Source organism: Pagrus pagrus (genome assembly GCF_965226575.1).
Source record: "Pagrus pagrus genome assembly, chromosome: 14".
Lineage (NCBI taxonomy): Eukaryota > Metazoa > Chordata > Actinopteri > Spariformes > Sparidae > Pagrus > Pagrus pagrus.
Window position 1 is genome coordinate 14,549,815 of NC_140198.1, and position 50,544 is coordinate 14,600,358.

At 39.0% G+C, this 50,544-nt stretch overlaps 3 protein-coding genes across 6 annotated transcripts; all 3 read right to left on the reverse strand.

Annotated features, from left to right (window-relative positions):
* Window positions 1-2,410: 2,410 nt before the first annotated feature.
* npm1a (nucleophosmin 1a) lies at window positions 2,411-9,799 on the reverse strand. Its single transcript, XM_084373523.1, has 11 exons — window positions 9,655-9,799; window positions 8,184-8,263; window positions 6,753-6,872; window positions 6,448-6,541; window positions 6,197-6,312; window positions 5,830-5,903; window positions 4,746-4,803; window positions 4,580-4,657; window positions 4,263-4,373; window positions 4,070-4,144; window positions 2,411-3,596 (listed from the first exon to the last, which is right to left on the reverse strand). The coding sequence occupies exons 1-11, from the start codon at window positions 9,701-9,703 to the stop codon at window positions 3,546-3,548; spliced, it is 906 nt and encodes a 301-aa protein (XP_084229649.1). The 5' UTR covers window positions 9,704-9,799; the 3' UTR covers window positions 2,411-3,545.
* A 1,092-nt stretch (window positions 9,800-10,891) lies between these two features.
* Window positions 10,892-34,492, reverse strand: kcnip1b (Kv channel interacting protein 1 b). 4 transcript variants are annotated; one of them, XM_084374360.1, is made up of 9 exons: window positions 33,631-34,492; window positions 15,574-15,594; window positions 15,362-15,486; window positions 14,259-14,328; window positions 14,100-14,170; window positions 13,883-13,990; window positions 13,689-13,793; window positions 13,270-13,332; window positions 10,892-12,338 (listed from the first exon to the last, which is right to left on the reverse strand). In XM_084374360.1, the coding sequence occupies exons 1-9, from the start codon at window positions 33,716-33,718 to the stop codon at window positions 12,291-12,293; spliced, it is 699 nt and encodes a 232-aa protein (XP_084230486.1). In that variant the 5' UTR covers window positions 33,719-34,492; the 3' UTR covers window positions 10,892-12,290. The 4 variants fall into 4 exon arrangements, with proteins under 4 accessions (XP_084230486.1, XP_084230488.1, XP_084230487.1 ...); XM_084374362.1 differs by lacking the exon at window positions 33,631-34,492 and adding an exon at window positions 20,223-20,592; XM_084374361.1 differs by lacking the exon at window positions 15,574-15,594.
* A 12,910-nt stretch (window positions 34,493-47,402) lies between these two features.
* On the reverse strand, window positions 47,403-50,129 carry hrh2b (histamine receptor H2b; the record flags this gene model as incomplete). Its single annotated transcript, XM_084373037.1, has 2 exons — window positions 49,500-50,129; window positions 47,403-47,882 (listed from the first exon to the last, which is right to left on the reverse strand). Exons 1-2 carry the CDS (start codon window positions 50,118-50,120, stop codon window positions 47,403-47,405), a joined length of 1,101 nt encoding a protein of 366 aa, XP_084229163.1. The 5' UTR covers window positions 50,121-50,129.
* Window positions 50,130-50,544: the final 415 nt, after the last annotated feature.

Sequence of the window (50,544 nt, forward strand, 5' to 3'; positions counted from 1 at the left end):
GTCTGAAATGATCAGGGCCTCACTTGACTCTGGCTGGAGGCCATCTTCCTTTGAGTTGATGGCTCCACAGCATCATAATGGCTAACAAAATGAAAGTTGCTTTGGTTTTTACTGCCACCTTGTGGTGTGTATAGGCAACTGCTTTTAGTTGTGGTAGATATATATTGTAAGGATGGCTGAAGTCACTGTGCATTATAAATCATGTATTATATGTTCAACTATCGGTTAAAGTATTATTGTGTAAGCCAGCATACACGGCTGTTTGTGGATTTATTTCAAGCTGTCAGATGATGTGGGAGAGCTTTAAAAGAAAAGGCAAAATCCACCTTCCTCCTGTCTTTTTACAGTGTCTCATCTCTCCTCACTTTGTCATTATATGTCTCCAAGTTATGATTCTTGTGATTCATCAGAGCCAGCAGTGTCTTGCTCTAGTTCTCCTTCTCCTCTGCTCTCATTCTGCCTGCTGTTCTCTAATCATTATTCTTTCCTCCCCTCGGGTCAGATCCAAAAAGTAATAATGATAATGATTTCACTCCTAAGTGGCCAAACTGTCTGACCCCAGTCTGCCTCTGTCCTATAAACTCAACACAGAGCCACCAGAGAACTCTTTTCTTCTATTGTAAGACTTTATATCTACACTGTGGTGATGAGCTGATGAGTTTCATTTGTCATTAACAGGGGGGTGTCACAGGATTTGTCACTTAAAGTGGCTCATGTTAAACGTTCTTGTGAAATCCTCTACTGGAATTTAATTGTTTTTTCAGAAAACATTCTTCCCTCCTGCGTTAGTTCAGACCACAATACACCTGTTCACTTCTCTAATCTAATCATTTAATCAAGGTCGGGCTATTTATCACAGTAAATCCAGGCCATTACACCAGGCATTCCTGTGCTACTGAATCACTGAATAATAATGAAGACTTATCACTGTCCATCAGCCTGACAGTAAATGATGCACTGCTCTGTCTAAGTGGTCATTTATTGGACCATTAAAGGTAAAGATGAACAGAATGGGTTTGAAGTGGCCTTATTACCCTGTAAGTGAATCCACTACTCAAACTGTCGTCACATAAACAAACATGCACATTCATTCATTCATGAATGATTGGAGAGACTTGAGTTAGTTTGTGTTAGGAGCTGCATGGTACAAGATCTTCAATGTAAAATACATCAAATAGCTGCAATGGAAAAAAATGGGCCTCATCTCCCCAAAACTTGAACTAGATCTAGTTGGATCTAGATACGATTGTCCGCCCACACAAAATAAAGAATCAAAACATCAATGCAAATTTAGTGCAGCTTGAATCTGAGGGGAAAGGGAAAGATTTCTGTACCTTCATCTTCACTGGTTTTGAATTACGACACAAAATGCAAGAGATCCTGGTTACAGAAGGAGTCGATATACATTCCCCGACTCTATAAAACACAGTACCGGCTGCTTCTGCTGTGAGACGAGTACACGACTATAAAAATATTATTGGATCAAGGGTCACAAAGTGCAAACAATGCAGTATGTGTATGTGACCCAGTTGACACGGTAGTTGCGTTTGTTACGAGCAAGAACCAGAATATTAGACCTTATAAGAGTGTCGACGTTGTGTTATATTTTGAGACACAAAATAAGAGATCATGGACACACAGATCACCATGTTGCAAATATCTGGAGGTAAAATAAAGTTATTATCCCCAATGTGCCACCAGGATATCTTACTGGGAGAAAGAGCATTATTGGGTGCAACATGATCAGAAAATTGGCAGTAAGAAAAATACAGAATATCAAGGAAGAGTGGGTGAAATTTTGGCCCATGGTTGCATAATTATACTGGAAGCACAACACGTTTTGGCTTCAGGGTCTTATAAGTTCAATATGAAGTATTTATAGAATTGTGAAACATCAAGAAATTCAGAACTATAGTAAATGCTCCTGTTTTAGTTTTTTTAATTGTCTTTTCGTTAATAAGTAGAAAATAAGAACCCACACACTTTATTTTAAATTATTCTGCTCTAGATCTGTTTTTTGTGGCATGTTGAGAAATCCAGTCCACTCACAGTGACTCCCAATGACTTCAAGATTTAAGGATAAATCATACAAGGTAAAGAATCATACAAAGAATAAAGATATAATGTGCACCTTTCCAATAATCAACTCTTTACTAAAACTGCACTTTCTGCCTAAAAATAGTCAATCCACTTTAGACTCATTTAAGGAGACAGCTGTGCAGACCATAATCTATTCAAAGTCCACATTAAAAGAAACGAATGGCAAGGCAATTGTCAGTGCTTGAAATTTTAATAGAATGTAGATTGCAGCACAAAAATTAAACTTAGAAAAATTATCCATCAACTGCATCCATCTTCAAAAATGGGTAAAATCAGCTATCATCTCAGAGAATGAGAACAATTACAACACTTCCACAATATTATTTTTTTATTTAATTAATCTTGTATAGCACATCCAAACCCACAGCATATTTAAAGTCATACAAACTTATACTTTGAGAACATGGAATGATCTTCTGCTTTAACATGCCTTATGGATCAACATTTGTAACATTACTTTAAATGGTCAAATGAGAACAGTGAATTCATTAAACTTGAGTACAGGTGGAAATGTCTAAGAACACTCTAACATCTGCAAAGTCTGGGTTGGAGTTAAAATCAACTCATAATTGAAAAGAAAAAACACCCTCATTTGCAAATTCCTTCATGCATTCAGTCACTCAGAGTGTTACTCAACAACTGGCCTGTTTGCTATGAGTAGTCATGGCAATACAAAACAAGTGAAACAGTCTCCACTCAGGCCACTTACAGAGCTGAACTGTGAAGGCTGCTTTAGCTCTTTGCTTCAAATGGTTTATCATTTCCGGACGGTAAAATCTGAAGAATTTACAGAATACGTCTAATTCTGACACAACGTTTCAAACTGAAACTCAGTTGACAGTTTGTAGCCATGGTTTCTTTACCTTAGGAATCTCACAATAGCATAAACATTCAAAACATTTCAAAAAGTGCAAAATGTCCATGATAACAAACAAATTAATATTAAATCAATATTGTGATCATTAACTACTGATGTCCACCAGAAATTCACGCTTACTAAAGCTGGTAAATGATCTGAAGATGGCTAATAGCTGATGTTTTATTGGCTGTTGAATATAGATGTGACTTTCTCGAGCTCTGTTGCCAGTCTTGTATGTGCTTTTAGATGTGTCATAATCTGATGCAGTGCCATTGTTCCTGCATGAGGCCAAATTAACCTGTACTGTCTATATATATATAAAAAACAAAAAACAAAGATATCCTCCACACTCATGGGCCAAGAATCTAGTGAGAATTTTATTTACACATTTACAAAAGATGCAAATTTGTAACGTGTGTCTACGTCACCATCTCTCTAGTCTCTTCATACAGGAGGGGCTGGACAAGCCTTAGAATTAATTAAGTGTGAATGAAGTGTGAGGCACAGAGTTTTGGCTTCAGAGGGTTTGAGAGGTGCTATGGGTATAAACAAGTCATAAAAAGAGACAATAAAACTATGGAGACAATTATTTAGCATCCTTCACCGTCTGCCTCCACTTCCACAGCTCCAACACAACCTGAAGAAAAAACAAAATGTCTGTTAATATCATGGCACAACTTTATGGCAAAGGCAGAAACATTTAAGTGTCTAATTAGAAAGAATCAAAACTTTTCTTATTTCTTTCCTGTGTACATTATTTTATGACTGGCTCCTGTGCAATATGTATTTTACATCACTTCCACTGCTTGTGATTTTAAAACTTGGGAGCCCTCTAGTGGCAGAACACAGAGGGGAAACAACAGATTGGGGCCAGTTTAAACCAGGACTGTCAGTTTTTTCTTCTCCAAATAAAAATGTAGAGCATCAGGAGTTTAATTTCCAAAGATGCTTATTTTCCTGCCATGCACTCTGCACTAAGTAAATGTGGCCAAACTAACCAAGATTGATACCAAGATCCGTTCTTCATGGTAACATGTCTTTGTTAAACTTTTGATAGTCAACAATGGGTATCAGATAAATACTGGCAAGCACTGTGAACTTGTACTGTACCTTGGTATCTGAGACTCTATAACCGTGCTTCACAAAGTTCTCAAACTTGGGCTGGATTTTAGGTAATGTTCCTCCCTGTAGAATAAAAACAATGACAAAGAATGAGCATCTTAATTCATGTCATATTACATTTTCAAATGGAGGAAAAGGTTTGTGATAACACCAAATAAATTTTAAAAAAAAGGACACCAACCTTCTTCACTGACTCAAGTATCTTGGCTTTAATCTCAGAAAGTGATAATTCACTTTTGGGAGTTGTTGGGGCTTTAGGGGACTTCTCACCCTTACCTTTAGGAGTCTTTGCCTATGAAGTACATCAAGTTTAGATATTAGTAAAAAATACTTTTTTGTTAATCAACTGAAATAAAACTGGATAAGAGAAAGCTTTGCACACTTTTTAAAATCTTTGAAAATATTCATATAGTGACTGCCTCCAACAGTGGTTAAGTAGACTGCCAACCCACTATGCAGCGTATGACAAAAGGCCAGTCAATGAAAACTGATAGTTACCTGCGCCTTGGCTGGAGTGTTGGGTTTCGAACTCTTGCCATTCTGAGCAGGGGCTTTTTTGGATGGGGTCTGCTTGGCCTGTAACAAAGAATCAGGTGTTAGTGACAAAAGGACTGCACGGTCATTAAAGCTCCAACTGCAGAAACTCTATGAAACAGGTGCTTGCCTTAACAGGTGACTCTTCGTCTTTGCTCTCCTCATCTTCATCATCCTCGTCATCATCCCTAAAAGAATAGTTATGGTGAAAAAAATATTGTAATCAATCCACAAACAGAAAGTGAACAAAAATCCAAATTCTAAATGGTATTTTCATCACATATCAAAAATACAGTTTTTTGGTTAAAGACGACAGTTCACAATGCATTTAAAGACTAAGCATAGACTAAAAAAACACTGTCCTCTGTAAATTTTTACATCCGTAGTGCTTTAACTTTAACAAAAGGCTTGCATCTGAGGTCAAAGTTGTTTTCCCCAGCGCTGAAATATGGCCAATCTTTTTCTAAAAAGGTAGCAGTATAACAGACACAATTGAACCAAATCATGTTTATGTAAAGAACAACCAGGTACATCTAAAGCCACACCTGTAAATCAAGCTAATAGAACAGCATTACCATCACAGAGGTAAAGACAGGCGGAAAAAAAAGCACCTGTATCTTCCAGTCAGACTCTATCAAACTGCCAAGTTGTAATACAACCGTTTCCAAACAACTGACACGAAGCGTTTAATATGAACCAAATCGCATTAAAAATTTCACTGGCAGATTGTCAAGATCAAGCTGATGAAAGAGAAAACCCTGTTTGTTGTACAGATGCATGCCATGCCAGCTGGCATCAAGATGAGCAGAATTAGGTTCATATCCCAGCAGGTCGGCGAACTTATCATGCAGTGAAGCTACCGTCTGTCTGAAGTCCAAAAAAGTTCTATTTGACAGATTATTCTTTATTGTTACTACAACTTAAACTAATTAAATATGTTTGGAAACATTTGAGTCAGGACAAGCCAAACATGTAACACCACAACAGATATTTACAGAAATGTTTTTTAGAAGGATGAAAAAAAAATGGAGAAGTGTAACTTCATTAAGTATTAAACTATTGGTGATTTACATAATACATGTTACTGTATGTAATTTACATACATAATTCATATTTGCAGTTGTTTGATAAAAACAGAACTGTTGAACCCCACTGTGTTTGAGTGTATGTAAACTGAAAAGGTTAGCATGATGTGCGTGCAGCTCGACACTCACTCGTCATCATCATCCTCGTCATCATCCTCATCATCGTCGTCATCATCCTCCTCCATGTCCATTTTCATTTTCTTCTGTAAGGACGAGAAAAAAAAGAAAGGTTATGGCCACTTAATCTGGACGAATTTGAAACTAAAGCATTAATCTTTGCAGCTCTGCATCATTTAGTCATTTAAGGAGTTAGTCAATATCAATGAAAATGTATTGCCAACTATTTTGATAATTAATCATTTCGGTAATTTCTTAAGCAATCCGTCACCTTGTTTGCATTGTTGTGATATTGTGATGAGCATTTCTCCCAACATTTTGACATTTTAAGGACAAAGCAATTGATCATGAAAATAATCATTTGTTGCACCAAACAAACCTGAGACTTGATGGCAGGGGAAGAAGCAGGTCTTTTCTTTGATGTTCTGACATCTTCCTCTTCCTCTTCATCATCGTCATCATCATCTTCCTCAAAGGACTGATCCGCCTCCATCACTTTAAGAACAATTCAGAAATGTTAGGTTAAAACACCGCTACCAAAACCAAACTGATATAAATTACTATTAAAAAAAACAAAAAAACAAAAACCTTAATAACCTTAACATGGGTTAGGGTCATATAAATACTTACTGACAAGGTGTTGTCCACTGATATGGATTGGACCAGAACCCGACTTCAGACGGAAAACTGCTGGGGGTGTGATTGTGAAACCACCAAGGCACACCTGCAACCAACAATCACATTAGCATCCATGTTGTACAGTGTTGCACACTACTGTTACTGGGTGCTCTTCAAGTTTGAGCAGAGCAGCATTTAAAAGAATAAAAGGTGTTAATTTTCTGACCCGATTTAACCAACACGGCCTTTGACATGCGTGGGTGGCTGAGGGACAAGAAACCTTGACACACTGAGATGACAAAACGCAGTTCACTTACACTTGGCAGGGTAGAGGGCTTCAGTGAGACCAGTGCTGCCTTGATTTTCTGACCCTCTGTGTCTTGTCCTTCTACCTCCACCATGTGAAGTTCATCTTTCGTGCTGGCATCCACACAGGCCTGGGGAGAATAAGGCAACATTAGACTGTATTCGACATTAATCTTTGGGACACTTTCAAACCTGATCTGTTTGGTTCTGTTCAAACTAGCTGTGGTGTGCTTGCCCGTTTGTTTATTTTGTTTTTGGTGTGAACAGCCACTGGATTCTGTGATTGTTTGTGTGATTTTAGCAGCAACTCGAAAGTGAACTATTAAATTAATCTGCAGATCATCTATTGTCAAGAAAAACATACATATAAGCGCTTTAAAGAATTGTTTTTGGCATGTCTTGTAACCATGGTACAGTGTATTGACCATCAATATCTTGATACATCAGAAACTGGAGGCAAGTTAAGCTTGTGTCCTAGTCAGTGTAATCTTGCAGTCCCTTCTCAAACAGTAAAACGGTGCAACCGCACACAGGAACTATCCCAAGAATATTACCGTTCAGCACAGTATTATTTTCATCCTATTTCTACTTTTTTTGTTGATTTCTTTGTGACATCAGATGAACAAACAAGATGAGCAAACAAGTAAGGTTCAGTTAAGTACAGCATGACTGGTTGTCAGTCAGAGAATTTTGATTTGGATACTGAATCAACAGAGTAAAAGGAGTGTTTGCGTGTTTGTATCCTAAAACTGCTGTACGGAACATAGTTAAACACTGACCTTGTTAGAGAGGCACTTATTAAGGCTCCAATTGTGTTTCAAGCTCAGGCGTGTAATTATTCTTGTGTAGACCGTTATTATTTTGTAAAAGAAAATGAGCGCAACTTCAATACTATGCACGAGAGGGTAGTACAAAAAAATTTAATCACCTCATGAAACGAGACGCTAATGTCGAACTAACTAAATTGCAAAAGCAGCGAGCGATTAAATTTAAACTACAAATTAAAATTTGGTCGCACTACTTAAGATTCTGTTTGCTTCATTCATATTCTGCTTCTTGTGCTACATCCAGCTGCAGGAGACCTTCGTCTCCAAATGTTAAGCAGGCTGCCAATAGAGAACATTATTCAGTTAGCCAACCATGGGACACTTGACACCATGCCTTTGTTTTTTAAGTCATTTTAAGCATTTTACTAGGTTTACTTAATCAACTGTCAATCTATGTGCATATAGAAAATCAATATGAGTCAAGTTTTAACAGTTGTAGATGCTGTACCCTCATGTTTGTCCAAGATTCAAAAAACAATCTAGTCCACGAACAAAACAAAAAATCCAGGAGAAGTTAGCAAATAGCAAAAACGGTGGTTCGTTAGCTGTAGTTAACATGTGTGTTATATGCAATACTACAGGCCCCCTTTGAACACCTCAGATCTCAGTACTCACCATCCGTAGGTCTAGCTGATGCTCAAAGTCATCGTCCTCAGGATTGAACACCACCTCCTTCCCAGCTTCCAGCATGCAACCTGATGGAAAGATTTCAAATAATGATATAGCATGTATACACTGAGGAACATACATCCTGAGATGTTTAATCTGTGACAGACAGGAAATAATTTGGCTGTAAAGTGCAATATTTCAAACGCACACAGGAGGGAGCCATACAGACTACTGATGTGAATACCCCCACATGGCCTTTTTCCACATGGCCTGAAGTCCCCTCAGTGAGGAGACACATGTCTAAATTAATTTCACTTTAAACCACGTGGTGCAAATTCAACAACACAACTATTAGGTGTCTGTGGTGCTTCCTAACAAATACGTTTTTTGACTTTAATAACCCTGACAGATGAATACCATTTTGCTGCACTTATTTACACAAGAATATATATTTCAAATAGGTTTTGTTAAAGTAAAAAGTATTCTGCTGTGCATATACCGGCCTAACACTACTACTGAAGACATTAACATATACAGTGGCACATTCACTAAATTGATTATCCTGTCTGGAGCATGATTATGAAAGTGATATGGTGTTTCTAGACGATTCCTTGCTAGGACAAAATCCTTTTCACATACCACATGTGAGAAATATTTTTGCTCATCTCTCTAGTGTCTCACATTCCTTCAAAACTCAGTTCTCAGCAGAAGAGAGTATTATCCTGCGTTTCCTGTCTGCAATGAAAATCTAAAATCATGTCTAAATATAAAATTTCCATCTCAGGAGGGAAATAAGTGACAACCATAGAAACTTCTAGGAGACATGTTGGTAAAAGTCTGACCTGATGGCTAATTCACTCACAACGATATTCGCTGATCGTGAAAAAACAAACAAACAAACAAAACACATTACAGTTTTTGCAAGTGTTTGCTGGGACAGGGTCAAACGAGGTAAAGGGCTCCGGGTTAGTAACCCAGAGGAGGACGTCAGCAGCTGGGTCCGCATGTGCCTGAACCCACGTTGAGATAGCTTTCACCCCCTGACAAGCTAACGTCCGGGTCCAACGTTAGCTTCAAATTCGCAGTTAGTCTAAATGAAATGTGAATGATACTATCAATTTTTTTCGACGTCTAGTGCGAAGAAAATGCTTAAATATCAACATTGTTCGCTAAACATGGGCGCCGCCATGTTGATAGTCAAACACGTGTATGGCTAATTCAGTCTGGTGAGAAGCCGCGCTGTTCACTCACTCAGCCTCCTGCTTCAGTACTATCATTTCTAATAACATATTTAATAGACTTCTTATAATATATCTCTTTTAATCTTATAATATGTCATTACAAACAGTACCTTCCATTACAGAGGACCAAATGCAGCTAAGTTAGGCAGCTAACGCTACATTTACTCGTCTTCTCGTCCTGACATCAGCAGTTAAACAGCTTCAAACCACCAGGCAACATGCAGAAGTTTTCTCACCGTAAAGAAAGGTCTGTGGCGCCATCGTTTCCTCGTCTAAACCGTTCATTTTGGAGATGAAGTCGCTGACAACCTGCTGCTTGCCTGCGGAGGAAGAATAAGCAACTCCTGACGGATGGCAGACCAACGTGAGACTCCGCCTCCTCGTCTTCTTCTTCTTCTTCTGCTTCACGCTGGACAGAAAGCCGACAAGACACGCAGACCGGAAACAGCGCCACCCAGCGTACCGCAGTGTGGAGCGCACACATAGCACAGCCAGAGTGGTTTGCTTGTTTTCTCTTTGATTGCTGTGTCTCACAAGCCTGGAAATTAAGGCGTTTAGTAATTGGTGTTCATCTTGATTTCTCTTGTATCAGTTTAGGAGATGTTTTTGTGAATGAAGCATTGTGAAGAGTATTGAAAGTGATTCTGAGTGCTGTGTCGTAGGCAACTGGACTTGTTTCAGTTCTTTGTTCCTCATGACTGAGATCCTTCATCAATGTATTGAAAGTGGGTTTCTTTGATTTTGGAATTCTCTGTTGTAGCAGTGTTTTATAAATGTACGGTACTATATATGTATGCATATATACTCTGGACTCTGTGAATTTGAGGTGTTCTGTAATCATCATCATTCATTCATTCATTCATTCATTCATTCAGGTTGTAGAAGACAACACATTTTTATAAACTATGTGTTCACCTTTAGCTTTTCAAAAATAATAATTAAACCACAATATTTACTAGAGTAGTAGCGACTTCCAGTCACACTACTTTGTCATTTCTACCCAGAGAAACGTATATATATATATATATACAGTATATTTATTTTTTTAAATGTTTGTGTTATATGTTTTTATATATTTATATGTTTTGTTAGTGGGATGCATGTTTTCGAGCAGAAGGAGTTGTATTTCTAAAGATGACTATTTGAAAATAATAATAAAATAACATTTAGCTGGATCTGTATCCCTGAACCTTTAGCAGTTATTGCCTCATCCAACTCAGACCTCAATTTGAAGGCTAAATTAAACGTAGGGTGAAAAAAACAAAACAAAAAAAAAACTGAGACAGATGGATTGGGATCTGGGGATTACGAAGGCCACGGCATAATATTCTCATAATTTTCATACACATCAAACCACAGTGACACCCTGTGTGGAGTCAACTTCATTTCTTATGCTTTCACACTCATTTATTTAGCATAGACAGACACACACGTACACACACACCCCTAAAATAAAAGTAATACACCACTCAATTTAAGAATTTACATATTTATTCTTATGGCTTAAAATTAATTTTCTGTTTTTGGAGATCTAACAACTCTGTTCCAAACCAAGATATCAGGGACCAGAGGCTGTGATGTCACGCTGATGTACCTGACAGTAAAGACGCTGCTTCACAGACAGCAAAAAGAACAGTGATGAATATTTTAGTGCTTAAACTACTACATCCTAGAAAGTTTTCTATTACAGGGATGCTTTCCAACGCATCCCGACTCACAGGAAACCATCCGCAGGATTCGCCCTGTGATGTCTGTACTTGCACGTCAGTGTGACATCACAGATCTAGTTTGAGCAGAGGAAGCAGCGCCAAATGTTGACTTGTACAGATGGAGCTGTCCTCCGTGTCATGAAAACATCACATTCCAAAGCTGACATTCAGTGGTTTTCCCTGCAAGATGATCTTTCTCATACCCGGATTTCATTAGACTGGCACCCGCACCTCCCACCAGGAAGGTTGCACCATACAAATATTTTACTGTCATCGTTTTTTATCCCATCTCTGATTTCACCTGTGCGAATAAAGATATTGGTTTGATGATCACAAACCTCTTTCTGACTATTCAACAAATTTGTTTTTGCGGGCCCTTCATCACGAAATCCCAAATATATGCACATTTTCCCACAATACTTGTTGACGACACACCAATTTGACCACAAGAAGCAAAGCAGCATGTGAAAATATTCAAAAAAGGATTCAATTCTTCTTTGTTTCCACTAAAACTTAAGTTCCAAAATAGACAGAAAGACAGACACACGCACCATACAAGACCCACGTTTGACTTTCTACTGAAAGCTTTAGACAGACTCTTAACAAGACAGACTCAGCAGGCAAGCGACAGCCAGGTCCACACAGAAGTACAGGGGTCACTGCAACAGTGAAGCCAACACCTGACATTTTAATTATTCCATATCGTCAGCCACTAGATGCATGAGATAAATACAGAAGTCCTTATGGCCAAATTCCCATAGCAAATATCTGGAGATAAATCAAAACCTCTGCAAAAGCATGCATTTATTTTGGACAACAAAAAAAAAAAAACTTCCGCTGGTTGAACAGGAGCTCTTTGCTGGTCGGGAGCACTTTATCTTTAACAGGCCAATCTTCGAGACAGGACCGAAGAGTGATGTGTCCAAGTCTGTCACATCAGTCACTTTGTGTCGTGCGGAGAAATCTCTGCAGGAGAGTGTAAAGCATTCCAGTCCAATCCCTTCATTCAAGTCACCGTGGGGCCTTCCATCCAGAACCACAGCTGGATACAGATGGGAAGAGGAGGAGAGATCGGACGTATTGCACATATGCATCCACACACACGCACTCACACCAAGCCCTCTCATTTTCCATGTCTTTTGTCTCCATCATCTCCTCTTGTCCTACATCACGTTCTCAAACAGCTGCATGGATCTCATCATGGTTTCATCCTGCAGAGAGAGAGAGGATGAGTAATCAGGGAACAATGATGCAATTAAGAAGTAATGTGCTGTACCCTGTATAGTGTAGTGTGTGTATAGTAATGTATAGTCAGCCCTGCTGCACAAGCTGCATGAAGTTTCATCATTTTGCATAGAAGAAAGAAGTTTTTAATAACTCTGTTCCACATTAAACAGGACGTCACCTCCAAGTATTTCAACACTGTTTCAAAAGGACATGTTGGTGTTTGGACACTTTATTTATGGTGTTTATGTCTGTTTTCTCTGCATGTGTATGGCCTCATTTGGACTTTGGACATTTATGTATTCATGTATCCCATTCTGATTTGATTTTACATGTTGTAAATCTACATACAGTTTATATCTACTTGCACTGTTTGGTTTGTAAGTATCATTGTAACATATTTTTTTATAATTATTCAATTTTCATCATGTATAAATATTTTTTCTAGGTTTTTTTTGCAAAATTGTAGATGCACATGTAACAAAGTAATCTAAGCTCAAAGGTCCTCTTACTAGTTTTGGGATTTTAAACCGCATCTCATGGCTTTCATTGTGGCGAACAGCTCCGAAAGCAAGTCAGTGAACCTTTGTGCGTTTAATGTTAAGTTAATGTTTTTAGAAAAAATAAATAAATGACAACAAAGAGGGATCAATTCATTCTAACCAATGTTGGCATACGTGAATATGTTAAAACAGTAAGTAAAAGCACCAAGAATGAGCAAACTCCCAACAGTCAAGACAGAAACACAATGTTAAAATGTTCTTTTTCACAAATATAATACATTTGTGCCCTTTATGTTTTTTAAAGTGCCAAAATGCACTTGAAACAACATATGGTTGACTGTGGTTAATATATATTTATCTAATTTCTTATGGTTTCATTTGGAAATAGACAACTCAGATGTAGGACAATACATACCTCCTGACAGGCTATAACAAACTCCTCTAAAGTCACCACTCCATCCTTGTTTTTGTCCATTTTCTGTGAAAAAAGCAACAAAACAATGTGAATCAGTATCACATAGAAAGTCATTGTTGTGGCATTGTGTTCACATTATATAATATAGTATACAACTATACTATTTATAGGTTCTGCACCCCGGGGACTGTAATCGCTAGTGTTAAACTTAATAAGCCTTATCCAAAACTTGTAATATATGCAAAGAGTCTCAGTAAAACCGCAGAGGTTCATCCTGGAAGCTGCTGGGGTGCAATGAGAGACATTAAGTGTCAGGATGTTTTCCCTCACGCTGTGTAAACACAATGGCTTTAAAATCACCCCTCACTCTTAAAACATTTGACTTTCGTTTATGTTAATCCCATGTATTAGAAATGAACCTGAAAAAAGGCGTCCACATGCTGCTGGGGGACGTCTCCTTTTAGTGCAGGGTAGGTGTACTTGCCCATCATGTCATAAATGGCTCTCACAATCTCAGTCATTTCCTGAAAGAAGAGAAGTTTCACACTGTGATGAGACGTGGCCTTTAGATGACACACAAAACACTGTATACGTCGTGATGGGCCAGTCTCACCTCTCTGTTTATGTAGCCATCTCTGTTAATGTCATAAAGGTGAAACGTCCACTCGAGCTTTTCTCTCAGCGTTCCTCGCAGCAGTATGGACAAACCCGTGACAAAGTCCTGGCAGCAATGAGACAGAAGACAAACTCAGATTCTAAAAGTCTCGTGGCACATGAAAGTAAAGGTATGAGTAATAACTTACATAAAAAATGCAACATTTTGTTTTTACCTTAAACTTGATGGAGCCATTGTTTGTAGTGTCAAACGCATTGAAAAGATAATGTGCATACATGCTTGCATCTGCAACACAAAAATACACCAGTAAGGTCTCCTGCTATCAATAAGCCTCACAGAGCATTGAAAGAGATGTGAAAACAAAGCACTTTACCTCCGTGAGGGAAGAACTGTGCATAAATGTGTTTGAATGTCTCCTCGTTCACCATACCGCTTGGACATTCCTGTGTAACAAAAAATAAATGAGTTAGGGTTAATGTACTCAACAACGTCAATGTTTTATTTCCTGTTTGCTGGAAGAATTCACCAAAACCATGTAGTCACAGTCGTGACCCTACTCATATATGTCATTTGTCCCCAGAGTATCATGAGAATCATTTTTTTTTTACAATATGAATATATACAATACATTATGTCACTTCTATACTTAAACTGTATAAATGAGCTATATTTCTCAATTTATGATTCTCTGCACAGCATTTCCTCATTCAATCATAAGTTTCACGTTGTAACAATGTAAGTGTACAAACACTCACGTTATAACATGATAGATATTATTGTTATAGCAAGAAAAGTTTCTTGTTACAACATGTTTAGTTTGTATGTCAGATATGAAACATGAAATCATCTTGTCTTCTGTTCTGCTCCTACGGTTTTTCTTTGCTTCAGATTGAAATATCTCAACAATTATTGATTGTGTCTTGTACAGATATTCATGATCCCCAGAGATTAATAATAATAATATCATAATATCATAACCTAACTTCCATCTAACGCTGCCAGCAGTCAAAGTTTTAACATTTCCAATACATGAGTTTTTAACAACACAGCCTCTGGGCAAAACTAACAACGTCTCAGCTGTTCTTTGATTTTTGTGCTAGCAAAATGTTAGCAAGCTAACAAAGTGAACTAATATGGTGACGATGGTAAACATTAGTCTTTAGTACCAGCTAAACATCAGCATGCTAGCACTGTCACTGTATACATGTTAGCATTGTCACTACCAGATCGGAGTAACAAAAGCTTGCATTAGCATTCACAGCACTGCTGGCTTTAAGTACAGCCTCAAAGATCTGCTTGCATTAGCTGTAGACTCAGCCTTGTTCAAATAGAAATCCTCTGCATGGCTGGATACCATTAGGAGTAAATGGGTAAATGTTTTTCCTGGAATTAGGCTGATCCACATCTGAAGAATTAGAAATGCATGCCCTGTGTGCCAAAGTATTCTAATGAGACAATCAGAAAGTGGGTGATTACATTCTTGAAACCACGATAGAGAATCTGTAGCTCCTGTTTGGTGAAGTTAGTTTGGGCTTCCAGTTGATCGAGGCCCTCTGGCCTGTGGCACACCATCGTCATCTCCAGCTCGTCATCTGCTTTATCTAGAGGGAAGGAGAAGAGAGACAGGAAGAAATGTATCTATTATCAGGTAAAGACCTCTACAATTTCTGTCCGACATGTGCTCTTACCATTCTTTGGAAATATGAAAACTGTAACACACAGCAAAGAGACAAGTCAGCAAAGTGTGAGAATGTGAGGTCGACAAGAAACATCAAAAATGTGATTAGACAGCAGAAAGAGCGCTCACGAAGCAGCAGAATGATAGGACACCAGGAGGCTCACATAGAGGTAAGAGGAGATAAAAAAGATGGATTATAGAAGAGCCACATGTACTCTCCCCTCAGGGGTTGAGGGATTTTATTAATGGCAGCATGGAGCACGGTATCGGGCGCTGTGGAGATGGATGGTGCTTAATGATGTGAAGCGTTTTGGTTCTGCCGCGGGCAAGTGTTTGTCACCACGACTGTCTCCAGCTCCAGGGCAAGACTAACATCCTGACATCAGGCAGTGGACACAATACACACACCGGCGAGTTCTCCAACATGAGCAAACATCCAAGAGAAAACAGCCGTATAAAGAGCTCTCTGGAAGTCTTTATTGAATTCTGGCAGCGGCAGAAACCTAAAGTAGGCCGATCACACACATTTACAGCCTTGTGTATAGAGCTGGTGCGTCTCTCGTATGAGATGTAGTGAAAATTAGACCAAACTCCCTGTTCTCCTCAATTAAGCTTCATTAAGTCAAATCCCAACTGGTCCCTGAGATCTAAGCAATACGTTTTGCTTTTACAGAGACCAAATGATTTTACACACCATATCCTTTAATTCATTATTTTAATATATTAAATCCCGCCACATAAAACGAAAGCTGACCAGCAAGCCACGACTTGACAAATGTTCACATGTGTACACACGTGTGAGTCCAAACAATCATTGTGCTCCAGCTGTGTCAGCATCAATTGGCTCAGTCAGCCTTTAAGAAAAGCAGATTAAAATGGATATAATACTCCTGCTTTTGGGGAGGGTGCTGATGACTCATTCATTTCATCCCATTAAGCAGCGGTGTCAAGATTAATCCTCAACACTGAAACCGTATCTAATGTCATGCATCACCTGCCAGGGGCAGTTTTAATTTGAAATTTACATCAAATATCCTGTTGGTCATCCGATTTTTTCAGCATTTCCCAGAGGCATCAACTGTGTGTGACGGTAATATGAAAAGTAAGCCCTAATTAGCTGCTTTTGTGTCTTATTTGTACGAGAATAATTGCTTCTGCTTTTATCTTTAAATCATCCTCATTTGGATCCAGTTTGCCATTTTCTTCATCTCACTTTCAATTCGTGCAAAATGGTCTAAACTTGCAGCCGTTCACGCGCGTTTACATGTGATTGTTGAGATCAAAGTCGAGGCTTACAGTATGTAGGTTACATACAGCATTTATGAGTACTACTCATACTACTATTAGGTTTATGCTAATATCGAGATGGTATGAAATTGAAAAAAACTAATTTGAAAAAGATCTTCTACATCCACAGAAAGCTATTAGAATAACCCAGAGAGATAATGTGCCTGCTGGTGTAAGACATTTTTGTGAGATTAGCACATTTTGAGACAGATTTCCTGCCCCCATTTCGCAGATTATCCCCGTTTTTGGCTCTATCCTCTCACGGTTTTTGTTTCTTCTATTCAATGCTGAACCAGTGTGGTATATTTAGAATATTTACTGATATCAGCTGAACATACAGTACAGCGTGTACTTATGTGCAGCTTTCCCTCCATCTTCCTGTTGCGATCTCCCTGACTCTTGTTGTCATGGGGACAGACAGCCAGGACGAACATGAACAGTGGTGCGTATACTGGATCAACTGATCAAAAAGGTGTCAAACACAATTTGTGCAAAAGCCCCTCGCATGACAGCAAAAACAACAAGGGTGTTGCTTTGCTGCACTTGTATGCGTGTATTCCTACTGCCTGGGTGCATTTGCCTCCCTGCAAATGCAATGTGCGATCGGAAACAGATGAAATGAAATGAGGGCGAGAAGAGGAAACAGGCGGAGGTGTTGATTAGAGGAGGGGTGAGACATCGGGAAGACAGGAGGAGGGAGATGGCGGAGTGTGAAGAATACATTTTAAGGGAGAGGACAACATATGGCAGAATAGCATACACAATATGTTTGTGTATGCTATAAATGGGATGGAAAGACAAACACTAAGCTATTGATCTCAGAAGCGTGATGAGGAACCAGACACATTGATTTTGAATTTGAGGTTTTCTAGTAACGACTAGCTTTGAACCACCTGGGGGTTAAAAACACTTATTGAGAATAAGAATATAACCAAATGACAACATGATCTGATTACAAGTGATGGGTTTATGCTTAGAAGTCTGCAGAAGAAACACTGCAGGCTCTCTATAGTCTTGATGCTTATATACAAGGCAGGAGTCTTGATGTAAACATTTATCTTCATGTGCTGGGAGGGGGATGCTATGTGATGAAGTGATGGAGATAAGATGGTGATTGCATAGACAAACAGCAGCTCTGTCATACAGACACACACAGACTGAGGTCTGAGGTGCTAAAGGGTCCAAGTGTAGCTTTGATTGCTCGCAACAGGTTGGATTCATTTTTGCTTTAACTTTGATATTTTGGGATATACAGTTACAGCATCCGCTTTTTTTTTTTTGCTGAGAATAAGATCAGAAGATTGATGCCACTCTCATGTTTGTGTAGTAAACATAACATTACATCCAGCAGCTGGTAAGCTTAGCTTAGCATACAGACTGGAAACAGGGGAACAGTTAGCCTTGTTCTCTCCAAAGGCAACTAAATCCACCTCCCAGCCCCTCTGAGGCTCATCAATAAAAGCTTTTATCTTGTTTGTTTTATCCAGTAACATCCTGAAGTCCCTGCTTGTTGCCTTGCAGCCTCATGGTGATGGCAAAACTCCAGGAAGTAACTGCAGCCCAGCCAAGACCGACTCATAAGCCCCCCATAAAACCACAACATGTCGATTTATATACGGTAAGTGAGCTTTGGAGCAGATCTTGTGTGTGGAAAAAGCCAAGCTAACTGCTTGATCCTGCTTTCATTATTTGTGCTAAGCTAAGCTAATTGGCTGCCAGGGGTAGCATAGCTTAGCATAAAGACCAGAAACAGCGTACCTTGCTCTGACCAAAGGCGACAATATCATAGTAATCATATCAATATCAATAACATAGAGCTAGGCTAACTGCTGCCTGCTTTCAGTCTTTATGCAAAGCTAAGCTAACTGGCTGTTGGCGGGAGCATTATATTTACTGCACAGACATGTGAGTGGTATCAGTCTTCTTAAACTATTCCTTTCATTTCCAAAGAAACAGAGGGGTTATTCGAGAATGACAGCAACCACTTTCTACTTTATAGTACACTATATTTTCTACATTCGTGTCATGGAGCGATAGCAGCTGTCGCTTCAAATCTTTTGTTTGTTCAGCGACTTTGGTCCGTGCAATTTTTCCAGACTTGGGTTGTGACACCGTAGACGTATCCTGGTGAAAAAAGATTTGGTCTGTTTGTAAAGCACATTTGCCGTCTGCTCAGTGGTCTAAGATATAGTATTGTATGTAACTCTAGCTTATTTTTTTTGGATCCTGCCTTGACCTTAATCTCTGCTCTGTCTCTTACACTGCTGTGACACTTACTTTCCCTCCTGGGGATCAATAAAGCCTTATCTTCCTTATCTCATCTCATATACCTGTGCACGGCTGACAACACAGGACAAACTTTAATGGACCTAAAAAAAAGGTGACCTCAGTGCTTTTTTTTCCTTTTTGTTCAAAGGCTTTTATCAAAGCAGGGACGGACGATCTCATCTCATCTCTGTAAAAACAGATACCGAGCATCGCCCTCGTCTCGTGGGGTGTTACGTCGGAGGGCAATTCCTTTGTTTGCCGCTTCACGTATTTTATCTCTATTTCATGCTGCTATAAATTCATCATTCATCCTGGCTGAGAATTGCTCACACTCTCCTCCTATGCCCCTACAACCCAGTCTCCATGACAACGAGGATCTCAAGCATAAGGCCAGGGAGAGGTATGATATGTGAGCTGCGTGTTAATTCACATGCTCCCCTCTGAACCTTCGCTCCTCTGCCCCCCCCTCTCTCACTCACTCACTCCCTCACTCACTCACTCACACACTGACTCATTGAACGGACACCCACACGTGCACAACACACACACCCACACACATAATAATAGAGTCAGGGGCAGTGATTTTGCTCTCTGGTTATTTTCAAGGACACACTACCACAGGGTATACTGTAATCTCTCCATCATGACCACAATATATTGGTTATTCCTCGCACTTTGTATCACTGCTTAGTCTTTGAATTAATATTTATAGATTTTTATGAAAAAAAAAATATATATAGAACACTTGTACATAAAAAATAATGTCAGTGCTTTTGGTTAATGTACTTTACATGTATATGCCATTTGGTCACATGTAAGTAACATATGGTCACATGCATTAGCTGATCCATTTTTGCTGTTTTCTGACTGACTTCCTTGTTCAATAATTTATAGTCCTAGGAAATCTGGCACATATAGAAATGTTAACGTGCAGGTCTGCAACATACAGCAAATAACATAAAAAAAAAAACATGTATCATAAACAACAGCTGGTCCAAATGTGTATCTGAATGTTTTCTTTCTCGTTGTTCTTCTCTCTCTCACTTTAGCTTTCTGTTGCTCTTTTGTCTCCTCTCCATCTTTCTCTGACTACTGTTGACGTACCTCTGGACGGTCTCCTCTGCTTGGTTTGCATGGTCAAAGTGCCCACCACTGCACCCATGTTGTCACCGTGGAAACCAGCCTGGTCAAACAACCCAGAGAATAATACTCCTCTATTTATTTCACGATCTTGTCAGCCTGTCGTTCTGTCTTTATCTGCCTCCACAGCTCCGGATCTTAAAGGGGCTTTGCCCCCGTTAGTTCCTCTGGTTGGTTTTGTCACTGAGGGACGACTCTCCTCTTTGAGCTGATTCTCGTGGATTTCTGATCTCTTTCTCCAAACACACTCACAAGCTGCTCCTGCCTTCCTGCGCCACTCCCTCCGCTCTGTGCCTCACTCCACTCATCTGTCAGCTTTCCCCCCTCTTTCTAGCTCCCTGCCTCCTCATGCCTTCATGTTATTGTGGAGTGCTGGTGGTAACCAATGCTGTGCTCAGTAATAACACCACTGACAAATGAATGGTAACAGGTGAAGGTCATGAGACTGTCATCACTTATCTCTGTTTTTACTACCCTGACACACACACACACACACACACGCACTCAACACAAATGCTAACGATGGCTTCAGTTCAATACCACTTCAAATTAGCGCTCTGCTCCCTGCCACATGTTTTTTCCCATAATTAGCCTGTAGATATATGTCAGCTGTGACCCTCTCCCTCTTATTCTAATGTGAAGGGCGCCAGAGAATGATTTTTTCTTTCTCACTATGGTCTAAACAAGCAAGTTAAAGTGTTAAATGCTATCAATTAATATTCATGGAGCGGCTTCGATTTACGAAAATGAGACTGTGTGCATAGGGGAAAGGAAAGCAGTCGGTGTGAGTAATGTTTATGTCTGTAAAAGTGCTTGGCATTAAAACTCAAACAGCTTTGTTGGAAGCAGAAGTAAATGTTGATTATATTATAAGTGCTTCACCCTCTTAAACGATGTCATTCACTGTGGTAAAAGGCGTCTAATGAGTCTGAGACAGATTCGGTCTGATTTAAGACCGGATATGTTATCCGACAGTGATTCTTTGCGAACTCAGCTGAAGATCTAAATGAGTTAATCAAAGAAAGGACGTTTTAAGAGCGATTGCTTTGATTTATGAGAGTAACACAGCACACTGTAAAGGGGTGGAGTGAAGCAGAAAATGTGAATGTCTTTTTAAATATTCCACTGGCTGCAGACCAGAAATGTAAATGCTCTCCCTGCATCACTCTTTCTTTGTGTGTATGTGTGTGTTGGCTTCAGAAAAACCTCTCTTGGTTTAAAAAATTCATGCTCTGCCATTTTTTTTCGACGCCGTTTTCTTGTTTCTTGAAAGTTGCGTTCCACGTCCTCTTTTTTACAGCTGTAAGAAGAGCAGAAGCCGTGTGTGTGAAAGGTGTCCGGTGGCATCAATACAGTAATTCATGAATTGAATATTTATTATGTCATAGTTACGTAACCCTTGGAAACTTGCCTTGTGTCTGCCATGTGTTTCTCTATGCTGTTTGACTAGCAGAGCACTGCTCAGGACTAAGTATGCAGATAGCTGGTGTAGGGACATTAAGTTGTGTGTGTACATGTGGCTTGCAGAGGGCAGTGCCGAGCTGATACAAGCTAGATAAGACTTTAACATGCACTGATTAATTAAACATAAAGTCATGCATAATTCTAATGTACACCAATCTCACGCTAACTGTCCTACCTTTTGCTAAAGTCCTTTCCCTTTTTGCATCCCAAATCCCTCCATGTAAACATTGTCATACAAGAAATTTACGTCTATTTTACAAATCAAATACACATTCCACACAGTCACTTCATCTCAGACCAAGAAGCAAAACATAAAAATTCTCAGTGATATCACAAACAATATTTCTCCTCCACTGCCCCAATTTGAAGCCTCCTGACACACATTCAAACTCTTGCAGATGGAGAATTAAGTGTTCAGATTACTATGAGTAAACCATTGTAATCCCCGTGACAGATGTCTGGAACTTTCTCTCTAGGACACGTCACCCTGCACCGTGACAAGCTCCAGCAAGTGATTTATGGGGGTGAAAGGGGGATGCTGTCCCACTTGTTGGCAATATTACCAAAATGCATCCCCCTTGTTAACCTGCCATCCCCCCTCTCCATCCACTAATCAGAGAGAGAGAGTGCAGAGGCAGAGGGTCCCGACCATGGCTCTGGAATATCAGTAGCCTAACTGTGTACTGATATATCCACGGTGCTGTTTAGTGTGCTGAAGAAGTCAACACATTTGTTACTGCAGCCCGTCCTCATCAGGAAAACGAAGATATAGGTCAACTGTAAAAGGAACTTATTAAGACCCATATTTGACATTTTATTGTTAGGTGGTGACCTCTAGTGGCCATAGGAACTATTACAGTGGTAAAGGAGGAAGTCAGGTGAGGTATTGGGATATTTTAATGTTTCACTTGATTGTTTATTCCATGATGTTGTTCCATGGTGTTTTGTGAATATTTTTCCCTACAAAAAATGCAACACATTTCATTTGACTTTTATTGCTTATCCACACACATGCTTATATACACCCATGTCCCTATCTAATTTGGAGTAGTGTTATGTAAATAATGAGAAAGTCTGAATAGGGAGGAGGTCGGCAGGTTGGATCAAACAAGCACAAGACTGTAATCCAGGATACCTCTGTTTGTGTGCCATGTGAAGTCAGCAGTGAGTTATTTTAACTTGCTAACATAAGAAAGGGACGACATCTTACGTAACATAACTGCAGTTACGGATGTAATGCAGGTCGGTTTGTGACTGAAGGAGCATAAGTAATGTAGTTATTTTTACCCAAACCACAATGTTTTCCTAAATCTAACCAAGTAGTTTTAGTGTAGAAACCAATAGTATATCTATATCTATCTATCTATCTATCTATCTATCTATCTATCTATATACATATATATATATACATATATATATATATATATATACACATATATATATATATATATATATATATATAGACAAACAAATATGTTAAGAAATAAGATAAATGTGTTCAAAAATGGGGGAATAAATATTGTGTTCAAATGTGTTAATAAGAAAAATAAAAATATAAAAGAGCATTTGTCATTGTGTTAATACAGTTAATTGTCATTCAAACAGGTTCGTTTACGGTGCACAGAAGAGTAACGTGGTTAACTCACAACCTAATCTCAGAGGTTATGTTGTCCATCTTCTATTTTTGTGAATTGCATTGGTTGTGGGAAATGTAGAGGGGCGGGATGTCATGATGACCCCTGAAATTGAAGCCAAGGGCTAATGAGAAGATACACAGACAAGCTGGTGTAAAGCTGCTGGAGACTTTTTAAGTCTAACACTGTGGTGGATGCAGAGTTTACCGACGAGTTACGGACATAAGGAAGCATGCATAAGGTAAATACTTGATGTGTGTATATTTGTACTGCTTCTTCAGAATGAGCGGAATAACCCTTATTTCAATGTAGTAGCAGCTAATGTTACTGTGTGTTGTAAGTATGTGTTAATGTTATCAGCTAGTTTAAAGCTCACATGAAGTCAGTATGATAAGTAAATGGCTGTTATTAGCTTGTGAATTGGTAAATGAGATTAAAAGGTCATAACACCAGTTGATAGAGGTTGATTGTATGTGCTAAGTGAAATCTTTAGAGAAAGGTTTACATTGAAAAGGAAAACACTTCCAAGCATTTTGGCAAATCTTTAATGTCTGTTTTTATGTTTTTACTCATTTAAAAACCATTTCTCATTTAACTAAATTCATCATTTACAGTTAAAAACTGTGTGTGATATAAACGGTACATTTCATTAGGGTATTTGCATTTCACTGAGGTGTGTTTTGAATTTTAAAGTACAGTACTATGTATATATTCCTGCTAAGTGGAGGCATTGGCATTTATTTGTAATTCATAAATAAGTTCAAAAGGTTTAAAAGCTTCTAATTTCATAACTGTAACACAGGTTAGCAGGGCCCCGCTCATAGTACTACAACACCCATATACTGTACAGTAGATACATGGGTCGGGTGCTACTCTTGCCTAAACTCAACCAAACCGGTTGTAATGTTTCTCACTTCTTCTTATTAACATTAACTCTCATACTCACTCGGACAGTCATTACACTCTTTATTGACTTCTCTTCCTCTTCCATACCTGTTACGTACTGTGACGTCATCACGCATACTCACAACGTGAGTTGCCAGACACTACACTGGTACACTCGTAACCGGTACTCAGCAACAGTCATGTCGTTTTGGGGACGGTAATATATGTTGTTTTGTGGGTGACTGGCAATCAACCTATTCAGTGGTTTAGGTATCAGGATGTGTTGCATTACTGCTCCTTTTTGTCTTCCCTCTGTAAGTTTTGTCTTAGATCTATAATAAATTAAAAGTAAATATTATAAACACTCTATTCTATTCTAAATTGTAGCCTAAATACTGTACATTGTCAGCTTTATGATCAAAGTGACAAGCAGGAACACGAGCGAGAGGAGCATAGAGACACACTGCTGCCACGTGACTACAAATCGCAGTTAGTCGGTTACTATAGATGTTTGGTGCAGCCTGGGAGTGAAGCAGGTAAAATGACCGAGGACATTAACCTGCACTGACTGCACTGTGCTCAGCGTTTACAGTTACATAATTCTTGCTAAATATACCATCAAACCTACGGTGTGTATTGAAACATAAGCATCATTAGAGTGCTTAATGTCCACATCCAGTACAAGAACAGTGCTCCCATTGGGCCATCCCCCCGGTTAAGATGAACAAATCACCCACTGACAAGGACCAAGGACACTGCACCGCAGTCTGACTTACTAATGGCTTCATTATCTGTTAACCGCTTCATGTTCTACTCACGTTAAGCCCATTATCGGACTGAATCCATTGTGAAATGTGATAAAAATCAATTTAACAGATCATTTTTTCAAGACTAAACAGATTTAATTTGGAAGAGATAGGAAAATCTATGTTTGTTCTGTGATGATCTGTGGGCAAACCGCAATCTCTGTTGTGGCAGCTCCAGACCAGATGAGAGGTTCCCTCGTTATGCAACAGCTGCCATTATTGAATTATTTTGTCTCTACTGCTCTGCTCTCCACTTTAACATTCCCTCTGTCTCCTGCACACTTCACATTCAAACTAGTTGTGCTTCAAGAGATGACGAACATGGATTTGACAAAGGGAAAAAGCTTATATGATGTATGAGTCGTCACGCAATTCAAATGTATACAGAGAAAATGTAGTTATAGTGATTGATTGGTTTACTTATCTGCTTTTGTATGTTTAATATTGTTATAAATTTAACTGCTTGAGGCCTGTTTGACTGGTCAGACATGTTAATCAATTAGGTGAGTAATGGAAAATGAATTCTTAATTAGAAATTGAGCAATAGGAAAATGTACCCCCCATATTTTAGTTATTTAAAATGTATTTTGCAATGCATATTTATTAAAACCCTCTACCAGTATCAGTAAGAAGTTTTTTTGAAAATGCAGATTTTTAAAATTCATTTTAAGAATAAGAACTGCATAATAACAACAGCATAGTTTTCCTGTGTCTTTAAAATGAATATTAAAGCATGTCAAAAATGGGGAAATTCAGTTAAATTAAATATTTATTTGCTCATATTTAAGTGCTCATAGTGCTCGTACTGTACAGAGCAGTGCCCTCGAATAGATATAGACAGATATTCAGCGGAAAAATATGCCACTGGCTCTATTTGATGAGATGGATTACATTTAGAGCACAACATGAAGGGGAACCAACTTCTGACCGAGCAAACACACACAAGTAACCGTAGACACAAAACAGCAGAGTCAGAAATACACAGACGTTAAATACTTTTACTCACATAATATATGAAAGTGAGTATACCGTGTGCTTTATTTGCCACGTTTGTGTATATGTGGCTGTGTCTTTAACTTTGTTATCTGACAGCACACATTCCTTGTGTGTTATGTTGTGGTGTCACTCTTTGAACAACAGGTGGCAGCAGAGTACAATGTTCCTGGACACAGTCAGCACCTCGGGTCACCACTGCATCAAGCTCCTCATGCTCATGACTAAGTACAAAGGGAGCTAAAGTGAACAGATGAACAACAACATGAGAGCATGTAAGCTGAACGCACAGCACCTCCCAACAACACCACACATCACTTCATCATCACAATACTATTCACTTGTCAAAAGTGTATTTTGCCTGCAAGTTTCAGATACTAAAACAATGAGGCCGGAGAGAATTAACGTGGAGAATGAAAGACACAGTGGAGGCAGAAGATAAAAATAAATCTAGACGAAGACAGTTACATAAAAGTGCGTAGTGAGGTGATGTAAAAAATTAAAAGCAGAGACACACACTGTCAGCTCCAATCCACTGCCTCTACAGCCACAGACCAAGAGAGAGGGAGTGAAAGGAGACAGAGGAGAAGGAGGTTTTTGGGGAGAACAGTTTACAAATGAAGGGTGATGTTGGACAATATGTTTCGGTCATAGTAGAAGTGTGGTCGAGGTACACCAAGCTGTAGATTTGAGTCAGTCTCCGCAGTGTGGGATGAAGTGAGTCTTGCTGCAAGGTTACGCACTCAGAGGGCACATGTGACTTGTAATGGCAAGGGACAAGTGCAGCACAGGGCAGGATGTTTGGTTTGCTGTCTTCACACTACACTGTTTCCAGTAGGATGTCTATGTGGTGTAAACACAATAACATGTATATCATAGTAAAAGCAAAAAGTCAAAATACTTTAATGGTCGACAAGATTGTAAGAAATGGACAGAATTGAAAGGTAGCAACAAAACTATAGGGGTCAGCTTACCCGCTCACCGCTGCTGTCTATTTGGCTGTAGCGACTAGCTGCTGTTAGCAAGTAGCTCAGTTAGCCGTGGAGCTAAGTGGCCTTATTAGCTGACAGGAGTCTGCTGGCTGGAAACCAGACCAGGGACTGAACACAGCCCCTGAGACAGACAGATGCCAGTCTAAAGACAGGGGATACAGTACAGAGGTGAGCCGCGCTGACCAGGACATGTACACGTGTAGAGCTTGAATATTTTCACATCATACTTGGTCAATTGAGGATTTATTTGACTAAAACACAGGTGATTGTGGAAAGACAAACCAAGAATCTTTTGGTAAGTCTTATTTTGTTAACGACAAGTTTGAATTAAGCTGGTTTAATGATGAAATGCTGGGCCAATTAAGCTAGTCTTAGCTCTGCAGAAGAGAGAAACTTGAATTCAGAATGTGTATGGCTGTATTTTTCTGTTTAATAATGACAATAGGTGTAAAATTATCTCCTTTCTTGACATTTTGTGAGTTGAATTTGTTTAGTTTTTACATCTCCCAGCTACTACAAAATAGTAGGCTGGGCTGTGGCTAGCTAGTTAGCATGCTAACTTCATTAGACATCTCTGCAACACAGTACAAAGACTTCTTTGGCATAATGTCAACACTGTTGTGTCTTTACATTCTGTTGATAATGCTAAATTCTAAACTGAACAGTTGCTACAAAAGAGAATTATGGCATAAAGCTAAATGCTAAACATCTTTTCGGCATTTAACTACAAGCAAAACTATATCTAAACAGTAGCACAAGTGAAGAAGAATCATACAGCCTCCAGACGCATACAGACTCCATGCACTCGTTATACAGCACTATTTACCTCAAGTATGCTAACATTAGCAAAGATAAGCCACTATACAATCTTTAGCTAATGTGTTTGTTTAATGTAAGTAGTCTACTTAGCTTTGTGTTGTCAGACTTTCACTTATGGAAATGTTAATACTTGAGTTAATAGTCTTGACGCCAAGGACGTATAAGGTTGATGCTAGTTGCTCAGTGACTCATTTAGCTGTTAATGCTGACTTTGATGGTTGGCTAATGTGTATGGTTTTGGAGTACATGATAATGATAATGAGGTTTTACATATAAGTACAGTACACTAAAGTCCAACTGGTAGTCAGGTGGTTCTGAGTAATTTTTCCCCAATCCATACAAAGTGGTACATTTGCTCTTGGGCTGTACTTAAGTACAGGTTTAATGTATATACTTGCACTTACTTGAGTCTTTCCATCTAATATATAGATAAACATTATGTTTCCTTGTACTTTTTACTCCACTATATTTATCTGACAGTTTTATTAACCAGTCATTTTATAGATTCCGTTTATAAATGCAAAATGTAACCAACTTATAAATTATGTAGTGTATATGTTATTTTAGACAATGCCTCCCGGCAGTACAGGATGTAGTTAAAATAAGCTTCACTGGTTACAACATAAGTGCTTAGTGATCATTAATTATAATCCAGTAATATAATATATATGATTCTGAAATGGGTCGTTCTGCACAATGTACTAATTACTTTGGTACTTTAAGTACATTTTGATGTACGTAAATACTTTTGCAATATTACGTAATCACAATTTGGTATTTTTACTTAAAGTAAAAGATCTGAGCACTTCTTCTGCCACTCTCTGTACTTTGGAGGGGATTATAGGTTCCCCCACTGACCCGCAACTCAAGTACTCCTGTCCATTGATAAGCCATACATTATCAATGACTTGAAAAAAAAACTAGGAGCTTTGTAAGCCTGGGAACTGTCTTGATAGTGTTGTTCAGCTGCATGATAAAGAGATAAAGCAGCTAAACAAAAAACAGTTGCTTTTATAGGCTTTTATAGTCACAAAAACAATAATTCTCATTAACTTTACATTACCTTACATCTTACAGATGAAAGCTAAACCCTTTTTTAGAAGCAGAACTATGTAGAACAAGAACATAAAGTTCAGTTTACAAGTATAAACAGTTAAGATACAGGAGCCACTGGGGACCTCAGAATAACTGCAGAGCCAGTCAGTTTAGGGCCTGGGGCATTTCTCAAGCTCCGTTTCCACAACTCTGACACTCTTGCAACGTTTAAAGGTCTGAAAATGAATATACATGCAGCTGCAGTTGTAAGTAGAGCACTTTAAAGGTTAATAGGTAGCGTTTTACAGTTCGTGTCACTATATATATCCAAGTGTGTGCAGGCAAATATGCATAATAGGCCAAACTACTGAAGATACGTGTGTGTTGAACATGAGGGACTCAGATTTTTCAGCCTACCTGACATGCTTGCGTGTGTGGAGATGAATATGCATGTGTGTGCAGGTTTTCATGTCTTCTTCCATGCATATGATAGCATGCAGGTCCTCTGCACCATCTGCAGAGTGGGGATGATGCTCTGAGATGTGATGATGAGCAAATTGTGCAGAAATAAACGTTTCAATCTACAACCACGATGAAAAAATATAGGTTTAGGACTGAAGGTTTATGGACATTAACGGAAACATACAGTATACAGCAATCTTACACAATTGCCTCACAATAGATACTCAGATGTCTTTGTTAATGTTCAGATTTTACAGTCTGTATCAGAAACATTTTGATTCAGCTTTCTTTGTGATGCCCTAGTTTTAGAGGTTTCTACTAAACTGCACTGTATTAGTCAAATGTGTATGTAAAAGGTGAAAATGCATTAGGGTAACACCTATAAATTTTAAAAATCCCACTGTGAGCCCTATTTTAGATCATTTATAACTTATTAATCTGACCAGAGGAACTTAATAAACTCAGTGACGTTCAATAATGGAACTGAATGAAGACATGGCCTCTGTACTGCGCAGTGCACAAGCATCTTAACCTTAAATAACAAAAAGGGCAGTGCCGTGAGCCGCAGTCAGCAAAGCACAAAAAAACATCTGGGGAGAAGCAGCCAACATATACGGAGGCACAAAGACAAGGGACTCGATGTTCCATAGAAATCACACGCCATTTCACCAACTAACAGTGAGGACACAGAGTTTGGAGCCCAGAGACTGGAGCAAAAAAAAATAAAAATTTCTGCCCTCAAGATAATAATCTGTGTGCTTGGAGTACTTAATTTGTGCTCTGGATTTAATGTTGATTTTGGTGCCAAAGAGCAGGGGTGGAAGAAACTAGTTACATCTACTTTGTATTTCTGTAATTAAATCATTTGTTTGGGCACTTGTACTTTTTATGAGTACTTTTTAAAGTCTGTTATTTTACTTGTACTGATCTACCTAGCTACTTTTAAAATCATAATTGAGTACTGAGTACAATTTGAATTAATATGTAAACCTTTCATCTGCATTTTTGTAGCCAGAAAGGCTATCCAGTCACAAACGGGCCAATGAAAACCGTGACAAACACAAAAAAACACAAAGCTCTGCAGCAAAACTCAGATTTTCAGCACTTTTTCCACCTCTGCCAAAGAGCCACTGCTTAATGGAACTGATGTAGTAACATGTATAGACCTCTCAGTAGCTGATAATATCTTCAATACTTGGCAAATAACCCCAAAACAATCTAGATGGATCGATGGAGTAGCACTACAGGTAAGAGGGAAAATATGTATTGTTGATTTTGGGGTGAACTGTCCCTTTGATTGCTACCTCCACACAGGACAACATCTAAGTGTATGTTTTTTTTTTGTATTGTTACTTAACTTTGGCAATTAGTCCAAGCATGACCGCATATTTCTTTGTTATATAAAAGGATGGATTGTCTCTGAGACACTTGAGATCTGTGGCTGCAGTGCATGACCCAGATTGTCAACCCATGGAGCCATAAGTAGGCTGCTTTATTTCGAGAATAGCTCAGTAGCTGACGAGAACACCGGTTTATAACACGTAGATTCACCGTCAGTGGGTTGTACTGCAGGTTTTCATATCAAAGGACTGCCACATACTGTAAATATGCATATACTGTAGATGCTTTTGAGGTTAGATCGAGTTTAGCAGTGTCCATTGGGCAGCTCTACTGGACAACCACATCCTACATACAGGTAACAAGACATAAGTCATGTGTGAGAGTTTGGTCAGGTGATCTGTATAAAGGCAGCCTAAATTGAATGGATTCTGGCTTTTGGAAACACTGATTTTGTTGCTATTGTCAATTGCATATTCATACTTTTAACAGAAACTGTAGAAAATAGGATAATGAAACAAGCTACTGTTAAGTTGTGTTCTTACAGCTAACCTGCTACTTTTTTTTAATATTAGAAAAAAGAAGAAAAAAAAAGGAATTTTTAGGTTTTGTTCAAATCCTGGAGGTGGCTATGCTTTCAAACAATTCAGAGCATCATAGAAAGAGTCATCCAAATGTTTCTAGTTGGAAAATAAGCAGCTGGTTAAGCAGCATTGCCTGCACCTGCACAATTGACATATTTGGGTGCAGGTTTTTATTTTTAAATTTGTATCGGAGCAGAGGCTTTTTTTAATGTGAGTGCAGCCCCAGTGTGTTTTATCAGTCGTGACTAATTGCAGCAGCACTCTGACTTGGTGACTCAGCATTTGTTCCTCCCTGTTAAGGTGAAAAGTAACTTAACCAAAGGCTGACGGAGGTCGAGAGCAGAGAGAGATCCAGGGCTTTTAACACGAAGATGACGAACATGACAAGAGGTGGAGAGTGCACCCCAACTGTTGCCCAAGGGGGAAGACCGGATGACGCATACATCGTTCAGGTTTTACACAGATCATGCAGGAAAACCTAAAAAGCCCTAATGCACTGGCACATAAAATGTAGGCAAACTCAATAATTACTATAATTAAATGTACATTTTTAACAAAATGAGCCATTACTACAATCTCTCCACCTAGACCAATAGAATATGTTTGTAGGGAAGCTCAAGGCGTACTGATGGTGGATCAAATTTAGGTGGAAATGAATATGTCAAAATGAAAGGATAATTGCCAATCATTTTGAAATAGGACAAATTATACCTAGTTTTATAGCAAGAATGCAAAACCATGTGCAGTTATGGTCTCTTTAGCCTAAAGCAGATGTTTCTGATGATCTGGCTCCTTAATGTGACCCCCTAAAACATGCTGTTCGGCACAGATGATCTGGTAATGTAAGGGGTTTACAGATCCAGTTTGTCGCCTCCTCAGCTCTCACAGACTCATCTGGGCTGCCCTGATAATATTACTATTTGATATTTATGATTCAAAATCTGGATGATTACATTGGTACTCTCTGAGCAGGACCAAGACAACCAATGAGAGAGGCATCCCGGAGCAGCTAACGGTGCTGCAGCAACGGTAAACATTCTAGGCCTTTAGCCTAGCGTTAGCTAGCATACTACTGTGGAGAGAAACTTAAAATCTCACTGAAGAATAAAAAAATAACGTGCTGACAGCATCTCCACAGGCTAAAGTCCATTTTGTATATGTCTGCTTCTGCATGAGTTCATGTGAGGGGGATAGCCGCAGATCTATGAAGCGAGAGCACTGAAGCCACGCCCCGCTGCTGCACAGAGCGGTGTCCTCTGTTTATTCAACATGTGTTAATACTGAACATGTTGAGTGTCGAAATTGCACTAAATCCGGCACTACACTTACTTGGGTCCTCAGCAACACACCTGCCAAGTGTGAAGTAGATGAGATAAACAGTTCTCGTGATATGCGTATAACATCAAGACACGTACAGACATTCCTTGCTTTTTAGTTGAATGGCCTTCAGTGTGTACATTAATTGTGGAATTGTTAGTTTTACTTCTCAGATTTCTTTCCCTTGAAGCCGTTTTAAAATATGAAATATTTTACACGAAAAAGAGAAAAAAAAATGAGAAAACTGTGAAAAAATCAACTATTATGAATAATTTAGTGTAACAGAAACATCTCATTAACCAAACCCGGGGTTGGGTGCCACTGGCCTATATGTACAAGCTACAAATCCTCTATCCTTACTTGACTCATCTGGCCTGATGGCTCAATATAGCAGCCACCAACACAACACCAGTTACAGTGTATCTTCTGGTGCTCAAAACATAATAGTTCAAACTCATTTATGCAGCGCCTATTGCTGGCATTACCATCAAGAATTGTGTTGCATTTCCAAGCCGTGTTACATCTAAAAGTTACTGCATCAAGTAAGAGGTTGTGTTGTATTTATATAACTGAAACTCTCACAGACCTAGGCTTGCAAAGAAAAGGCTCAATGTTTTGCTCAAGGACACTGTGACAGCACACATGGCTGCTGATGAATAGACTGCACTTTGGCTGTTGTGGGAACTGAATCTTGACCTTGTCCACTTGACAATATAAAGTGTGCAGCACTGCAACTGAAATCTATTTGGTAAAAGGAAGCTAGATACATAATTCCACTATAAAAGGAGAGCTCTCTGACTGGATGGTAGCTGTGGCAATGGCACTAAATTTGTATGTTTTTTAACACGTTTTTGTATGAAAATGCCACGATAACACTCATACAGATAGACATCCTTATATCCATTAAATGTTGGGTGTAGCCCTCTCATAAAACAATTTTGTAACAAACAAATACACATATACAAAGTCATGAATTGTGCACATTTGAGTGAAAGATGTACAATAATAGCAATAATTTGCGTTTGAGTAAAAAACCACAGTACCTTTCGTGAGGGTTCCTGAGACCAATCTCTGCAGGGACTGGATTAATTTGAGCACCCCCTGCCTGCAGCGGCTGGTACAGCCAGCCATCCTGAGGTAGAGGCAGGGGCCGACGGGGCCGAGTCTTCACCAGAGAGAAACTGTTTCCTCCAATATGTCTCAACGATGGCTTAAGCTCGCAAGTCCCTCAACAATGTCCTTTAGGGAGCTATATTGTGGTGTCCTGAATCCAAAGATGAATCTGCCTCAATCGTTTTTGTTATGGAACATCTTTAGGTTCTTTAAGGTAAAGACGGTGATAAATGATAATTTACCAGCAAAAGTAAGCTTCTGCTGTATCTTACGATTGAAACAATGTGTCTTCTCTTCCCACCGGTCCAAATGAATGAGATACAGTTCACTTACTCACTCAGATACTGATGCTCAACATACAGGCACATGCTGTGGTGAAGTTTAGAGGCAGGTATTGAAAACAGTGTTAGAATTACCAAAAGAGGCAGAAATGCTGAGTGGAAATAAAAATCCAGACCTGTATGTCAAACTTTTAAAAAAGCAAAGTTGTGTTCCACAGACCAACATGAGCCAGAAGATAAATTATTGAATGGACTCCAAAAGTAGAACGCGACGAGCTGCGTGCCCTGGAAGTTCTGTCCGTCTAAGAAAAAGCAGTCCAGTTCTTCTCACCTCCTTTTTGTATGTATCTGATCACTCTTTCCCTCTCCTCCTCTTTGTCTTGTCTTCTGTCTGTGGTCTTGCGAGGTAGCACTTTCTCCTCCAGTACACGTATTTCTGTGTGAGGTTTTTGTTTGAGCTGCAGTGGGAGCCCTGCGGCTGTGGTCTGTGGAGGAGCTCCGCTCTGGCACTCTCAGCAGATCTGTACTGCAGAGAGCGCCACCAGCCACCACTGTACCCGCCCTCCCTCCTCTGTACTCCCTCCTCCTGTCTTGCATATGTGCTTTCTCGCTGTCAGTCTGGCTGATGCTCATTGCTCTGCTTTTTTTAGAGCTCTAAACAGTTGCGCGATACATGATCCAGTAAATAACAAGGTGTAAAAACAAGGGGAATTTTGATTTGAGCTAAAACTCAGATTCCTGTGGAAAATACATGTAGTCAAGTTTTTCTTAACTATTGCAACATCTTCTCCACATTGGGATAACAGTTGCATTGTTTAATTTTTACTGTGATATCACACAATAATATCAGTTTCCTTCACACATCTTACAGTCTACAGGACACACCATCAGAGCTGTGAATGTCTTTTTCATAAGTCCATATCACAGCTTATAGAGTGAGACATCAGATCATCTGTATTTAATCAGTACATCTTAATGTCTTTATGAATCAGACATACTGATGTCTGATTCTAATGTACTTTCTGTGAGAAAAGAGAAAAAAACTACACCCCAGACCTTTTCTATTTACCCTTAAGTGTGGCCAACATTGGAAAAAAAAAGATTGTGCCACAGTTGCCATATTTAATTGTTAATGTTTATAAAAAATGGTATGCACTACTAAAATGTTCATTATGAACTACTAATATGTTCATTATATCTTTATATTTGCTGGATGTGCTGACAGAATTACCACAAAAGATTAAAGAATGGATGGTTGAAGTTTCGTAGCCGAAAAAACATTTCTCGATCTTCATAACAACAACAACAACAGCAGCGTTGCAGCATTCTCCTTAACGGCTGAAGTCGATGGGGAGCTGAATAGAACTATTTCATGTTGTGTTGTTTGTTTCTCTTTCAAATCAAGTCCTCATCTACTTCAGGTGTTTAGGAGAATGCGCTGTTTTGCTGTGAGGTTCCAGAAATTCACTTTCCATCAGCAGAATTTTTAATTTTTTGGGTTAACTTTTCCTCTAAGAACCTTTCCTTGCAGAATATTGACATCTCCCGTTGCCTAGCTAGCTTTCTGTTTTGTCAGCATACAGATATTCTTAGTTAAAACACACAGATAGACAAATATTACTACTGTACAGCAAATACATACCCATTATGTTTCTGCTTTTTGGCTGAAAACAAAAAAGGTGGCCCTGGGGAAGGGATGAGAGAATGCTTTCTAATGTTTAGTGATATATCCAGTTCATTAATATGTATGTAGTGAACTACCAAAAACAACCTGTATCTAAAAACATGTTATGCTACAGAGGTTATCCTAGAAGAATACAGCAATATTAATCATCATCATAATTATGATCTGCTTTCATACTTTTATCACAGCTAGGCAGGAGGTAAATCTGTTGTCCCGAATGCACATTTTTGTCTCTATGGTGATCAGGCAGCCACCAGAGCTGAGAAGCTATCACTGCTGAAATAGCACCACAGGGTCTGTGCCAAATTCACATATATGCAGGCAATCGCCCGTAAACACACAGTCTAGTCTATCACAAAATAACTCCAAGATAGGTTATGTAAGCCTGCAGACCGAGCTTTTTGTTTCTCACTCCACTGAACTGGGGAAATGCTTGAGGAGAGCATGACGCAGTGCTTCCTCTGTCTATTTTCCTACCCTTAATCCTCTGTCTTGTCTATATTTAATGCTTATAGATTTTATTATAGCCTCACAGGCACAGTTGCATTTTTGGAGGTCCCTGTCCTATAGTAACTCTGTCCTAAATGTCACAGGTAAAAACAATCAAACAAAAGTACCTGCAAAAGGAAGACCATAGCTTTCGTGACTTGAGGTGGTTGTTCGCACAATCTTGTTTAGATCCCAGGAGAGGGGCACTTTACTCACAGAAAAGTGGCAGAGTAAAAATAGCAGCACAGTGCTAGCCACACTGTCAAAAAGAGCTTACGTATGTACAGGTAATTATATAACGTGAACAATGAAATTACTTCAGATTTTTCATACTTTGTCAGAATGGGCTTTGTTCTCTTTTAAAAGGCCTTTATTTGTAGCTTTATTATAAGGGTAAAAGGAGCCAGCGCAGTATTACTTTGTATTATTCACAAGTTTTAGTGGCAGACTGCATCGCAACTTACATAACAGCAGGTCGCATTAATAAACTACCTCTTTTACACCTTTGCTTCACCACTTTTTAAACAGTGGTGGGAAAAGTACTCAGATCCTTTACTTAAGTAAAAGCACTGACAATCCTTAAGGTCAAGTTCACCCATAAAGGAAAATTCAGTCATTATCCACTCACCCCAATGCAGATGGAAAGTCGGGCAAAACAGCAAAACAGCATTCTTCTAAACAGTTGAAGTAGATGGGGACTTGTTTTAAAACATAAAAAAAAAAAAACTGAAAAAACCCATTTCATTGCTTCATACTCGTTCAAGTCTCTTGAAGCCGCATGGTTCTCAAACTGATTTGACAAGACAAGTCCTTGATGTGCCGTTGATCTTGTGACCCCATTACATACAGAATGTGCGCTCACGCTTTTAGCTTAGCAGCTAGAGTGAAGCCTCTTTAAAGGCTTTCAAAGACTTGGATGATGCAAGATTAGCTGCATGGAGGCATTTTATGTTTTTTTTTTGTTTTTTTTAAAAGTCCCCACCTACTTCATTTGTTTAGGATTTTTCCGTGGAGCTCCAGAAATGTTTTTGAAGACTATGAAACTTAACTCAACTTTCCTTTAACTTTGACTTGAAGACATTGGGTCACAACTCAGCACAAAAGCTTTGGAATGACTTGTTTAAACAATGTGTTATATTTTATAAGCCGGTCATGTGTTTTAATATAAAATCTTGATTTGAAAAGTGAAGGTTATATGCCTCTGAAATGTTGTGCAGTGGAAGTATAAAGTAAGAAAAACTGCAAATACTTCGGTACAAGTTATTTTCCACCACAGCCGCAAACCACCTCGTGAGTCCAGAAATTAAACTGATTTAAACGCAGTCATGCATCTTCCCACTCAATGTAACCTTTAGCAGGAAAGGCAGTGTCAACACACATTAGACCACAATTTACTAATGTCACATAACATCTGGGCTCTTCTCTCCATGGCACTGTAAAGTTTTGTATACAGCCCCTCAGCACTAGCTGGTCCCACGTACTATAAAAACTGAAAATACACCAATTGAACAATTAGAAGTCCTGCATTCAGTCCTGACTTGAGTAAAAGTATATATCAGCAGCATTTACTTAAGGTATCAAAAGTATAAGTCGCCAATGTGCGTAAAACTGACTCCCTGTCAGTTGTTTACTATTATATGATGATTTTTGATTAATAATACTGCTGCATTAATGTAAATGTTGCATTTTACAGCTGTGGATGTTAAAGGTTGAGCTCTTTTGTACTACGTTACATACGGTTCAGTGGTTCAGACTTTAGCAGTGCATCATATTTTACGGGGTCGTCACTCTCCTGTGAGAACCACGCGTCTTAAAGAAGCCAACTTTGCTTTTCATGAGCTCAGAAGAGCAGCCATGTTTATGCCTTTGTTTGAGCTTCCAGATGAACATAGCAGAGTAAAAAGTACAATAATTGCCTAATTGAGATTTAGTGTAGCAGTAGTATAAAGCAACATAAAATGTTTTCTAATGTTTACTGGTATTGATTGTGATAACATGTTAATGCCTCCATAAATGTTATTTTTAATGTTTTAAACATTAAACATAGTAGTTAAAAAAAAAATTGCAGCAGTATTTTCAATATTATCATCACTAGAAAAACCAAAAGTAGGTGAAGAGGAAGAAAGGCTGCATGAAAGATACTAGTGTCCATGGTGATATGAAGATATTAATAATAAACTCACAAAATGACTTTGCTGCAAATATTGTTGCCATAGTGAAGTGAATTGGAAGTTGAAGATACAAGAAGGTGGCATACATTTTTAATGCTATTGACTTGCTTTGTTTTCATACCCAGTGATTCGTTTATCCATTGATTATGATAATTCTAGTTATTGAAGTCTCAGATTTTCCATTTGCCACAGGGCTGGCTCTTCAGCGCTGTCAGTAAAAACTGCTGCTGGGTGCAGGCAGATACTGAACCCCTGCAGCAGCACTGTGTTGCCTCCCACACTCAGATGTTAAGTCCCACAAGCCCCCGCACTGAGCATGCTCAGACCAACCTGCTTCTTGATCTGGAGACAGTAGTTTAGCAGTCATCTGCACATGGAAGGATGAGAAGTGACAAGAACAGTGGGAGGCCAAGGAGCTGAGAGATCCTGAAGTGTGAGGCAAAGCCAACAGCTGCTTTATTACCAGACCCACTCACAAACTCACACCCACACACAAAAACACAAAAAGGGCCACAGAAACATATACAGTAAGCAAGCACACATGTCTTGGCTGTAACACAATAGCTTTTTGTAATCTTTTTTAAAAGCACAAGTTAGAGTCTCAGTAAGTTTAATGTGGAACGAGCCAAAACCTGCTGGAGAAAGCAGATCTGGTTAAAGCATGTCAGTACATGAAATAAATACAGAAACATCTGAAGACAAAAAAGTAGGCTACAGTACATAATCGGCTTTAAAAAGAAAAGAAAAGAATGACTGTGGAATAGTCAGCAAGCTATTGTTATTGTGGTTAAAAGCTGCAGAACAAACTTTTGTGAAGTAGAAGTGAAGTTTATCTGCTGCATTCAGCTGTTTTTTGCATTTTGTCTTAGCGTCTTTGTGCAGCGTTGCCATATTCAGCAGGTTTCTGCCCATTTGGGTTACTTTACGATAAATTGGCAAAAATAGTAGATGCAACTTTAGACTGCATGCTTTTGTCAACGTGTGACAGCTGATTAACGCAAAGTCAATTAGTGATAAGCTTTTGTTGTGTGTGTGTGCTCAGCGGAGTCTGCCCTCCTGTAGTTTTTAAATAGGTTGGATTTTGATGGGCTGTTTTGTTCATTCTGACATTTCATGGCAGTATTTTATCGCTTAATTGTGGCTGTACAGCGACAGAGGTGAATTTTACAATTTCACGAACATTACTGATGCAGATAGCTGTGTATGCGTATAATTTGTTTTATTGAAAATTTAAAGGGTTTTACGGTTTTGCACAGATTTATGGCAAGTTCAGGCTTGTAATTATTGATTTGGACAGGTTTTAAGTTGTGATTGGTCGGAAAATGTCAATCTGATCGGGCAGCACCAACTATATGAGGCTGTACTTGGGACAAGCTAAGCTAAATGCTAACATCAGTGGGCTCTAATAACATGCTCAAAATTACAATGCTGATGTTTATCTGTTTCAATGATTACCATGTTCACCATCTTAGTTTAGCTGGTTAGCATGCTAACATTTGATTATTTTGCACTGAACAGAAAGTACAGGGACTTATTTGTTTATTATAATAATAATAATAATTTTTATTATTATTAGTTTTGTTTGTAATTAGCACCTACATTGCATCGGACAAATTTGTTTGAGTTTGTATTTACGACAGTGGTGTTGCACTCAGAAATTGTGGGGGCCGGCAAATCGCACAAAATGCATATTTCTACACAACGTTGCTTTAATTTTACAAAATTTGGGCCACAAACCATGGTGGGGCTTTACAAAAAGAATGTTATACCAGATGATGGCATGAGATGAAAAGACACTTCATGACTGATAGACCAGAACCATGTTAAATTGAAAAAATTAAAAAAAATGCCAGCTAATGAGGAAAATGCTCAGAAAAAAGGATGGTAAGTTTGCTAAAACTTGGAAATCAGTGCTCTTGAGTCTTTCTGCAGCGCTTCACATGAAAACGCCTCTGTTGCAGATGGCACTAATGTGGGAACAATAAAGAAGTGCAGAGAAAGCAGAATCTGCATTCAGAAGATGAGTGTTACTTGAAAGGGACACTGTGTTACAACAGAGATGAAGATAAAAACATAATTTATCACAGCCTTTTGGGCACAAATCTGCAGATAAGAAATGAGACACAAAATGCAGCTGCTACTAAATTGAACTGAACAGCTCCTTCATTTGCTTGTGTTTATTCTGTCCGATTGGCAGACCTCCACAAAACTCACCACACGCAGAGCAGCCTGCAGAAGAAATTTGTTTAATTATCCATGGCAACTGCTGTCCTGTTCAGGTCCACTGGGGACAATTATGATGTGTGACTTAACAAACACCAGCCAGCACTCCAATCAAATACAGTGGCAGTATTTATAACATTACAGTGCAGGCTCAACAAGATCGCTTTTTTTTTTTTTTTTTACGCTTCGCACCTCACTACCCACCTTACCTCCTACTCAGTTGCATAATACATGAGGTTTTTAAAACACTTACTGCATTCCTATGACAAGTATGTATATATATATATATATATATATATATATATATATGTAAATGAATAAACAACCAAACAAGTGGAAAAAGATGATGCAAACATGAACAATAGGTGATCAGTTTTTCATTTATGAATTTATGATCAAAATCAGTGTTTGATCAGTTCTTGAGCAACAGATTTGGAATAAATGCAACGTCCAAGTATCCTGAAGAATGAATTAATCCACATCTCTTTTCTGCTTTGCTTGCTCTTGTACTGAGGAGAGCCCCTCGTGGACAGAAACATCAGCTTTGTTTTTTTTCATTTTTCTACTCCCAAATCTCAGAGCTGATTCTCTCTTTCCAACAGTAACATTTATGGGTTTTTTCCTATTTAATGACTTCAGTTTATAATGAATCCAATAGACCTTTTTAAACTCTAAGTCTATACCTTTGAGGACATATTACCACAATGACATGAGTGCTGTTTCCGCCTTCCCTCTGGTGTAATCCTATCTGTATGCTCCATCATCAAAATGTTTTGTCTTGAGACCAGTAACTACATGAAGAAAGAATAAGGCCTTGAGAAGTCCACATTAACTGGAGGTCAGGTTTGCAGCGAGAACTAGTTCATACTGCCATCTGGTGGACATACTTTGAGAGAACAGAACTGTTACTGTCCTGTTGTCTTTGATAAAAGCTGCAGTATGCCCCATAGAGACACCACGGACTTACCCACAAAGCTTTGTGAATCCACTCACTGAAAGATGTGCGTGTGTTTGCGCTGGCGGAACTGATTCAAATCTATAAAGGCTATAAATGCAGCAGCTGCAGCACGGCCAGCTGAACCCACTAGGGGTAGGTCTTGCGGCAGAGATGAGCTATGAGCCCAGATTGTTTGGAGTAATTTGCTAAACACATATTTATTTAGAAGTGTGCACCATGTAAGTTTAGGCACAGGGCTCCTCTACAAGACAGGAGCACAAATCAAGTACTGCAGCCAAAGCTTTGGGACCCCCGAGGGTCTGGGTCCTTGGGGAATTTGCCTTCCTTGCCTCTGATCCAGCCCCAAGAAGGCTACTGCCACTTCTCTGCTTCTCCACTTCAGAGAAAGCAGTTGAGAAAATCACTGGCTCCTTCAGAAGTCGACTCACACACACACACTGGCACTCCCCTGCCTTGGCTGTGAGCATGACACTGCTACAGTTAAGTTGTTGGCAGCAGTGGGCTTATTGTCAGTGATTCCTTTGCCCCTGTGTTCAATGTACTGCGCCTACTCATCCTCAAGGCAGAGAAGTATTGTCATCCTCAACTCAGACAAAGACCTCTGTCCCAAATTTGGTGAAGCAGTTTTACCCACAATTTAAAGCATGACATTCCTGCACCACTTTGGTCTCAGTTTCTAAGTGAGTATGTGCCATCATCGGCGTCAGAGTCAGCAGAGAGTAAATCTAGAAAAGAATGCATTACCTAACACAAGGTAATTGCTAGAACAGATGTTTAAGGCATGAAAACATTTCTGAGTATAAGGGAAATAGTTTCACTTTATATGAAATATGCTTATTCATCTCCTTGCAGAGAGATAGAAGATTGTCACCTCTCTTGTATTTGTATGGTAAATACGAAAAAAGGAGCTGGTAGTTGATTCTCGAAAAAAGGAGGCAAAGACACCTATCCCTGTCTACATCAACTGAGCAGAGGTGAAGCAGGTGAAAAGTTTAGGTTTCCTTGGACTCTAGAGAACCTGTCATCATCATCACACATCTCATCCCACTCAGGTAAAAAAAAAAAAAAGCACAGAAAAGGCTCTTACACTGAAGAAGGTTAAATTCCTGTGCCAAGTTCTTGTCAAGTTTTACAGAGGAGCAATAAAAAGCATCCTGCCTGGAAACATCACAAATTGGCAATGCTCTTCAGCCGGTGATTAAAACCACCCAGAACATCATTTGTACCCATCTGAAAATTTGCGATGTCAGTGAAGTGAGATGTCTGTACAGAGCCCAAAGGATACTAAAAGACAACACTCAACCCAGGCACAGTCTGTTCACCCAGCTGCCTTTTGGCAAAAGATACAGAAGTATCCGCTGCCGTACCACCAGACTACAGACTTTTTGCACTTTTACTTTTCATGGATCTAACAAACAAGACATACTTGTTAATTAGTGAACTTTAGAGCTGCTGGTAGGTTATGTTTTGTTCCTTTTAGAAACAGCAAGGCCAGCTGTTCCCACCTTTTCTAGTGTTCGTGCTAAGCTTAGCTAACCAGCTGGCTCAAGCTTAATTTTTGCATGCAGAACGTTTACAAGCTTATGACCCGAAATAAACAACTTTTTAGATCTGTTTAGGAATAAAGTGAATTCTGTTCATTACGTCAGTTATACAATTTATCAAAGTTGACCGTATTTACAGTTCACACTTCATTCATCTGACATGTTTACATGTGGGATTGGAATAATATTTATGTCCTGGTTCTGTTCCTCTTTTTTTTGCTCTGCATCAATATAATTAGTGTGTCTTTGGAACAGGCTCATAGAACATACAGTACTGTGATGCTGTCTGGTGTGTTTTGTCTCATGTTGTTATCACACTAAAATGGCAATTATAGAACAGAATCCATCTGTACTGTTGGATTATTTACACTATAAACACTCATGAAAAAATAATTTGTTCACACACAGACGCACACCAAAACAATAAAAATATTGACATTGAGATAAAAATGTCGCTCTATTTAACAGCAGGTGGGGTTTTATCTACCTCCATGGTACTAAGATGTGAAACAGGAAGAGACAGTGTAGGGGTAAACAGAGATAACCGCAATGAAAATTAGAGACCTCAACATCCCAGGTCACGGCAGGTAGCACACCACCACTGATTCACCAGGCCTTACCCAAGTAATGAGACAAGTACAATATTGGATTAGCCCACTTCTGAGCGAGTGATATGTTTTCATAAAGCACACTGGTGACGCACACTGCCTGGAAACATTATGGATGTGTAGTCTCTTAATTCAGTTTTAACATGATTAAAAGGCCCATTTTTGGTCCCATTACGTAGAACAACAAGGGAGGACAGTTCAATCATGGCTGAGACTATCTTGGCATGATAAAAATCAGTGGTAGATCCTTTTATTTTTTGCATTGTTCCTTTTGCTCTTTGTTTTTGTGGGGGTCATTCCAGGTTCAGTGGCAGCAGACTATTTGTCATCAAACATTTACAGATGCACAGAGCCCAGACTGGCAAAGTTTAAGTAGGTAGAGCTGTCACGAATGGAACTTCCCATTATGAATTTCACACCAATTTTTTTAACCAGAATTAATGCATTATTTCCAAGAACCGTGTATTATCTATGCATGCATAATATAGTAATACATCTAAGATACATGATATGGATAAACTGTAGTGTACCTTTTATACAATTTGCAGGTAGAGATATTTCAGAGCTTAAAGACATAGACTAACAATTTTATTTTTAATGTCTTTGGCAGCCAAGTAATGTAATTTCGAACCATCATTTTATTATGTTTTTTTTTTTTTTTTTTTAAAGGAGCACTTAATTCACCATCACAATAGCAGACAAACAAAACCGACAGAGAACATTTCAAAAGCCTAATTGAAAACTTGAATCTCTCACTCATTTCACAGAGGACAGGTATTAAAAGCTCCAAAAGCTTCTAGATTTCCCTCTGATCCATCTCTTGGCTTAAACCTTTAATTTCCCTATTTGCCACTTGAACTATTGCTCTTCCTCAAATCATACAACCCCTTTTCCAAAACAGTTGGAAAGCTGTGTAAAACCTAATCAAACCAGAATTAGATGATTTGTTAACTCTTTATGACACATGTCCAATTGAAAACAATATAAAGATATGCAATCTATTTAGTGGTTTACCTCATCAACTTCATTGTTTTTTCCAAATATGTGTTTATTCTGAATTTGATGCCAGCAAAATCTTTCAAAAAAGTTGGGACAGGTACAACAAAAGAGTGGGGAAGTGGTAGATTGTTAAAAAAAAAATCCTGAATGTTTCACAGGCTAAAAGATTCCCTGGTAACAGGTGACAGTACACGTGATTGAACTAAAACCATTCGTAGAAAAATCCCGTTTCTTTTCAAATTATTGCTTTCTGTTTTTATTTATGCTTTACATGCAGCGTCCAATGTTTTTGGAATGCAGGTTGTATAAAGATTTATAAGTAGATTTTTAGAAAAGGGTATAAATTGAATAATACTTTTGTATAAACAATGCACCTTTGTAAAATAACATTTGACAATAGTGACATTTGTCACTGTGCCAACCAGCGTAGCCTCCATGAAGTCTCTTCACCCTTGAAATCTTTGACTATACAGCTGTCACTGCCACCTACTACTGCAACATCACTTTTGTTTACTCTTTCCATGTCTGCACAGAGACAGGCTTGATATATTGTATGTAAATACAGCCACGGAGCCATCTCTGTTGGATTCCAGCAAGTTTTATAGAGACAACTCTTTTAACCTCAATTTCACTGCACTTGCAACACTCAAAACTCTGAGAGACCTTTGTGCTGGAGATGTACTGACGTGATGTGACTGGGAACAGTATCAAAAATTCACTCCTCCTCAGTTCAGAGGACTCAGCTGCATTTAATTCTCCCTATAAGTGGTCCTGCACCTCCATTCTCACCTTTTACTCCTCTGCCACCTGACCTGAATTAGATTTGATAATTTTATTACTTCCACCTATATGTCACTGTGCAGCTGCTGGCTTCATCGCCTCCACTTTTAGACCATATATGCAAGAATCTAAGTGTGATCTAATGTTTCCTCCTCAGCAGTATACCCTCTTCTACAAGGTTGAGGCAAGTCATCAATTCATTCCAACAGGGATTTAAATCTCTTTTCCTGTTTCAGCTTACTGTATCAGCCTACATCAAGTACCACTGACAGGGCTGAGGCTCACATTAAACTTTCAGTAATCACGGTCAGCTTGCCTTGCCTTGATACTGACAATGCATGAAAAACTGCACATTACTAGTGATGTTCTTCATTAAAAATTCATCATTAAAAGCACCAAACAAACCAACACAATACCTCCATTACTTATACAGTGCAGTATTTGCAATATATTGATAAGCTAGGGAAAAGTGTATTTGATGGATGAACAATTGCCTAAAGAACTATTATATAGTCTGCCTATGGAAGAAAACATTTTATAATATATATATATATATATATATATATATATATATATATATATATGTGTGTGTGTGTGTGTGTGTGTGTGCGTGCATGTATATATATTTTTCCCTAGTTATTTTATTTATTAATTAAAGAAACATTTGTCAGGGATTAGATTATGAGCAACAATGTCTAAAAATATATATATACATATAAAGGTGTAACAAAGAGGCAATTAGCCTTTGATTCATATGTATTACTTTATTATAAAACATATTATAATGAAATATCATCATTCATTATATTATTAATTGAAATTATAAATTGTTATTTGGTAATTAATTAAAATGAATTAAAGCAACATTGTTTAGAAATTGGCATTTTGTGTGATTTGGCGCCCCCCACAGTTTCTGAGCTCAACAACACCGTCGTGAGTACAAATCCCAGGTCTGCGACAATTAGTCAGATGTAATGTAGGTCAAATTTATTTTGAAACTATCAGTGTGCTTTCTTTCCAATAATCCATCTCAAAGTTATCGCTCACGTTTCACTCCATTTACATTCCTTATCTTTACTGAGACTAGTGACAATGGGTTACAGTGTCAAGATATTTCAACTGTTGTTGATGTCTATGCATGAGAAAAGTCCAAGCAGCATATATAGTACATAAAGGCAGCAAAGTTATCATAGGTACGTCTTTGACATAGATTTTAATTCATATTGTTATATAGTGTGTGTGCAGTAGACAGTCAGGATTTTTGCGTGCAGCTTCGTTAGAAATATTGTGACTTCATGAGGATAGGTTATTGTAACCTATCCTCATCCTAACTCAGAGTTACACTATGTTCCGGGTAAACGACATAAAAAATAATGTTTAATTTCTTGATGTATTTTGTCTTAATTTATTTGTTAAAGTGGAGTTTCCCAGCGGAAACATCCAGGAAGTCATGCAGGTCATATGCACACATTATACATATCAAATCAACTTGCTGGTCACTTATTCACTTTTGTTGGCTGGGTTGAGGAGAGAGAAAATAAACAACTTGCAAACTTTTAACCACCTGTGTCCCCAGGCAGCTTACTTGGAAACTTACTGAGTCATCCATTCATTCCACTCAGCTCAGCTCTGCCTACTCTTTATTTTGAACATTTGACAATGCTGTATGGTCACACATGTAACAACATGCCATATACACACATCTTATAAATAGACATATCAATACTGTGAATTTCACTGATTGTAAAATTCAGTGCAATCAAGAAAATAAGAGGCAACAAGTTATGTTCATTCTTGATGTTGTGCCTTGCATTTGACATAAATTGCATCAGCTTTGGCACCAAACACTAAACAAAGTTAGATTCTAACTGATACTGTCTATCTGATACTGTGAGTAGTGGAGCATGTTTGTAATTTACAACATTTTGCTGCCAGTCTACAGTCCAGCAGTGGGTCAACGGGACTTCAGCTTGGCTCATTGGGGAAACCATTTTCCTCATGTATGGTGAGGCTCTTCCCCTCAGTTTCTTTCTTAACTGTGTCTATATGTTTCTCAGTTTGTCGAGGAATTCTTTGTCCGTTAGTAAAGGTCAATCGTTTATGCACAGACACACGAGTCAGCTGCTGTTTTCTGTGAGACTGTCCTCTGCAGCGAAGCAGCTCTGCATAGGCCCTGCGGAAATCCCTGTTGAAGGCCGGATACAGGATGGGGTTGAGAGCAGAGTTAAAATAGCCCAGCCACAGGACCACAGAGTGAAGTATGTTAGGCGGGTTTGTCTTTTCCTTTATGCCCATGCAGGTGAAGAAGGTGAAGTAGGGGAACCAGCAGATGACAAAGGCCCCCAGTACAGCTGCGAGGGTCGCAGTAGCTTTGTGCTCTCGAGCTATGGCTGCAGTTGATGCTGTGCGTGCAAATGATGGAGTGGCAGCACGAATACGCCGCACCTGAAGAGATGGGTTGAGAAAAAGTTAGAGCGCCACAGCACACAGAATATAAGATGAGGTCACGCACTGTCCTGTATGGAAGTGTGAGGATTCAATTCTGCAATATATCCAGCCTGTCTTCATCAGAAGAATGGCCTTATAGGTTGACTGTGCAAGCACCTTATTACAACCTATATTTAGGTTAATTGTTAGCGACCTCTAGTGGCCATATTAGTTATTATAGTGGCAAAGGAGGAAGTAAAGTGACAGAGTATAGAGAGCGACAAAGTCTGCGTTAGGAGGTGGATGGGGTGAATCGTTGGGTTAAACAAACAGACTTTCAAACAAAACAAACAAAACTGCCACATGATTAAAGGATAACTACCGTTTTTTACAACCTGGACCTTATTTCTAGCAAACTATATGGTCATTTACTCACCCAGATAACTTTGGTGTCATTTGAAGTCGTTCGGACGAAATTAGATCCAGCGTAGTGCCGATATATCCATATAATGCGAGTAACGGGGCATCAACACACAGCCTCTATAACGCATTATCTGCCACGAAACTAGTTCATTTCACCAATATTTTGTTACGATATGCTAGTGCTATTCCCCTCTGAGTCCGGGCCCGTAGGTAAACAAGCTGGGCTGTCGCGGGTGCGCGCGCAGCTCAGAGACGACATCTTCCAGGTCAGAGGTAGTAGGGCAACCTACAGACCCCGGATGTTGACAACAGACGAGCCCGGACTCAGAGGGGAATAGCACTAGCATATCGTAACAAAATATTGGTGAAATGAACTAGTTTCGTGGTAGATAATGCGTTATATAGAGGCTGTGTGTCGATGCCCCGTTACTCGCATTATATGGATATATCGGCGCTACACTGGATCTAATTTCGTCCGAACGACGCCGAATGACACCAAAGTTATCTGGGTGAGTACATGACCATATATTTTCCTGGAAATAAGGTCCAGATTGTAAAAAACGGTAGTTATCCTTTAATATTATGCTCATTAATTTAGTTAGGCATATATTTTAGATTATCTACTTATATGCAATCAGTTTGGTACAAAGTTATTACACATTATATGAATTTAATATTTCACTTTAATGCGTCTTACTCAGATTAACATATTGAAATGGAAAACTTGCATTTACAGATACTATCTCCTGACTTTCGGTCAGGTGAAACCACTGGCACACTTTTTCCCATACTCTGATGCTAATGTTGTTTATGTTGGTTTGTTTTTTAAATAAATAAATGAATAAATAAAACAGTTGATGTTCTTTTCCCCTCTGTCGGCTCCCCCTAGTGGCAAGGAGGCCCATGGCATGTGCCTAGAATTATTGTCATGGGAGTCACTGGGTATCGGCCTATTCAGTGGTTTAGGTATGAGGATGTGTTGAATATATTATAAGTGAATATGACTTTGTGAATGTCATTTTAAAGTCTGTTTCCAATGTTGGTTTCCATTCAAATGCAAATCACTAATTTGAAATTGTGATTTCTAAAACAACAGCCTCAGTCAGGTGCAAAAACTAATGCATGCCAAGTTATGACCTTTTATATCCCACCTCAGCATGTTTAACAAAATAATTTAAATACATGAGGGAATTTAAATAAACAAACACTGACCTGTTCTCGCGCCACTCTGAATATGCGAAGATACATTCCACACATAAGCAGCAGAGGCAGGTAAAATGAGCCAAAGGCATAAATAAGAACATAGTTGTTATTCCATTCAAACTGGCAGTAGCGTCCCTCCTTGTCCTCATCCCCAATGCCCCAGTCCAAGTGCTGCACTCTGTAGTCCACTGTGTTCCAGCCCAGGTGGATGGGCACAAAGGACACAGCCAGTGACAAGGCCCAGATGGCGATCATGGCCAGTGTCACCCTTAGAGGGGTAACTCTCCGGGAGTAGCTAAGAGGAGCTGAAATGGCTAGATATCGGTCCACACTGATGGCCATCAAAGTTAGGATGGAGGCTGCACACAGTAGGACATCCAGCGAAATGTAGATGTTACACAGGGCTCCTCCGAGGGGCCATTTTCCACTGCGCAGCTCCACAGTGGCAGACAAGGGCATCACCAGCAGGCCCAGCAGGAGATCTGTCACTGCCAGTGACACAACGAAGCAGTTAGCTATGCGCCAAAGTCGTCGGCTGAGCCCTACAGCCAAACATACCAGCACGTTCCCACCAATGGTCAGAATGATAAAACACACCAGGAAGAGCCAGCGGACAGCTGTGGAGATCATGGTGACCTCCTCCTCAGGCAGTGGGTCACTGAGACAGTGCCGCTGTATCTCAGTAGAAAATGTTCAAACAGGCTCATCCACTTGTTTTGAAAATCCTCTCATGTACTACCAGTTCACTTCTCCATCAGAGGATCCTTTCCATGGCTCCTGTGCATGAAGTTAATCAGGTTCAGAAGTAGATCACAGAGTGGAAAGCACCCCCCAGCCATGTCTTGTTTCACCGTTGGCCTCCAAAGTAAACACTTCCCTGGTGAACAAGAATAAAGGTGATTACTTTGAAAATGCACATGTCACCATATAATGGACATTTGTGTATTTCAAAAGTAAAGCATGTTTATCCTTCTGACATTTAATGAATAGTCTAATCGCAGCTGCCTGTTAAGGGTCATATTACCAAAAATGGTCATCAGAGAAAGTATGTAGA

What these genes read in the sequence shown, in the direction of transcription:
- npm1a (XM_084373523.1), bottom strand. Translation starts at nt 9,703, where the DNA reads ATGAACGGTTTAGACGAGGAAACGATGGCGCCACAGACCTTTCTTTAC. An exon ending in AGCCCTCTACCCTGCCAAGT is followed by an intron (nt 6,542 to 6,752) that starts GTAAGTGAACTG and finishes TGTTGGTTGCAG; the next exon opens with GTGTGCCTTGGTGGTTTCAC. An exon ending in CAGTGGACAACACCTTGTCA is followed by an intron (nt 6,313 to 6,447) that starts GTAAGTATTTAT and finishes TTGTTCTTAAAG; the next exon opens with TGATGGAGGCGGATCAGTCC.
- kcnip1b (XM_084374360.1), bottom strand. Translation starts at nt 33,718, where the DNA reads ATGGCTGGCTGTACCAGCCGCTGCAGGCAGGGGGTGCTCAAATTAATC. An exon ending in ATGGCTCCATCAAGTTTAAG is followed by an intron (nt 13,991 to 14,099) that starts GTAAAAACAAAA and finishes CATTGCTGCCAG; the next exon opens with GACTTTGTCACGGGTTTGTC. An exon ending in TTGTTATAGCCTGTCAGGAG is followed by an intron (nt 12,339 to 13,269) that starts GTATGTATTGTC and finishes CTCTCTCTGCAG; the next exon opens with GATGAAACCATGATGAGATC.